At 47.6% G+C, this 72,089-nt stretch overlaps 1 long non-coding RNA gene across 1 annotated transcript; it reads left to right on the plus strand.

Moving 5' to 3' along the window:
• The first annotated feature begins 19,536 nt into the window (after positions 1 to 19,536).
• LOC141374702 (uncharacterized) lies at positions 19,537 to 20,717 on the plus strand. The gene is made up of 4 exons (XR_012381786.1): positions 19,537 to 19,817; positions 20,089 to 20,140; positions 20,474 to 20,559; positions 20,665 to 20,717. It is a non-coding gene; the product is annotated as an uncharacterized lncRNA (long non-coding RNA).
• Positions 20,718 to 72,089: the final 51,372 nt, after the last annotated feature.

Below are 72,089 nucleotides of genomic sequence, written 5' to 3' on the forward strand. Positions count from 1 at the left end.
AGGGGGCTGGGGCCTCGGCCACTGGCAGGGTGTTCTGACCTGCTTGCCTGAGTAGGGACAGAAAGTAGCTCTGTTTAAACCTAAGGAAAGAAACCCAAAGCAAGCATGTCAACCACAGCTGGTCCTCTTGGGGCTCCCTGTGGCTTGGACCGCTTTACTGCCTCAGCTCTGTTTGTGATGGGCCATGCCATGTCAGAGGCAGGGAAGGTGGCCCAAGGGTCTGCAGGCCAGGCGAAGGTGACCAGCCAGGAACAGACAGCAGTGGGCTTCTGCAAAGCGATCTTCCAAGGACCTCTATGGCTCTGGGGGTGGGGCCAGAGCCCGTGACCTAGGCAGGGGTGTAGGACCGGTGAGGAGCCCCTGCTGTTCCTCTCAGTGTGGTCAGAAGGTTAGGGGGTGGGTATTAGGAGACACCCAACACAGGTCATAGAGATGGTATGCAGGCCGGAGATTTCCATCAATATATTTTATTTGGCCTACAGAGTGTTTCTCAGAACATGTTTCATGATGTCCCAACATTATCATATAAAAATCCAGATGTGCAGTTTCTCTGGAAGATGTGGAGGATCTGGCCTCCCTGTGTAAAAGGAGAGTGGTTGTCCTGTGTAGCTGCTGAAGGGGTTACCACAGACCCCACCACTCTCTGTAGTGTTCCCTGTCACTGTTTATGTTCCCGGCCTGGATCTCTCCAGGCAACTCTGTTAACACAACCCCCACCAGTGATGGGGATGACCTCCATGGCCCCTGGGCCCCTTGCCCCTGGCTCTCAATCTGGCTATGGTCCTATGTGCCCTGGAGAGGAGCATGCGGGATATGACAGGCACCCAAGGTCATTGGTCTAGCAGACTGGAAGTGGAGCCAGGAATGAGGGTGGGCAGCAGGGAGAGAGGGTTCCCTCATCCTCAGAGCCAGCGAGTCAGAGGGTTTGGGCTGGGAAGCTGGTGGGAGTAGGCACCGTGGGACCCAGGGGGCTGCAGGCAGCTTGGAGCCTGGCTTCTGTTATGCAGACAGAGAGAAGGCCGGAGTCGATTGGCCCCCACCACATGGCAGACACAGGAAAACTCTTTCCACCTGAGGAAGCCGAATACCAAGGGCAAAATGAGGCTCCTGAACTCTCCACAAGCTTCCAGACAGACACAAACTTCCAGGACAGACTAGGGACATCTGAGCCACTGTCGGGGGAGGCAGGAGTGTGGGGAGGGGGCAGGGAGCAAGCACACACTCTGGGAGGAGCAGGGAGGGCTCTGTGGTATCAGGACGCAGCCCAGAGGTGGGGCAGGACAGGGTCAGCCGTGGGCAGGCTCAGGCGCAGCTGAGCAATGCAGCAGGCCCCACCCTGGCAGGCCCCCCACGGCCTTGGGCACAGAGCAACTGCTTGCCGGGGGAAATAAGCCTGGAGGTGGTGGGGTGGGGTGGAGAGTGGGGAGCGAGACAGACAGTTACAGACAGAAAGACACTATTAGAGACGCAGAGACTAGGATAGCAACAGAGACGAAAGAGATAGTGACAGAGATAAAGACAAACAGAGACAAACAGCTAGAGAGAGACAGAGAGAGGGGGAGAGACAGAGACAGAGATGGAGAGGCAGATTGAGAGACAGGAAGAGAAGCAAGCTGGATGGCTGTGATGGGTGCAGCTGGGCATCTTGGGCTCATGCGCTCCAGCCCGGACTTGGTGCCCCCCGGGTGCCCACCCCACTTCCCCGCAGAACCGACCGCCGCAATCCGCTCCCCTGCCTGGCCGGCCTCTGCTGGCTCCTGGCCAGGGCTGGGAGGGTCCTGTGCTGACAACATTGGCAGATACCAGGTGCTCGAGAACTTGAGTCATGGCTGCTGCCAGGGGGTCCCAGCGTGCCAGGGAAAGCCCTCTGGATGGCCTCAGGCCTCCCAGGGATGTGCTGGGAGAGGAGCAGCGAGGCTGGGTGGGCTGCTTGCTGCAGATGGCCGGTGAGGAGGGGGCGAGGCCAGAGCCTTTCTCTCGGCAGCAGGACCCTGCAGGAAGGCCCAGCTGCTTCTGTGAGCCCAGCCCACTGGGAGGGGTCTGTCCCCCAGGACCCACAGATCAGGGCTGCGAGATGTGTCGACGATAAAATCAAAACCATATTTTTCTATGTTGGAAGACGGAGCCGTGATAAATTTGGAAAGTAATACATATCAGGGCTCTGCAGACCATTTCCCGGCATCTCCCAGCAGACTGGCTTCCTGCAGCCAGAGTGGCGCACCCCCAAGGGCGTGTGGCCTGGACCGGGTTGGGGGGGGCGGCGCGGCGGTTCATGAAGGCGGGGCTGCGGTCAGGAACGGCGAGTGCATTTGATTAGAGGCTGGTGATAGGCAGCTTCCAAGGGGACGGTTTGGGAGCCCATGAACAGGCCATGTGGGGGGAAAATGCCCCCGAGGGAGTTGTGGCCAGAGCCAAACTATAGTTATTCACAGTGTGGTTTTCCAGTTGCTTCCAGATCTGCCTTCGCCAGCTGGGATTCTGAGTAAGTTATGCCTCCCCCACAGATCTCAGTTTCCCCAGCTTCTCCAAGATGGTGGTCACCCTTCTCTGACTCCGACATTCTTCTGAGATGAGCAAGCAAGGCCGCGCCCACGGTTTCCTCGAAGAGAGAACCTCTGTATCGGGTGGTTCCTTCACATCATGACCTGGCCTGAGGAACACGCGGGACCAGACTGAACAGACTCCAGATAGGCTGTGCTCTGCCTCTTTTCTGCAGGCTCTGCGGGCGGGACAGACACATAGAAACCACTTGTGAGGGAAGCCCCAGTAAGGGAGATCGGAGTATGTGGGTGCAGAGCCTCTGGGAGGGTGGGGTCTGCGCGCCACCCTGTGTTCGGGCGCTGAGCCCACCCTGTACTCCTGACCCCCTGGCCCCTTGCACAGGGTTGTGTCTCCAGTTTGACCTCCTGGTGCTCCTTTTTCTCTCCAGAACCTGCCCACCCATGGTCAGCGGAGACTCCCTTGTGGTACCCAGTCCCACGGAGGGTCCTGTTCTGCGCAGCCCCTGCACGGAAGTCACCCGTGTTTGGGACACTGGCTCTGCTGGGCTGTGGCCTGAGCACAATTCTGCACTGAGCACCACGTCTGCTCAGAGGTGCTGGCCCCGCTCAGGGCTTGACCCACACATCCAGCCCCCTGGGTAAACCAGGCTCTTCTGGGCTCCTCTCCCTTTCCTCATCTCTGTTTTAAAAAGGATGCCTGTGCAGCATGCTTACTTTATGCATTTCCATAACCCCAGCCTTATCTCAAAAGAGACTCCAGGAGACTAGAGAAGCAGTTTGATGTCAGGATGAATGACACGGACCTGTCCAACCGACAGCGCAGCCGTGCCGGCCACACTGGACGGGGCGGACTCCATGTCCTCACTGTGTGATTGTCCTGGGGCACCATCTAGGCAGACGGACGTGCTCACAGGGCAGACCGGGGCCCTCAGAGGGCCGTCTCTCAGTCCCCGCTCCTCACTTCACAAAAAGGTAAGGAGAGGGAGATTCATTTGCACAGCTCTTTGTATTTTTCTGCCCCCCTGGCTCTCTCCAAGCATCAAAGGACTCCCCGGCCAGAGGACGGGTATTTCCAGGTTATGCCTTCCTAGACATCTTGGTCCACACAGCTCCACAATTCTTATGGAACCGAGAACCATGGGGCCTGCCTGGCGATCCGAGAGGCTGCACAAGACGGCTCACCCAGACCGGGGAAGAGCTGCCCTGTTATAATGCAAGGAACCTAGCAAAGGGCTGCTCCGAGTTTACCAGCATTACCGAATCAAAAGTGTCTGCACAACAGCTCCGGGGATCCTGGAGAAAGAAGGTGGGTGGGACCCATGTCTCTATCTGCTGAAGCCAGTTATTTTATTTATTTATTTATTTATTTATTTATTTATTTATTTATTTATTTATTTATTTTTGAAGCCAGTTATTTTAAAGAAAGACTGATGAGTACTAAGATACTCCTGTGGGAGCAGGTGTGTAAGCACCTAGTGTAGGTGTCTGGTTTCCCTCCACACTGGTTCATCTAAAAATGCATTTGCCTCTGAGGATCAAAATCATTTGTGTTCATTACACACACACACACACACACACACACACACACACACACAAATACATAAAGAAACTAACAGTCAGAGATTGTACCACTCAGAAGCATTTTCACAAGAATACTGATAAATTTCTCCTAGTTATGGCTACCTAGCTGCAGACATATTACAGAGGGATTTTTTTTTTTGACCACTGTTGATGTTGTATCATCATTGCGCCATGTGAACGCTGTGGGAACTTCATTTTGCTTACATATTTGTCTGCATTTCTAATCATTTCTATTCATAGATTCCTGGAAGGGGAAATCACTGGGCCGAAGGGTGTGAACACATTGAATATTTATTGCCAACTTGTCTTCCAGAAAGTTTGAGTCACTTTGTTTGCTCTGCAGGAGCGTGACAGTGCCCACCACCAGTCTTTAAAAAAGACTCTGGGCTGGAAATGACCCAAAAGCTAATCTGGTGCTTAGATCTCCAGTGAGTACATGCCAGTCCCCACTTGAGTCAGGGGCTCCCTGGTAGGGTCCCCTCTGCTGACACGTCAGGGACAGAGAGCTCGCTCCTTTGCTGCAGGTGAGGCTCTGCTTCTGCAGGTCATCAGGTTGTTTCTGTGTGCCCTTGGCCAGGAGGCAGCCTCCCACCTACGGCCGAGTGAGGGAGAGGAGGATGTGCATCATGGGCAAGCTTGTTTCCATCCCTCTGTCATCCAAGTCAGTTCTAGCAGATCTTGATTCTAGTAGTCTTTATTTACCTCGGGGGACTTCTTTAAGAATAAGAACCCAAGGGGCACCTGGGTGGCTCAGTTGGTTAAGCATCTACCTTTGGCTCAGGTCATGATCCCAGGGTCCTGGGACGAAGCAGGGAGTCTGCTTCTCCCTCTGCCCCTCCCCCTGCTTGTGCGCTCTCTTCTTCTATCTCTCTCTCTGTCAAATAAGTAAATAAAATCTTAAAAAAAAAGAATTGAGAACACAAAAGCATGAATACAGAATTATGAAAGCACCAAAGAGATTATTTTAAATGAGACAAAAATCACAATAAATCACAAATTTTTAAAAAAGCTGATAAATAACATAAACATCACAAAACTCTTCAAAAACATAATTTTTACTAAATTCTCGACCTACTTCTATAATACTTTCCTTACATTTTCAGCTGAGTATTCTTTGTTCTCTTCATATGACAATGATTTTCTCTAGTCATAATAAAAAGATAATCCAGTCTGTCTTCAGGGCATGAGTGATCAAAACCATTAAAAAAATTTTTTTGGTAGTTTAGACAAATTGCTTTCAACTTCAAAACCCATTGATAATGGCATAATTATAGTTTTATCAAATTTGGGGAACACCTGTATTATGCTTCTGTTGTACCTGAGCTGCAAGATTTTAGGGCATTTCCAGTTTTCCATATGGTTATTAATCTTATATAGTCTCTGAATGATGATGATCACATCAATGCTTGTATTCTAATGGCATTTATGAGTTTTTTTAATGTGTTTCTTTCAGTTTTGGTCAATTCAGCAGGAAATTTCAATATCTTCTCAACCCCTTCACAGAATTCACCCTTTTAGTGAGATTACTAAACACTCCAAGAGCCTAGTCATTATTTTTATTAGCAATTTATTTCTTCCTCTTCATAGTAAAATTGGAACGTTTAAAAAACTTAATGTGATTAACAATAATTTCTATTGATTCCATAGCTCATCTTTATAACCTGTCTTCTATTCCATTCATTTTTATCTGATTTTTTCCTCAGTTTCTTAATTAAAAAGTTAAGTAGGACAAAATTGTATTTACAGATCAGAAAACTGTAACTTTTTATTTGTTTTATTGCAACATTTAAAAACGTCTCCAATAAAAAAATTAAAAAAAATATATGGTGATTAACATAACAATAAAAAAATTTAAAAAAAAAAGTCTCTCCAAGTTATATGTTAAATCATATATTCCCAAATGAACTTCCCCTTCGTTGGATCCCCAAATGCCTGATGCCCTTTCAGTGCTGCCTGACAAGGGGGAAATATACACGGCACAGGGGAAACCCCAGTGCACATAGAAGGTTATCTTACTTACTTACATTGCTGGGGCTCCTCCGGGGCCTTGGGAGGGGCCCCTGTAAATTGGGGTCTGTCTTGGAAGTGTCATTAACTTGAAGGTAAGTTTACCTCTGGCATCAGTCCCGCACATCGCCTCCCCTCCACCAATGCCCTATGGAGTCTCTATCCAAAGGACTTTTGGCCTTGGTACTCCAAAACCTTAGTCTGGACACTGGCCAGCCCAGGAGATGGGTGACTGGTTTGGCAGGTGGGACAGACTACCACATTCACAGTTCAGCTTCTCTGGAACACTTAAGAAGATAACCCTGTAACTCCCGACAAACTTGCTCTCTCAGATCAAGGAGTTCCTATGAGTCTATGACTGTGCGTGGGTTCAAGGTCCTGGATCTATCTTGCATATGTTACAAACTCTTTAAAATAGTTCCAGGTTTATTTCTGTCCTTAAGAATCAATGTAATTCAGGAGCATCTCGCTACTTGCTATATGGGATGTTGCCCAATTCATGAATTGCTTAATAAAGCCAATTCCATCTTCAAAAAAAAAATCAATATAATTCAAGAAAATGAGAAGACAAGCCACAGACTGGGGAAAAATATTGACAAAAGACAACGTGATAAAGGACTTATATAAAATATACAAAGGACTCTTAAAGCTCAACAATAAGAAAATGAACAACCTGGGCACCTGGGTGGTTCAGTCGGTTAAGCGACTGCCTTCTGCTCAGGTCATGATCCTGGAGTCCCGGGATCAAGTCCTGTATGGGGCTCCCTGCTCAGCGGGGAGTCTGCTTCTTCCTCTGACCCTCCCCCCTCTCATGCTCTCTCTCTCTCTCAAATAAATAAAATCTTAAAAAAAAAGGAAATGAATAACCTGATTAAAAATGGGTAAAAAATTGTACATACTACAGAATCTCAACTATATGACTTTCTGGAAAAGGCAAAACTATGAAGATGGTAGAAAGATCAGTGGTTGGCAGGTGTTTTCTGGGAGAGAGGAACGAATAAGAGCAGCACAGAGGCTTCTTAGGGCAGTAAAACTACTCTCTACGACGCTACAATGGGGGAGCCATGTCATTATTACAAGCGTCCAAACGCATCGAATGGACGACACCAAGAGTGAACTCTAATGTAAACTCCGGATAACAATGTGTCAGTGTAGATTCATCATGATAACAAGTGTACCTCTCTGGTGGGAGATGCTGATAAATGGGAACACTCTGCAGTCAGCTCAATTTTGCTGTGAACCAAAAACATCTCCAAATATAGTCTATTAAAAAATCAATACATTCAGTATTTTTGTAATTTATTTTAATAGCCACTTCCAAGTAATGCATTCAATGGCTATTTACTAACCCTACCAGGCACTACATCTGAGCAAGGCCCTGGACACAGCTGAGAAGCAGGCAGGAGTGGCTGGTACGTTCAAGGTGCCATCGTCCTGCTGGGAAGGTAGTGTCCCAGAAGGACAGGTAACAAAAGCATAATGGCAGTAAGTTCTCTTCCAGTTGTCCCATATGTTAGAGGAGCAGCAGGTAGGGGAACTCAAGCTAGTCTGAGGGGGTCTTCACTAGTAAGCAACATCTGAGCCTGGATGGGCTTTCAGTGAAGGAGTGAAATGAGAGGATTTGTGTCTCCAAAATATTATCCTGACCAGTGCACAGAATGGACTAGATGGAGTCACGAGTGGAAATGGGCGAGTGGTTAAGAGGCCATCACAGTCCCAGCAGGAAGGCCTGGTGGCCTGTGAGAAGGAAGGAAGCCAAGCATCTTCTCGGGCTGAGAGGCCAGGGACGGTGTCAGTGAGATGCGGTGTCAGGGAGACTGTGATAGAGGACACTGGAGGAGAAGCAGACCTGGGAAGGAGGATATGGCAGTCACTGGGGACCCGAGAGTGCTAGCCACCGCTGAGCCGCTGAGTGAGATGAGCCTGGGCGGCATGCGTCTGGAGCCACGTACACAGTCTGGGCTGGGGACATAAATCTGAGCAGATAGATGGTAATTGGAGCCATGTGGCGGATGAAATCATCTAAGGGGAACGTGTGGGCTGAGAAGAGCAGGGAACAGGGCCACGATCGCCGCCACATCTGTGGCTATGGGGAGACAGAGCCAGGAGACTTCACGGGGATTATCAGCCACATGACAGACAATGAAATCTAGAGGCCAAGATGTGCTTGATGCTCTCCAGGGGACAAGGGCCTCCCAGCTGACCATGTCCCGATGACTCCTCACACATCCTGAGAGGTGAGCATGCTTCTACCAACCGAGGCTCGCAGCACGGAGAAAGGAGAGCCCCACTGGAGTCCCAGAGACCCAGGCTCAGATTCACAGGGTCATAATTTCACCATGAGGGCTGTGAGGATCAAAGGACATGGTGCATTTACAAAGCACCAGGCACCGCGCCTGACACATGGCTGTGGGAGTTTCGAGAGACTCATAAATAACACCCCATTATTCGCCTCCCCTGCTCACATCCAACTGAGAAAAGAGACTCAGGAGACAGGTTTCAGTAGGACGAGCAAGAGAGGTGTTGGCGGCCCCAGTGATGGACGGTAGGCCATAGATGTGAGGTCCCCTGGGGCTTTGGCCTTCCCACACCCTGCTGCCATCTTCCCAGCCCCACTGTGGGGCAGCCCTCCGGAGAGAACAGGCTGACCAGCAGAGCAGTCAGATTTACCCAGAGCACAGAGAACAGACCAGGAGGGAATGAATGAGTCTTGAGGGGGCCGCCTTTTGATGGCTCCCCCTGATCCAAACTACAGCTGGGGACGGTGCTGTCACCCACCACCACCAGAGGCAGGGGGTGTCACTCAGGTGGGCTGTGTCCACATGGCATCATAGGGCCTGGGGGAAGGGGCTCATCCTCGGAATCATTGTAATAAGCAATTACAATAAGCAACTGTGAAAACCGATTGCCTCTCCCTCATTTAACAAGTCAAGTCATGGAGGTCTTTACTCACTGGCGAGATGTGGATTAAAAAGTCTGAAATGTGCTGACTTGGCCCACTTACTCTTTCCTTGTTGTTTCTTTGATAGCTTTTTTTTTAAAAAAAAAATTATGTTTATCAAAGTCATACATGTACATAGTTTTAAAAGTCAAATGGTTCTGCAAGACTCATAATGAAAACCAGCATCTCTCTTCCCTGCTCCTGATTCTCACTCCCTAGAGGCCATCATTTCGAATTCTTCTCACTGATTGTTCTGGTGCTTTCCTCCTTACTTTAAAATAACATGCTTGGACTGCCATTTCTTGATTTTCCAGTTTAAATGTGATTCAGTGAATTCCTACTACAGCAGAGGAGGACGTAACTCTTGTAAACTGCCCTCCCTCTCCCCCTGCGTATGTGTGCTCCTTTCTCCTCAAGCCCAACATGGTAGTTAAGAGTGTCATTTTGGGCCAAATCAATATTCAGTATTTACATAGTTGTGACGATGTTCCTATTATTCACAGCCTAACCATGTGGTGCACATTTCCCATTTTGTACAACCTTTTGTTCTGCTTGGAATGTGGGGCTGCCAAGCTTTTCCTTTGTTTAGTGCTCAATGACCATCCATTCCTAGACTTCAGGCTGGAGGGGGCTCTTTTTCAAGCAGATACGTGTGCTGAGGCCCAGCCTCCTTCCTCAGGAGACACCCCCCCTCGTACCCCCACCCCTGCAGCCTGTGTGGCTGCCCCCGCTGTGGTCTTGGGGGCCTGGGGACCCTCTGACTTCCCTGTGCTGTGTCCCTGTGTGCTGAATCCAATGTCCTGCCTTGGTTTTCTCCCTTGTTGGGGTGAAGCACCTTCTCCAGTAGCTTTCTGAGAAACGTTCAGTGTTAGGAAAGTGTTTTGAGAGCTTGTCCATGCAAAAATTTACTCTCCCACCCTCACATTTGATTGGCAGCTTCTTTGGAAATTTTTGCCCCTGGGACTGGGAGGTCGTCACCCACTGCCTCGGGCTCACAGAGCGGCTGTGAGAAGTCAGATGTGGTCTCACCTCTTTCCTTCACAAGAGGCCATTTTTTGTCTCTGAAATTATTCAAAATTTTCTCTTCATGCTTGGGGTGCACTGGTGCGGGTCTCTCTTCACACGGGGGTACTCAGCGAGTCCTCTCAAACTGGAGGCTCACGATTGATACTCATAATCTAGTACATTTTCTTGTATTATTTTCTATCCTCCTTCCCCTCCCCCAAGTATATTTTCTGTTCTCCTTTTAGACCTTCCTGTTTTTCAATTATGGACTTCCTGAGCCAATTCTCTAATTTTTCTAGTGTTTCTCTCTTATTTTCCATCTTCTTCTTTGTGTTAGTCTTTTGGAAGGTGCCTCTTAAACTTTCTATTGAAACTTCTTTTTTTTTTAATTTTTAAAATTTTATTATGTTATGTTAGTCACCATGCAATACATCATTAGTTTTTGATGTGGTTTCACTTATTTGTGGAACATAAGGAATAACACGGAGGACATTAGGAGAAGGAAGGGAAAAATGAAGGGGGGGAAATCGGAGGGAGAGACGAACCATGAGAGACTATGGATTCTGAGAAACTTCTTATATGCAGTTGTTTTGGGTATCTGCCAATTTAATTTCCCAGAATACTTTTAAAATTCCGAATGGTCCTTTTAAAACTTACTTTGTAGTTATTTTTTAAGCAACAAGTTTTCATTTCATGGATGCATGTTAATATCTTATTACCTGGAGATGGCACTTTCAACTTAATATATTATATTATGTTATATTATATTATAACTTTTTTCCCTGTTCCATGACTTGTCTGTTTCCTTTAATTTTCCTTTTATTTTTTTTTTTTTTTAGTCTTTGATAGTTTTCATTTCTGACTTTATGTGAAGAGTAAGACTCTAACACATACACTGTAAGCTCTATGTGTCTGGGTGGGGCTTTGTTGGAGGAGGACTGACCTTGACCACTTTACTGGGGGCTCCAAACAACCAGTATCTGCATAAATTCATTTGGGCTGGCCAGTATCCCCTGAGAAGAATCATGCAAAGTTTTGCACAAGGATTATAAGGTTGGCTCCTAGTTCTCAGGGCGAGAGAAGGGTAGCGTGCGGATTTCAGCATTCGGTGTGTCAACTTTCACTTCATTCTTGTTGTCAGCCAGGTGCCCTCACCTGCATCTGTGCCCATGGTTCCTGAGTCCAGAGCCCTCTGGCTCCCTCTCACTGGAGAATAGAGCCCTGTCTTCTGCCAGGATGCTGGGGAGGTAGTGTTTTACCTGCACAGATTGGGGCAAGGGACCATGGGTCAAAATAGTCTCATACTCATGTTTTTAAGTTTTGTTTTTTGGTTTTAGAGAGAGACAGTGTGTGTGCGCACGCATGAGCAGGGGGGAGGGGCAGAGGGAGAGGGAGAGAGAGAATCTTAAGCAGGCTCCACACCCAGTGCCAAGCCCCACACGGGGCTCAATGTCATGACCTTGAGATCATGACCTGGGCCGAAATCAAGAGTCGGATGCTTAATTGACAAAACCAGCCAGGCGCCCCTCTCACACTAATTTTTAGTCAATCCTCCGTGTTCAGTTGCACTCACACTGCCGCTTCCAGAAATCCCTGTCCCCTTTCAGTGGCTCTGGCATACTTTGCTTTGCTTCTTGACTTCCTTGCTCCTGGTCAGACCTCAGACTGCTCCGAGCCACTACATGGTGACCATGCATGCAGCCGCCTGCCCAGTTCCAAGAGTTTGTCACTTGCTTCCTCTATACTTTCTTTGTCCATTGAAGTGTTTGCCTTATTTTCCCTCCTTTACTGTCATTCTAGCAGACTTTCAGGAGGCGCTAGAGATAAACATACCAAGACAGCACAAGGTGCTGGGGGCCCACAGTCTTCCTTTGCTTGGTCCCCATCTGGAGACTTCTCCCATCCCGTCCTGCTCTGTTCCTGCCCAGCCCAGGACCAGCTGTTATGTCCCTGCCTCTCCCATGTGTGGGAGGTACATGATTAGATAATCCTTTCAGTGGGTCTTGAATTAGGGATCCAGCATTTAGACCCTGGGGGCTTGTTGGCACCTACTGTGTGGTCCTTGACCTTTGGAGTCTGCCCAAACCGAGACTGAGGGAGCCCTGCTTGAACATCTGACACACATTGCCACATTGCCCTCATCTTTTTTTTTTTTTAAGATTTTATTTATTTTTTTGTCAGAGAGAGTATACAAGCAGGTGGAATGGCAGGCAGAGGGAGAAGCAGGCGCCCCATGGAGCAGGGAGCCCGATGCGGGGCTCCATCCCAGGACCCTGGGATCATGACCTTAGCTGAAGGCAGACACTTAACGACTGAGCCACCCAGGTGCCCTGCATTGCCCTCATCTTAATGGGCCTTCAGATTTCTTACCCATTCTTCTATTGGATTGTTGTGTGTGTGTGTTTGTGTGTGTGATATTTGTGAGAGCTACTTTTGTCTACTAATTCTTTGCTTGTTAGAAAATGCCTCATGCTGTTTGTTGTTTTTGTTTTTTTAAACTTTTCTTATTGTGTGTTTTGATCTATGGAAGTTTTTAATTTTTATGAGATTAATCTCTCAGTTGTTTCCTTTATGGCTTCTGGGTATGGAATCTTCCTTCCTGTGGAAGGGAACCCCCACCCTCAAGTTATAAAAATAATCTCTTTTTTCCCTCTAAAATTTTTATGGGTTTGTTTTTTTTCATGTAGCCGTTCTGCTTCTGTCCAAAGCCTGGAAATGGTTTCCGCAGAATGGCCCTTTCTCCAGAGGCTCGCCCGCTTCCCACGAGCCAGCAACACTCTCCAGCGAGGCTAATCCCAGTTCCTGGGACAATGCTCAGGTACCTGCTGATTTGTGGTTACTCGTTCGGTGTGTCTTCCTCGCAGAGCTGTGGACATCAGAACAGCCCCGTGCCACTTGAAAAATAAGACTGATGCACGGGTTTCTTGCAACTGCTGTAACAAACCAGCACAAACTGGGTGGTTCAAAACAACAGAACCTTATGCTCTCTCTGTGCGGGAGGCCAGAAGACTGAAATCAAGGTATCGGCAGGGCTGTGCTCCCTCTGAAGGGAGGATCCTTCCTCGCCTGTCTCCTAGCTTCCGATGCTGCTGGCAATCCTTGGTTTCCTTGGCTTGCAGCGGCATCATCCTCATCTGACTCTGCTGTCACCTGACATTCTTCCCGTGTGTCTGTGTCTCTTCTTTTTCTTCGAAGGGCGCCAGTTCCATCAGATTAAGGACACCCTCTGCATCAGTATGAGCTCATCTGAACTGATTATACCTCTGACGGCCATATTTCTGAATAAGACCATGTTCTAAAACTCCAGGAAGGACACGAATTTGGGGGGCACACTCTCCAGCCCAGCAAAACTGATGGGTCTTCCCTTTTGCCTTCAGCTGTTGCTGGGATGAGGCCCTTGCCTGGCCTCTGTTGTTGCTGCACTGGTAGATCTCTTTAGACTCTCGCTGGCTCCCTTAGAACTGCCAGTGCTCCCTAATTAGTGCATTTTGATCTATCACAGAAAGTTGTGGGTGAGCAAGAAAAGGCTGAGAACTCTGGAGAGAGGAGATCCAGTCTTGCACTGGCAATCCAGAGGGGATGGTTCGGATCTAGTGTCCCTAGAAGTCAGCAAACACTTGTTTTTTGCACACACTGCAGGATGGGAGGGTGTGACTCCTGAGTGTTGGGATTAATCCCGAGGTATCCCCTGGGAATGAGGGAAAGGTCGTTTTCATGGGACCTTCGCTCTGTTCCTCTGGGCCCTTCCCGAATAGTGAAGTTTGAATTGCAGCTTGTCTGCAGAGGAGGATGTACATCCATCCCTGCTTTGCCAGCAGAAAGGGCCTGGGTATGTGACATTGGGCATGGACATTTCTGAAGTTCAGAGCGCATGGGCTGGAGCAGTGAGAAGTGGGTCTCGGACAGGCTCCTCTCACATCTTGGGGTCAGTCGTTTCCTACAGTAATGGACAAGGCCCAGCTTCTAAATAGACCCCATCACACTCTGTCATTGCCAATGGGGGTGGGCTTGGCTTGGTTTCCAGGAAACAGAATAAATACAAAAGCAATTGTACTGCAGGGGTGGGGTGGTGAGGCGTGGGGGAGGTCAGAGTGCTTTGTCCAGTTGGTTCTCAAGCATGTGAAATCTGTAGTAGGGCTTCTGGAGGGACAAAAATACTAACCTTGTTAAGTAAAACCTAGGTATCTTTAAAAAAAAATCAATTTTATTGAGGTATAAGTCACATACCATAGGCAAAAGGTACAAAGTATACAGTCTGATGATTTCGACACAGTCACAGAGTTGTGCAACCTCAAGTCAATTTTAGAACGTTTTCATCACCCCAAAAGGAAACCTGCACCCCTTAGCTTAATGCCCTGCTCCCCCAGCAGTAGGAAACTAAGCTACTTTCAATCACTATAGGTTTGCTTATTCTGCTCATTTCATGTAAATTAAACCATACAATATGTGGTCTTTTGTGACTCGTTTCTGGCACTTAGCATCATGTTTTTAAGGTTCATCCACGTTGGAGCATTTGCCACTACTTTGTTCCTTTTGATGGCCAAGTAATAAATATTCCATTATATGGATATATCAAATTTTATTTATCCATTTATGTTTTGGTGGACATTGGGTTGTTTACACCTTTTGGCTATGGTGGATAATGCTGTTATTGATCCATACCAGTTTTTGTGTGGACATATATTTTCATTTCTCTTGAGTACACACCCAGGAATGGAATTGCTGGGCCTTAATGGTAATCACGTTTCACCTTTTGAGGAACCGCCAGACTGTTTTCCACAGCAGCTGCACCGTTTTGCATTCTTACCAGCAGTGTATGAAGGTTCTAATTTGGCCAACACTTGTTATTATCTGACTTTTATATGATAGCCATGCCAGTGGGCATGAAGTGTAGTCTCATTACAGTTTTGATTTGCATTTCCCTGATGGCTCATGATGTTGAGCATCTCTTCATGGGCTTATTGAACTTCATGTGCTTATTGACTTTCATGTGCTTATTGTGTATATCTTCTTTGGAGAAATGTCAGTTCAGATCCTTTGCCCATTTTTTCAAATGGATTGTCTCTTTACCATTCAGTTGCAACTGTTCTTTATATATTCTAGATATAAATCCCTTATAAAATATATGATTTTCAAAAATTTTCTCCCACTCCGTGTGTTGACTTTTTTTACTTTGAAAAGCAAAAGTTTATTGGTGAATTCCACTTTATCTATTTTTTCTTTTGTTGCCCGCGCTTTTGGTATCCTAGCTGAGACTCCTCTGCCAAATCTAAGGTCATGAAGATCTACCCCTGTGTTTTCTTCTAAAAGTTTTATATTTTAGCTCCTACACTGTGGTCTTTGATGCATTTTTTTTTTTGAAGATCTAATTGGCTTTATTCAACAATTCATGTACTGGGCAGCATCCCATCTAGTAGGTAGAAAGGAACTCCCTGAAGCATTTTGGTTTAAAAACCACAGATATGCTTTACAACAGTGAGATATTTGGCAGGAGTGTGTAGGACAACTTACCCAATGACACATTTTTGATTTTTTAACAGATTTATTGACTTCAAAATTTCATTTCCTGTGTGCTCATTTATTTATACGCACACATAAATATGCACAGCAGTACAATAATAGTAGTTCTTGCGACCACATGGGAAGTGGTGTACTAATGTGGGCAGACAATAACTGGAAACATCAAGGACACTTAACAATGGATTCTGCACTTTTTGAGTCCAACCCCTTCTTACAGATCAAAGAGTGCGGCCAGATTTTTGATTGACAGCACAAAAAATAGGACAGAGACTACATGAATCAAGAGATACATTTTCTGGGGCGCCTGGTTGGCTCAGTTGTTAGGCGTCTGCCTTTGGCTCAGATCATGATCCCGGGGTCCTGGGATCGAGCCCCGCATCAGGCTTCCTGCTCAGCGGGGAGCCTGCTTCTCCCTTTCCCACTCCCCCTGCTTGTGTTCCGTCTCTTGCTGTGTCTCTGTCAAATAAATGAATAAAATCATAAAAAAAAAAGAGAGAGAGAGATACATTTTCTCTCTAACTTAGGGAAACCCGGGACAGAGAAGGCCTGGACCAGCTTCCATGGGCAGAGTTTTGAAAGCGACCCACTTGCAGAAGCATGGGACACTTCCAAACCATGGAGGGCTGCTAGAGATGTCCATGCCTGGCACCTGCGTCACCCCCATCTCCTCCCTCCCAAATTTTTCATGGCCCCCGAGAGAAGTGGAAGGGATCAAAGTAGAAGGGATTCAAGCTCCATTATTTGGGGACTCAGGGCCAAATAAAAATTCATAAAAAACCCTCTTGTTCAAAAAGCAGAAGGGCCGTTAAAGATACCAAAAAATAAAAGAAAGATTTTTTTTTCCCATTTATTTCTGCGGTTTCACTCTCTTGACCTGTTTTCAATATTTACTGTCCTGCTCCTTCAGGTGCAAAGATATCAAGGCCTGTGTAGACCCCACAAGTCAGGCTCCCTTTCCTGTCAGCCATCAGCTGGACTGATGCACTGTGTCCCATCCAGGGACAGGGGCACAGAGCCAGGCATTTTCCTTCCCCATGGGCATGCTGCTTCAGCCCCCAATTTAGGGGAGATCCTGGGGTGTCAGGATGCAGCTAGCACCTGGATCAGAGTAAGAAAGCCTTGCCCGCCCCAATCACCCATGGAGCATGCCATGGTGTGGCCCACCTGGAGCGTGGACAGCCGTCACCGCGCCCTATCTCAAAATGTGCGGGGCACACATACCTGACCTTGACCCTCCCCATGCCCATGCTCAGGCCTGCACCAGAGGCAGAGGGTGGCAGCTGTCACTGGGTTGAAATGTGGAGGCTGGGTGGCTTCAAGATGCTTGGGACCCTGGAAGTGGGAAAGCAATGGGAGGTAGGACCCTTGTGAGTTGAGCTGCCAAGTCCCAGGACATGCTCCATTGCACCATGGGACTTTGTGTATAAAATACAGATTCAAAGATAAGATTATGAAGAATTTCCAGAAGGTGATCAGCAGGGGCAGAGCACTAAATCCCCAGTATGGGGCCCTTCTGAGTCCGGGATCCTGTGGGATTGTGTTGGTTGCCAACTCATAAAACCACTTCTGGCGTTCCTGAGAGTAGATGAGAGACAGGGCTGAGGGACTAGCCCAGAGGTTTCCAGAGAAGGTGTGGGGAGACCCTGCACCCCTGACAGTGGGGAGGAAGGTCACTCCTGGATGCTCCTGGCGTCGCTCATGTCAGGGACAATGGCCAACCCCACAGACCATTGTGTCCAGGAAACATCCCAGGACCCAGCAGGAGATAGGATCAAGAGTGACTTACCCCACTAGAGCAGGGCAGGGGGACAGGAAAGCTCCCCTCAATGCCCCTGCCCTCCACTGGGAGTCAAGAGAAGGAAAGAGAAGGAAATCTCAAGTTCTCACCAAAGAAGAGCAGAATTTCACAGTGGAGGTGACTTGGTACTATTACCTTTATTGATCTCAGGTGCAGTTGAAGAGCTTCGAGCTAAAACAAGTTCACCGTAGAGACTAAAATGACCCCATTTGTTTTTATAACCGAGCTCTGTGCCCTGTTGCCACTACGATGGGGTGCTCCCAACACTGGCATTTACCAGGGCTTGCTCCAGGCCAGGCAAGGTACTGAGCTCCATACAGTCACCTTTAATTGTCACAACAACCTACGGTGGTACCACTTTTTGGAAAAGGAAACTCAGACTCAGCGAGGTAGACTCCCTTGGCTTAGGTCCTGAGGTCTACAGTTAAAATGTGGCAAAGCTAGAATCAAACCTTGGTCCCTGTGACCCCGCTGCCACCCCCCTCCCCCACCCCCAACCTGGATCCTAATCGTCTTTTCTGTCCTAACACTGTTCTGTGTGTGGCACCTACTTCCTTAGGCAAACATTTTGAGGAGGCCCTAAGAGCAGAGGAGGTCATCAGGTGAAAATTCAGAGATGTGTGGTGAGGGGGAAATGGGAGGGTTAGGGACCCCGATGAATGTGGCCCAGGGCTCTGGCCAGCCCACATGAAGGACAGAGACAAGGAAGGCTACGACGTCCAAGACAGAATTTATGCGCCTCTTGCATAAGAAGTGAATCGTGAAGAACCTCATGACCTGTATCCCAGGATTTTTGTCAGGAGCTGGAGGATGAACTTTCCGTCAGCATCTGGCACAGTTCTTTTCTCTAGGCTGCTATGGGTCTTCATCCTGTCTGGGTCATAGGCCTTTGGAAATCTGAAAAAACAACTAACACTCTCTGTGTCTAAAAAAAGAGTATTATAATAATTTTGCACATAATTTCAAGGATACACCGTATCCTAAATCGATCTCAGGTTTTCCTGCACATCTAGAGGAAGTGGGGAGCACAGGTGCATCTGTACCCACTTAACATGGGAGCAGGGGGATCCCCCGACAGGAGGTCTCCGTCTGGGACAGCCCCCTTTGGGGAAATATCTTTCTTGCTGCGATGACAGAAGGGTGGAGGAGGAATATTGTGGGCGGCCTTGCAGGGCCAAGAGTCTCTTCAAGGGGCCCAGGGCTTAGGAAGTCCCCACAGGATTGGGCAGCACCTGCAGGGGAAGAATCATAAGTAGTGGCCAAGGGAACACTAAGGATTTTTCTCTTCTCTTCTAAATATGTTTGCTTTCAGGTGATAAGAGACCTGACCCCCTTCCTGTGGGACAAAGCATTGCACGTGACTTTGATCTAGGTCCTTCCTGCTTGTCCCCACCACAGATAGAGTTCCCTGGGAAGAGGCTCGGAGTCTGATCTTCACACAGGAAGTTTGTGAGGGGTGTTATCCAGAACAACACATGGGAAAGTTTAGGGAAGCAGGCTTAGAGGGAGAAGTTGAGACATGAGACAGTTCCAGCAGGTGCCTCAGCCACTCGCAGAGGGAGGGCAGGTGCCAGCATGGCCCCAGGGAGCGGTCCTGAGATGAGTGAGGGGGCTGGGCCTTCATATCTCTGCACTGACCAGTCTCAGAGGATGGGCTGGCCCTAGGAGCTGACGTAGCCATCACCTCAGCTTCGAGCTGCCGGTGGCCAACACCGCTGATGGCTGGGGGAATAGGGACTTGGTCCGAAAGGGGTGGGGGGCCCTGGGTGCACCACAGCCTCTACTACAAAACCTCCAAAAGGGGCATTCTGACTTGGAAAAATAACCATTTAATTCAACCTGGGAGGACCAATATGCAAACGCCGTGCTCATGTTTCCCTCCTTTTTTTTTTTTTTAAAGATTTTATTTATTTATTCATGAGAGACAGAGAGAGAGAGAGGCAGAGGGAGAAGCAGGCTCCCAAGGAGCAGGGAGCCCGATGCGGGACTCGATCCCAGGACCCTGGGATCATGACCTGAGCCGAAGGCAGACGCTTAAACATCTGAGCCACCCAGGCACCCCCCCCTCCTCTTTATGACCAAGGAGTTGCCACGACTGAGAGATGTTGTTCTAGAACTTACTAGAAACCTCTGTTGTGATTCCAGCTACCTCCCAGACAGGGGCAATCCAGGATAAAGGGAAGACAGTGCCAGAGTCATGCCAGCCAGAATTGTTCTCTCGCCCCAGCTTCACTACAGAAATAAGAGTCCCCCATGCTGGTCCTCTCAGGCCATCTGGAGTTGGGAAAAGCAGACGGAAGCAAGGCCAGGCCCCCTGTTGTCGGTCTGTAAGCAACGGCCATTTGAAGTTGAGCCAGGGAGTAGGAGCCAGACAGCGGGCTGGCTAGTGTCTGGGCTTGGTCTGTCTGGAGGAGGGGCTAAGGGAAGGCCAGGCCGGGCTCGACTCTTTTTGGCAGCAACACAGGTACAGAAATTTGACTTCTCAGGGTACCTGGAACAGACCCAGCACAAGGCACTGACTCAAAACAAACAAGGCTCTTAAGATACTGATAATAATAATAATAATAATAATAATAATAATAATGGTGATGACAAAGATGACAATGACAATAGCTAACATTTACTTTGGAGTTCCTCGGTGCCAGGGGCTGGGCTCCGTAGTTTGCTTAAATTAGCTCCATGAATCCTCCTGACAGACCTATCAAGTAGATACTATTTTTATCCCTGCTGTACAGCCGAGGGAACTTAGCATGAGAAGGCAGTCAAGGTGCTCAAGTTACATAGCTGGTAAGTGGTGAACTGTTATTTTAAACGTAGATAGTCTTACAGGAGACCCGGGGCTCCTCCCCAGCCTCTGCTTCTCATTAAATGGGGCCGTCCTTCTCCCGGCTGCTCGGGCCTCGTTCCCTAGGATTCATCCTCTAGCTCTCATTCTCAAACTAACTATAACTAATTTATCAGCAAGCCCCACAAGCTTTACTTACCGTGGGCTCTTAGCTTTACCTCCCAAGCCCACGTGTATCAGTCAGAGGAGCTAGGTGATGCCTCCTGACAAAAAGTGCCCAACTCTCGGCAGTTTAATTTAACGAAGGTTTCTTTCTTGTTACACATGAATTGCAGCTGCTTGAGGGGTTCTGCTGCAGGTCATCCTCACTTAAGGACCCAGGCAGACGGGCAGAGTTTCTAGAATTGGTAACATCATCATGGTACGGCAAAGAAAGAATTATGCACTAGCTCCTTGAGGTTTTTACTTCTCACTTTTTATTGGTTGAAACTGATAAAAAACTGCATGTCCACACCATATTTTACAGGAGTGGGAAGTGCAATCCTATCATGGAGCCAGGAGGAGACCTAGAGACGCAGGTGAGCGGCATGCGTACCGGCCTGGTCACTGCAGGGCCACTCTTCTTTCTCTCCTGCCCAAGGAACGTTAACAGCTTCAAACCCGTCTCCCCGCTTCCACTCACGCTTTGCCCTGTAATCCCTTCTCCATGCAGCAGCCAGAATGATCTAGAACATAAGTCAGATTACTTTATTCTTAGGCTCAAAGTCCTCAAATGGCTTCTATCACATTAACAAGAAACGTAAAAGTTCTCATCCTGGCCTACGGGGCTCCAGAACAAGGGTCAGCAAGCTGTGGCCCTCTGGCCAAATCTGGCCCACTGCCTATCTTTATCAATAAAGTTTTATTCTGCCCTTTTTGAGTCCAACCCCTTCTTACGGATCAAAGAGTTTTTGATTGACAGCAGCAAAAAATAGGACAGAGACTACATGAATCAAGAGATAAATTTTCTTGGGCGCCTGGGTGGCTCAGTTGGTTGGGCGTCTGCCTTCGGCTCGGGTCGTGATCTCAGGGTCCTGGGATCGAGCCCCGCATCGGGCTCCCTGCTCCGCGGGAAGCCTGCTTCTCCCTCCCCCACTCCCCCTGCTTGTGTTCCCTCTCTCACTGTGTTTCTCTCTGTCAAAAAATAAATCAAATCTTTAAAAAAAAATAAAGTTTTATTGGAACACAGCCACACTCATTCGTTTACCCACTGTCTATGACTACTTTCATAGATGGTGTGGCCACAAAGTGTAAATATCTACTAAGTGACCCTTTACTGAGCCAGTTTGCTGACTCCTGTCTTAAAGGATGTGGACTCTGCCTTCCCTGCAGACCTCACCTCCTCTCGCTCCCGCTTGCACACTCCCTCCAGCCACACCACACAGCCTGTGGCTCCTGAACGCGCCCAGCTCACTCCCACCCCAGGACCATTGCACAGCCCGTCCTCCTGCCAGCCTTCTCACTCACTTTTTAACACAGCCCATTCCTTCCTGTCCCTCTGGTTTCTTCTCTGATAACATCCCCTCAGGGGGTCCTGCCTGACCCCCTACGATAGCAACCCTGCAGCCTTGTCACTCCTTAACCCATTGTCCCCTGCACTCCTCTCCACCTGGAATTATAGCACAGATTGTATCCATTTTCGCATTTCCAGTCTTGTCCCATATTAAGGGCTGTGAGGTCTTAAAGTTTTGTGTTTAGAGACCTGGAGTGGTCTCAGTACCTTGATAATTTTCTCTTAATCTGTGCCTTCTGTGTCTTCCTGGGGAGGAAATTTTGAATTTTTGGCCTCAGCTCTAAAGAGAATATACTTCCATGAGATTTTCAAGATCGCTTTATGTCTGCAGATTTTTAATTTTTGCATTTGAGGGTGAAGGACAATGGTGGTGTTATTATGCCTTTTTAAAAAACACTTCAGGCAAATTCCGGTCATCTCTGGGAGGCAAACTTTGAACATCTCGGCAGTCCCCAAGGAGAACAATCTTCTGTAACTTTGAAGCCAAATAGGATTTCTGAAAAGGAAGCTACAGTCAATTGAAAACTCAGTGGAGCATGAAGAGCAGAGGGGTCCCCGTGGCGGGGCTGCAGCTGGGCCTGCCCAGGCTGGACGTGCCCTTCTCGGCTGGAGAGGGACCGCACAGACGGCACAGTCGGTGGCTGGAGGCTGCCTGGGCCTTGGACCCGACCTGATGCTCGGACACCAGCTCAAAAGATGCAAGTATTTCTCTCTTGTCTTTGCTATAGGCTTGGCCATTTTCACATGAGTTTAGGTGATTAAAACAGAGAAGGCAGGCAAAATGAGAACCCAGTGACACTCAGCTCACCTTCTCCCTAGCAGAGATGCTCTGGGATGTAGCAGAAGCAAAGAGGCGAGGCTGCAGATGGTTGGGGTGGCTGTCTGGGGGAGGGTGGCCTGCAGTACCCCTGGCCCAGTCTTCCTGGAAGGAGCTCCCTGACTCTACCCTTCCCTGCTTGGCTGTGTTGCAGGAGAGGTAGGGGTGCCGAGAAGTCCTGCCCTGCTGCCTCTCGGCGGGCCTGTCTCCCCGGCCTCCCTGCCACGCTCACGTGACCTTGGCTGCCTGCTCAGGGGCTGGGGCTCTAGGCCCCTCCCTGCAGTCCCCTCTGCTCTGCCCTGCCTCACCCCAAATGATCCCATTTGCTCCCTGTCGATTAATCAAGTCCAAGCTTAGCTTAGCATTCTGGGCCATTTGCAGTCTGTATCCAAGGTCATCTGCTCTTTCTCTCCTACACAGACCTACCCTGTGTTCTACCAATCGCCCACGCAGTTATTTCTCAAAGGGTCTGGCACTGTCCCACTCCTTGCTTTGCTTTATGTCTTTCCCAATTCCGGGGTGTCTCTTGCTTCTGCCGACAGGAGCATATCCACCGTCCCAGGCCTGACTCCACGTCACCTCCCCCATGACAGTCAGTCTGGTCCCTTGGAGCCCTGCCGTGGGGATCTGCCCAGCGGCAGCCTGCACCTGTACGCACCTTCTCTCTCCCCAGAGGCTCCGTGGGAACAGGCTGCGTCTTGTTCATCTTGATTCCCCTCCCTCTGCTGGCCCTGTACTGTGTCTGGGGCGGACGTTGGGTCAGAGGGTGTTTATCAAATACAGGGACTAGTGAGTTAATGTACCCCAAGATATAAATGACTGAGAAGGCGTTAGGTGTGGGCTTTGCAGAAAGCTTGGCCTCTCCAAGGTAGGGAGTGAAGGTGGCAAACAAGGTGGGTCGGAGGCACACTGGCCCTGGGTTCCTGGGCAGGCCTGGCTGACTGACTGGGGTGAGTGATTAGGGGAAGTGGTTGGGGTAACTGATTGGAATTATCCCCTGAGCACCGCGCCAAGGGACCGGGGGGCTTTGGCAGCTCTGTTCCAGGGCTGATGAAGATTCACGTTTCTGGCAAAGGTCTCAGAGAGAAGGGAGGAAGAAAGGTCCTGGCTTCAGGGATCAGATGAGCAAGGCCTTTGGAGGGGCAGAAGCACCTGCCCAGGCCCTTGGAAGTTCTCCTTCAGTGGTCCTCTGATGCCCTTAGTGTCCCTCCCCCTGGGCTGAGTGACTCAGGACTCACCTTGGCCACCTGTGCCACACATGGGGCCCATCCTGTGCCCTTGTACCGTGACCCTCTGCCCTTGTGGGATTGTGAAAGCACAGCCCACCGCCCCCTCCCATCCAGATCCTTTCTGTGACCTATGGACTCGACCTTAAGCCATGCCCACTATGGTCCCAACCACACAACATACTCAGACCCAGACATGCTCAGGGTCCTCCCCTCACTGCAGCCCCTTCGGCAGGCTCCATGCTAGAGTCTTGTCTCCGGGAAAGCTCACTGGGACATGGTTCCGGCAAGGGCCGGGCTGATGGCAGACTGCCTGGTTCCTGTTCCTGGCACAGACTATGGCTCTGTGAAGCACCTCGTCCATCTGTGTTTGTGGAGAAAGGCCTAGCAGGTTCCTGGACATGCTTGAGGCAGGACAGTTCCATCCCTCAAGTCTTACTGAATCCAGGGGCTGCTGTGCAGAGGGAAGAAAAGAAGTGTCATTAAATCGTGGAGGGGGGACGGGCAGACAGCAGGGAGGGACCGGGACCGGTGGGGGAGGGCCGTGCAAGCGTGTGGAGTGGGCGCCCTGCAGGCAGGCTGGGCCCACAGCCCCCGCCGGGGTTGGGGTCGGGAGGAAAGCTGAAAATCACTGACTTCCCAGCAGAGGAAGGCACAGGGGCTGGAGCCCCTGCCTCCATTGTGAGGGAAGAAGACAAGAAGAAAGAACCCCGAAAGAGCCAGGTGTGAGTGAGAGGGGGTGGGTAAGCTTTGGATGACACAGGACAACATTAAAGGTCAGCCATCCCCCTTTCTCTTAGCAACGTCACATGTGTTCCTGTGCATATGGGGCAGGGGCGGGATGGGGGGGGGGGCTGCTACAACTCATGGCTCCCATAGAAACAGCGAGGAACCCAGCCCTTGGTCTCCAAGGCCACCTCACAGCCACATCCCTGAGCAACAGCTTGAGGTCCTCCTAGGTCCACGCCGACCCACATGGATGCTGACCTCATGTTGTGGTGAGAGCTTCCCGAATACCTGGGGCCGCCTCTCTCCCCCAGCTTCTGCCCCTCTGCCTGCACTGCCCACCACAGGTCCTGCTCTCGGCTCTGGTCATCTCTGAGAACAGCTTCCTCTGTTGCCTTCTCCACCAATGTGCCCTTCACCTGGCTGCCAAAAAAAATCTCTCGAGGTGGAAATCTGCTCACACATCTCCTCGCCCACCATCCACTGGGGGCTCCTGCCTGCCTGGGGGGGAAGACCCCTGTCCTTGTCTGGCTGAACCAGGCCCTTCACACACTGTCCTGGCCAGGACACAGCCTGGCACATCTCTCTCCCTCCCTCCAGTCCTACAGCCCAAGTCTCCTCACGTCAACCTTCTCTCCATTCAGGGAGCACAGTGTATCCTTCCCCATCTTCTCCCTTTGCACATGCAGTGCCCTTTCTGGAATACCCTTCCCTTCTGCCTCAGGGAGGAGGGTTGGATATTCCACGGAGTTTGGGCTGGATCCTTTTGGCTGGTGATTCTCAAACCTGCTCACATGACAAAGCTCTGTAAGACCTGAGTCCTCTGTGGAACACCCCAGACGCTTGACAGTTTCAATTTCACTCTGACAACAGGAACACATTTATTAGGTTTAAGGACAGTCCTCTTTGATACAGGACTGTCATGTCCATACGGGCACACAGCTCTTGATGCATATGTGATGTTTTTAATAAGACACATTTCTGAGTTTTTCACATAATGTGCACTTTTCATTCGCTCAGTAACTCTGACCTGCTTGGGTTCACAAAGTGCCGCACGTAGCTGTGGAAATCTGTTCATCTGGGTGAGCCCTGACTTCCTTTTCCTATAAGAGCATGAGAACAATTTCCCACGGATTGAGTGGACGAAAGCCACTAGTGCACACAGGAGGTGCCCAGGACCTGCCAGCACCTTTGTCCTCTTCCCCATCCACACCCCACGGGCCCCTGACTCCACGTGCACGGCGCCCTGCGGCTCCCGGCTGGTCCGAGGGCATATTTACTGTTTCTCCCCGCCCAGCGTCCACTTCCTTTCCTGATGACACCAGTATCTCCATGAGGAATCCTCTGCCGGGTGGAGGGTCGAGAGTGGCCAATGCAAGCTGCCTGCCTCCCGCGGGGGTGACGACAGCTTCAGATGATGCTCTCAGTGCTGCCAGGGGCATCTGTGGAGGGAGCCCAGTGTATTCTCTACTCTGTCACCGTTCTAAGATTCTCAGATAGACTTTTTTTTTTTTTCTGTATGAGGGAAAGTTCAAAGAATGGCTGAGACCCAGGACCTCCCATGGGGGAGGGTCATATATGTCACCTTGACCCATCAGGGAGGTCCTAGAGGTAGGTGGTCAAGAAGCCCTGGGTTTTCACAAGTTGCGGGGAGGCAGGTTAAAGGTCTAGAAAGTTTTACAGAGAAGGGCTTGTTTTGGTTCCTTAGGGGCTGTGCTCTTTGGTGTCTCAGGGAGGAAGTCAACTTTTGCAACTTAGGCATGGTGCTTTCCTAAGGGGCATAAATACCAGCACCTACGAGCCAGCCAGAAGCCACGTGCAGAAATGCTCAGGCAGCAGGCCAGTGCGAGTGGGGGCCCCGGGGAGGAAGCAGCTGCAGCCCCGAGTCAGGGACAGAGGCCCCGGGGGTGGTGTGGGAGCGTCCGTGTCCACCGGCCACTGACCCGCGGGCCGGGCACATCTGTCTCGTTCTAGCACTACAAGGGTGTCCCTAAGCCTTTATTTCTTCATCTAGAAAGTGGGCATAGTATTTGCGTCTTTGGAGGACACTTGATGAATGTGACCTCCTTCCCCTCTGGGCAGGTACCAGCAGAGGAAGAGAGAGGAAGTTTCCAGCATGGAGATAGTTCGCGGTGTCTGCTGTGACCAGGAGAGAGAAATTAGGTCAAGGAGGAAGGACATTGGTGAAAAGGTTTGCAGAGAGGGCAGGGAAGCCCAGCAGTGGGATAACAGATTTGAACCACAGTGTGAAGACTGCTGGCCCAGGGCCCAAGACCAGGCCCGAGCACCTGCCATACCCCGCCCCGGCCCCATGTTCCTGTTCCCCAAAGCTGATGCCTGTGTGTGCAGGCAGGTACCTGGGGGGGGGGTGCGTTGTGAGTGTACATGGGGTGGGCATGTGGAGGTCGGTGGTCAGAACAAACTCATGTTGGAAAATTCTTCCCCTAAATAGCTGTTTCTGTTGGAATTAACTGCTCGGTAAAATTTAATTTCAAAGTTTATCCAAAATGTGATTATGTTATTTTCATATAATCTCTTTCTCAGAGAGTCCCCAGGAAAGAAGGCTAACTGGAGGCTGTTTGTAGCAAGAATAGTCAGAAGCAGGTGGAACCACCCGGCACGGGGCCAAGGCAAGGACCGCATCCCTGATCTGATCGGGCCTGCCTTGCCACACCTGCCCAGGCACAGGACAGGCCCTGGTGGCCACCTGCCCATGCTGGGACCCAAGAAGTGTGCGAGGGAAGAGGCAGGCTTGTCTCCTCCCCTCCGTGTACTCCACCCCGCTCTCGGGAGGCAGCAACCTGCCCTCAATCAGCCTCTGGCCTCATTCTCAATTTCTATCTCCCTTTCTGACAATAACAGCCAATCTCCTAGAAGAACAGAGGTGAGCTTCTAATGCAAAACAGAATCTGCTTGAACCAACCCAAACCCGTCTTTCATCAGGCAGGGAAGGGCTTCCATATCAGGCGACCAGAGATGGTGCCAGGTGCGTGGGTGTGGAAGGGGTCTCCCCAGGCCAGAGGGAAGTCTTGGCAAGGAACGTGGGCATCGGGGCAGGCCTGTCCAGAGGAGGGTGGGGAGAAGGGAGGACGGCTGCCTTGTGCCCCTGTCCTGACCCCCATCATCCACCCTCCATTTATTCCATCAGGGCCCCTCTGACCTGCCAAACTGAAGGCCTCCAACGCGCCATCCCAAAAGCGTGCTGCCATTCAGCCCCTGGAGCAGGTTGTGGGGGCCTGAGGCTGGTCCTTACCTTTCTGAGGGCCAGTCCTGACCCAGGGAGGCAGGGGGGGAAGGATCCTGTTGGAAATGTGCAACGGGTAACCCAGGTCCATGCACGAAAACCCAGAGTCCTCCCTGGCATCTCGCAGCCTCACCTCAGAGAGGGAAAAGAGCCACTTCCACCAATAGGTGACCTCTTGCTGGGAGGAAGGTAGGGAAGAAGACCCAGAGGTGCATGGACACCAGGGCTCAATTTCTCCAGCAAGAAGGACAGACATGGCCAAAATGACGAGGGAAAATGCTTCCCTAAGAGAGCAGAGAGAAGACACTGGGAACTTTCCCAAATGTGTTTCCCCTCCTCCTGTGCACCCTTAACACCGGTCCCAACAAGTTTGCTCATTTTCCCATCTTCTCTCTGGGAGATGGGAGAGACTGGGGAAGCACCCCAGGTGGCTCTCTAGGACGACAGCAAAGCCCAAGTTGAATTGGGCGGACATCTGAAGCTCAAAGGGTTTCCCCAGACTGCAAGAATTGCCGTGAACCCAGGCTCGGAACCCACGGGAAAACTACAAAAGAGAGCGACAAGCCCAGCTTCCCCTGTGAAAGGCTGCATGCTGGCCCAGCCACGCCTCTCCGCTGCTAAGCCTGCAGAAAAGCCAGCCCCCGGATTGTGGCTCGGATTGTGGCTCGCAGGGGAAGAAAAGAGGCCTCAAATTATGTGGGATAAATGTTAGGGAAATTTATCTGGACTGTATTAGGACAGACAATTCCAGAAATAGAAGAGCTAGACAAAGACAGGTGTCACCTTAAGACACTGATAGTCTGACCTCTCCCAGATCTTGATTCTCTGGGATTCTGCTTTTCCCTCTCCCGGGGCAGTTGGCGGAAAAAGTACACCATGCTGCACCTTCCCCCTCGTCTTCATGTGGAGGGAGCTGAAGTGTCACGGATGAAAGATGGTGGGTTTTGGAGCCAGGCAAACTGACCTTGATCCATTTGCCATCTCAGAAAGTTCTAGTGTCCTAGAACTTTCTGAGACTCAGCTGCTTTATCTGTAAAATCAGAATAACAAAAACATGCACTTGTTATGATGGTCTGGATGATGGAATGGGATGACATTTTCCATTCTTTTTAGAACAAAACCATCACAACACACTCCTTTCTTTGGTTAAGAGATAACCAAGCTCCTGCATGTTTTCACTCTCCAGCAAAAAGGATTTATTTCCATTTGCAACATATGTTGGTGCATTTGCTGCCCTAAGCAATTGTTGCAGATCTTTTGCCAATTAAAATTGCTCAAAAAGATTCGTACAACTGAATCCTGATTCTTTTTCCTGGCTGCAAAATAATTTTAGCACTCTCTCACATAATAATTTTTATTCATGTTTAACAGCTTTATTGAGGTATAGTAGACATGCAGGAAATGACATGTGTTTAAAGTGTGCAGCCTTATAAACTCTGACACATGCAGATGGCTGTGACGTCATCACCACGTCAGAACAATGAGCTCATCCAAAGCTTCCTCATGGCCCTTTGTCACTCCTCCCTCCCACCTCTCCACCCGACCATTAGGCACCACTGATCTGCTTTCTGTCACTATACATTAGTTTGCATTTTCTAGAGTTTTCTATAAATGAAAGAACGTATATTTCTTTTTATGTAACTTCTTTCACTCAGTGTTATTTTAAGATTCATTCACGTTGTTGCCTGTATCAATAGCTCACTTCCTTTTTGTTGCTCTTATTTCTTACTTTGATGCATGAGATGAATGCTATAGAAACATATCTATTACATTTTTCTGGAAAGCCAAAGGTGTAAAATTACAGGAAATGTTCTGGCCTCGATTTAAAAAATGCTTGGTTGGGGTATACCGGCTGTGTAACCACGGACATGTCACTAAACCTCTGTGCCTCAGTTTCCTCTCCTGCAAGAGGGGACTAATAATAGCACCTCGTTGGTCATGTTCACCAGGCCTTTGTCATGGACTTGAGAAGCCCAGCCCACTGGACCTGTGTCTATCTGCATGACTGGATAGCTTGGTGGAATGGCACCCTCTGTTGGCGCTAGCCACATGGGGAGATGACAGGTTTGCCAAAGGTCAGGCAGTGATAGGCCAAGGGAGCAGGGGTTGTGGCCCTGTGCCTGTGAGAACTGCATCTGCCTCGGCCTTGGTGGAGTGTCTGGGAAGCAGGTGTATGAGGTGCTGCCATGGGACCAGACTCAGGTCAGCATTGGGTGCCCTCACTGGGAGGAGAGGTTCTGGAGCTATTTCAGTGGTGCTCCAGCTGGGAACTGAGCCCCAAGTGAGAAGCAAGCTTAGAAACGTTGAGGTGGTGGAGGAGTGATACACCCAGGAGGTGGCCCTCCTACTTCTCAGCAGGACTTAGATCGGGAGAAAACCAGGGAGCCGTTCAGATCCCTCTGGGAGAGTAAGAAAGGCATGAGGGAGTCTACTGGACAGGCCCGTCCTTCTAGCAAAGTGAAGTTAGAGAGGTTTAAAGAGGAAAAGTGACTTGAAAAGAGAAGAGTCACTCCTCTGAGCTGAGAACAAAACTTGTGGCAACTGGTGTTTTGCAAAGATGGCCATAGCAATATCTTCTGTCCTGCGTGCTCTTCAGGCTGGCCACTGCCTCCTCAAGAAGTGGCATCTATGACCCGTCCCTTGAACTGGGCCTACGTAACCGCCTCAACCAATAGAACATGGAGGAAGTGGCATTATATGACAAAGCATGCACTTCCTCCAGTGGGGGGACATTCACTCTTGGAACCCAGCCACTGTGCTGTGAGGTAGCCTAAGCAGCCTGTGGACAGTCTTACCTGAGGAGAAACAGAGACCCCTGGCCTATAGCCCCAGCCCCGCTCCCAGCCAACTTGCCAGCCATGTGGGGAAGCCATCTTGGAAGGTGGCCCTCCAACCCTCAGTCTTAAGCTACAAAGAGCAGAGAGAAGGCACAATGTCCAACTTAACAGATTCATGACAAAATAAAGGGCAGTTGTTGTTCTAAGCCACGACAGTTTGGGGACCATTTGTTGTGCAGCAGTAGATAACTCATACGGAGCTCACCTGGGAGATAGAGATAAACTGATGTCAGCACTTGATAGCTGAGTGCGGTCAGTATGAGGAGATGCCGACCCCAGGCCTTCTGCCACCTGGCAGCCTTCCCCACTAGGCAAGGTTCTCCCCACAGTCTGGCAAGTCTTAAGCATTAAAGGACAAGACTAAGAACGGCCTGTCCTCTGTTGGACATCCAACTTAAAATATACGTAGTAACACCTCTGGTTGCAGCATAAACATTTTTTGGAATGGCTTAAAAAGTGCTCTTGTTATAATACTATTTTTGAATTGTGGGATTCACTGAGCACTTCAGATAACTCCTATGCAAATGTCAAGGGTCTGTTCTAGCATCCAGGTTTATAAATGTCTTTCTAAGTATCTTCAGGACATCAAGAGCATTTAATAAGGACTTACTGAGGGTTTATGATAAACTGAATATTATTATTTTGCTGCATTTTGTAGATGAAGAGACTGAGGGTCCCAGAGGCAAAGTTCCCTGAGCCAGCAACTGGAAGAGCAGGAACAGGAAGCTAGGTCTGTCCACCTTGGAGTCTGATACTCTTTATGAGGCCAACATGTAGCTTTGACTTTAAATTGGAGATTTATTTCTTTTCAGTTAACTGAGTGATAAGAATACGGATATCTGTCTTCAACTCTCTTTCTTTCTTTCTTTCTTTTTTTTTTTTTTTTGGATTCATTTATTTATTTATTTGAGAGATGGGGGAAGGGCAGAGGCAGAGGGAGAGAAAGAGAGAATCCCAAGAAGACTCCCCGCTGAGTGTGGAGCCCAAGGCAGGGCTCAATCCTACGACCCTAAGATCGGGACCTGAGCCAAAATCAAGATTTGGACGCTTAACTGACTGAGACATCCAAGCGCCCCTGTTTCTCTGTCTTTCTTTGTCTTTTCCCTCAAGCCATTTCTTTTTTTTAAAAAAAATTCTTTTATTGTAAAATACACACAGCATAAACTGTACCTTCTGCACTATTTCTCAGTGTGCAGTTTGGTGGCGGTAAACACATTCACACCGTTGTGTAACCATCACCACCATCCAGCTCCAGAGCCCCTTTCATCTTGCAAAACCAAAACTTTGCACACATGAAACCACTCTTCATTCGGCCCTCCCCGGCCCTGGCAAGCACCATTCTACTCTCTGTGTATGCATTTGACTGTTCTAGGAGCCTCATACAAGCGGGATTGGACGTATTTGTCCTTTTGCACCTGGCTTATCTCACTTAATGTAATGTCCTTAAGGGCCATCCGTGTCGTAGCATGGGTCAGAATCGCCTTCCTTCTTAACACAGCCACTTTTTTGGGTCCAAATATGATGTCTTGCTATCTTCTGTGTTTAAAGGCTCCGACAAGCCAGAGTCTCTTCCCATTCTCTGCCAACAAGCCTCAGGCATGCCCCTCAGAAGAGAAGGCTGGGGAAGGCAGTTCACAGCCTGTTAGGTTCCTGGGTCAGGTATACATTTGGACAGAGGATAAGACAACCTCAGGCTATCTTGGTAACCTTGTGATTTTACTTTCTGGATCTATGTATTTTCTATAGGCTGAGCGGCAGTTTGCCAGAGAAAGGGTGGGTCCTAGCCCCATGAGCACCCTGAAGTCCTTTCTGCCTACACCTCACCAGATGGAGGTTTGCTCCAGTTATCTACTGGAGCTGGGGCAGCCTAATGCCACCCCTGAGCTCAGACCCACTCGGCATGTCTGGCCCTGCAGCCCAGACTCACCCAGGAGGCCTCTCGGGAGACAGACGTGGCCTCCTGTTGTCCTCACAACAGGACATTATATTTGGAACACTGGTCTGTGGAGCTCGGTGCATCGGAGGCGACAGCCAGCTCTGAACTCCTTATTAGCCACGTGGCTACAGGAAGGGCCCTCCCCCTTGTGCACTGGATTTCTAGTCTGATTTCTTCAACAATGAAGCGGTGATACCCCCTCCAAGGTCCTTGAGGTGATGGAAATGCAGCAGTGTTGTTCACAGACTGATTGTAAGCAGGGCCGTGTGCCTAAGGAGGGAATCCGAAGACACAACTTGGGAATCTGGGAGACAGATCTCATTTAAACAAGCTTTCAAAATGAGAACACCTGGTCTCCACTGATCCAAAATCCAGCTCGCCGTGCGATCCTACAGAGGTGACGTGTGAGCCAAGAGGTACGTCCTGAACAGTTTGCTCTGCTTTGCACAAAACGCCGCTCTATTTCACACTGGAACACACAGCAGAGTCAGAAACCAGAGGCCCTCACAGGTTTTATGGACTCCCTGTGCTCTTGAAATTGGCATTATAAAGAGAATTTTCTGGGCCCCAAATGTCTCCTTCCCCTGCAGCCACATTCCCCCAGCACCTCAGCAGGACATCTGCAAAGCCTGGTATCATATGTCATGTTCCCTGATGCTTCCTGTGACCCGCTTGGCAGGATCTTTGGGCTCCTCTGGGACTGTCCCAGTCCAAGCCTGTCAGCTCCCACCCCAGTGGCGACCCCTCCCCACCGCCACTACCCTCTAATGGGCTCTTTGTCCTGACCTGGGTCCCTTCAAAGGAGGGGTTTGATCATTCCATGGCCTCTGATTTCCAACCTTTCCCCATTCCCACCTTGGAGCCAGATTTTGTTTTTTATGAAGTGTGGTTATTCTCAGTAAGCTTTTCAATCATGCCTCTGTCATTTGAAAGCACTTTTGTTCAGGATATGTAGACTGGTTTATGTAGGCTTGTTTGTGGTCAAAACTGTGTGTTTTTCTATATATACTTAATTATAGGACTAATGCCACAAGGATGCTAAAAGCTAGGCAAAGATTTTGTTTTTTTCCTGCTGCAGTGAAATTTAAGCATATGAGCTTGTCGTTTGGACCAGTTGGGAAAGCCCAAGAACAGAGGTCGCCTGGCAGAATGGAGACCACAGACAACCTGCTGCACGTGAGCCAAGCAGGTGCCCATGGTGGGGGTGGGGGGGTGATGGCCTCGTGGGGCTGATCGGTCACTCTGTACTGGACACTGCCTGGGGGCACACCGCTTTTACCCTCCATACAAACTCTTCATGTTTTGTCTTCTTTAATCTACTGAAGAGGAAAAATGGTCAGAGACGCCCATCAAGTGTCCAAGGTCATGTGTTAGAAGCGGGTTGGGTATGGGCATCAGACCTTCCCTCATGATTCTCTTCCCTGCATTCCAAGGAACAGCAGCAGCTCTGGCTCAGTGGATGCTTCCTGCCAGGGCTCTGAGGTCAGGTGCTTCCCAAGCACCTGTCTGGAAATTGGCATTATAAAGAGACTTTTCTTGGACATGAGCAAATGTAAACTCTGCTCCAGGACTAACTGACTTCTGGCACCGGAGACTCACCAGCCTCCCGGGGCCTTGGCTTCCTCATCATGTAATGGGATAGTACTATGTGCTGCAGAGACGTTCCCCTCACGGAGGAGCTGGGGTCCTGCCAGGAATGGGCAATTAGGACCAAGGCAGATATCCAGTTACTAGAAGGGGAACGCAAGGCCCGGAGTTGGCCCCGCAGCCGGCAGGACCCTAAACTCAGCCCTGAGTGAAGCGCTGGGGCTAGGTGGCCCTGTTTGAAGTCAGGCCTGCACTGGGAAGAGCAAAGAGGATGATGCAGGCCAGACCCCCCTTTCCTGCACCCAGCTTCTCTACTCACCTTGCTGTGGCTATCATTCACCCTGCTGGACTCTCTGGAAATAAAATCAGAGCACAGCAGGGCAAGGACCACCACCTCCTCCCGAGAGAGAGTACCTTCATGTGGTGGCACGGATTGACTGTTGCTATTTCTGCAGACTCTGCATCATGGCATGGGGAGGTCCAATCATGGGCTTCTACTGCTATGACAATAACCACCCAGCCCGTGCTGTGGACACCCCACTCTGTGCTCTCTTTGGCCTTCTTCAGTTACATGCTCGTGAGAGCCCTGAGAGGGGGAGCCCCACGCGCTGTTTGTGGATGGCAATGCACACATCCATAAATGCGTCAGTGAGGGAATGAGTGATTGATCTGTCGAGGCTAAATGCTCTGTGTCTTTGTTCACCGCCATGACTCAAGGCACATCCACCTGCTCCGGGTGACACCTATGTAGTCTAGGCTCCCACCAGTCTTTCCCATTTGAGCTTCCCCAAGCTCAAATGTCCCCATGTCACCCTTGTCCCAGGTGCTCCTGCTTACAGTCTGTGGAAAGATCCAGGCTGCTGTGGCCACGGCCACTAAAGGTTGGCTTCCTCATTCCCAGGGGTGTGTGCCCTGGCTGCCTTTACTGGTGGCCCTTCCATGTCTGGCCCTGGCTTTCATTCCTGCACTCCCTGGGCAGCCCTACCCTTTTCCTCGGGGGGCTCCGCATAACTGGGGCAACCCCGCAGGGAAACGACCCCTTGCATCCTACATGCTGAAGGCCAGAGGAGGCCTTGCAGGGGATTAAGTATTCTTGGGGAAACTTTGCAGGCAACCAAGAGGTTCTCAGGGCAAGCGAAAATCTAGGTATATGTACCACCTTCTGAGCTTCAAACAATAAAACTGGAAATAAATAGAAAAGTCAGGACCTAAAAGTACCCAACCACATGGAATCCAAAAATAGTTTCTTAAATATCAACGAGGCAGGGAGGAGATTCAAAGAAAGTAAGAGCATTTATGAAAATAATTTAAAATGTAGATACCCTAACAAAGTGTGTGGACTCAGGCCAAACCATTCTCAGAGGGAAAGCAATTTCTTTAAATGGCAATTTTAATGAAAATGCTAAGGGAACTCTAATGACCTAAAAAATGAACAAAGAAACAAAGACGTCTGTTCACAGAACAAGAGAGGAAGAAAGAAATACAAACCGCACAGAGGAATGAATTAGGAGAGATAACAAGTTAACTGATTTGGGTTAATACTGTGAAAAAAAAAATAAGCTTACCAAATTGGCAAAATATAGGAAATATTTTTAATAGAAAAAATTAGAGAGAGAGAGAGGGAAGAGAAGGTGACAAAGCTAGAAAGGAAGAAGGACTGACAGAACACAGAACTATTTAGGGGTTTAAGGCCATGGCCGGTGCTGTGGGAAAGTTAACGGGTGGCGGGGGAGTGGGCGATTCCGAGCCAGACTGCAGGACCCCACACTCACTGCTCCGCTGGCCTTCAGCCAAGTTGCCCAAACCATCTTGTTGTGCCTATTTCCTTCTGCAAAATGGGGAGGATAACAAAAACCTGCCTCCTGGGTTTTTGCAGTTTGAGTGAGTTAATCTGTGTCACTTATGGCCCACGTGGCCTGAACTATTCTTATCCCCATCTTATGGAGAAAGAAAACAAGGCAAACAAAGGTGGAGAAAATTGTCCAAGGTCATTCAACTTTCTTAGGAAGACTTTCCAAAGTGTTGGAGGAACACAGAGCTGTCACGTAGTTGAAGGATTTGGGGATGCGTTCCCCGAAGAAGAGAAGACTCAGGAGGACATGTCCCACAGTCCCTGGGGAATAATGGCCGGTACGCATGGATGGAAGCCAAGAGAGGCACATTGTGATGGTTAGTTTTATGTGTCAACTTGAATGGACAGAGGGATGCCCTGATAGCTGGTAGAACATTATTTCTGCTGTTTCTGGAAGAGATCAGTAGACCTAAATCAGTAGACTGAGTAAAGAAGGTCCCTCACCATTGTGAGTGGCATCATTCAATCCACTGAGGGCCCAACTAGAATAACAAGGTGGAGAAAGGGTGAATTTGCTCCCTCTGCTGTGCTGAGACATCCATCTTCTCCGGAGCTTGGACATTGGTTGGTGCTCCTGGTTCTCGGGCCTTTGGGGTTAGACAGTTTGGATACCCTGGGCTTTCCTGGGCCTCCAGCTTGCACATGACAGATGGCAGAACTTCTCAGCCTCCATAAGCACATGGGCCAATCCCCCATAATCAAGCTCCTTCCATGGATCTATATATTTCCTATTAGTCCTGTTTCTCAGGAGAACGCTGACAAAAACACACATTCAATTCAATATGAGTGTGGTGGATTAAATGTTTGTGCATTTTACCACCATTGTCTGTTTTCTTGAGTATTTTCCCCTTTCCCTCTTGGTATCCAAGTTTGGCAATGATAATGAGGTAATGGTCTTTTCTAGACTTTTGTATTTCTAAGTATCTTTGCCTGTTATGGAGACAATATTTTGTGCCTCTGAGTAAAAATTGGCACCACTAAGGAAAAGAAGGGCTTCTTTTAGAGGCTAGAAAAAATCTTGGGCGGTGAGGTGGGTGTGGAGGGGGGTGGGCACATGGAAAGACCAGGGTATATGGTAAGAAGGAAGATGCCCACTCTTTGGGCTCTAATGGAGCCTCAAGGAGGCAGTGAGGCCCCAGGGAGTAACTGAGCACTAGGTGGCACCACTGAGAGCTTCATAAGCTTCTTGTGCCCAGTCCATCCCTCAAGAGATAACAGGCAGATTCCTGGGACACCCAGCGATGGCACAAGCGGGCTGGAGCCAGCTCACCATCTGTAGGAGCCACAGCAACAGGGATGAGGGGCCTCAGTGGAGACCTCTGTGGACCCAAGATCAGGAACAGATGAGACTATGCCCAGCTTGGCAGACACCAAGTAAACAAAGGACTCGAGAGTGAGGTGCTGCCTCAACCTAAGCTCTCCAGAACATGATCACAACCTTAGGGGAAAAGAGAGGATCCCAACTGACCAAATTTAACTTTTCCATAACCTTAACACTATGAAGATCTCGAATAAAAATTAAATAAAATTGGGTTTGTAGACTGAGAGTCTGCCTTCTTTGTTAGGAAAAATGTCCACCTACTAGTTATAGGTACTAAATGTAGTTGGCTCACTGTCTCCAGAATGTTCCAGCGAGACTGGATAAGCCTTTGCTGAGGATGCCTAGAAGAAATGCATGTGCTGGCTAGAGACTGGCCTACCTAGAGACTCTGATTGCATGAACTCAAATAGGTGGAAAGGTGACAGCTGGCAAGAGGGGCTCAGAGGGAAGCCTGCAATTTTCTGACTCTAGAATGTCCCCTCCTATTACCTAAAATTCATGGCCATTGATTCATTTCTGAGGGGAAAGGCCATGGGAGATACAGGTTTGGTGAAGGAGGATAGAGGATTTTGGAATTGGAGAGAAGGTGGTAATGTCAAAGACAGGGTCTGTGTGGTTCAATGAGGTGGGGTGGCCAGCATGCAGACAATCCTATGGCCTGTGTGACTGAATGGTGTATGCACAGTTGAGAGGGCTGCCTGATGTGAGAGCAGGCATGCTGCAGGGGAATGATGGCACATGGTGTAAACTACACGGATAATGGATGGCAGACGTGAGGGTGTACATGATGCAGGTGCCAGGAGAGAGGGTGAGTGGGATGTGCAGTTTTGGAGTGATGGTGTACATAGAACAAAGCACCCTGTGCAACAGTGTGTTGATAGGTTTGGTGGTTTTTCCTCCATGAAAGAATAGCCCCTTTAGCTAGTATTTGGAAATGTATCAGATTAATTTTTAAAATTATCTAATTTGGAATTCTGGGAGCTTTTTCAGTCTGAGTACATTTGCCTTTCTTCAGTTCCGGAATATTATCAGCCACTTTTCTTCAGGTATTATCTCTTTTTTTCTCTCATGATGGAACTCCTGTTAATTGTATGTTGGAGATTCTTAAATCTATTCTCCATCTGTTAACTTCTTTGTCATGTTTTTCATCTCTCTCTCTCGCGCGCGCGCTCTCTTTTCTTTCTGTACTAAGTAGGTTATAAGAGATTTCTCAGTTTGGTTTTCTCAACCATCAATCCTCCTTGATTCTGTTCAGCCCTGTTTAGCACTTCTATCATCATTTGTCTTTATTCAATGATTATACTTTCCAGATTTCTAATTTTTTGTATGTTCCTATTCTAGTTCATAATCCTTGATAGTTGATCCACAACCTCCTATTCTTATTTTATGGATGTATTCCTTCCTTTGTCTCTTTAGGGATTTTAAACTTCCCAATTTCATAGTCCTTTTAAATAACTTTTTAATTTTCTCAAGAGGTTAGTTCTCCCATTTATTGGATGTGTCAACTGTCATTCCAAGTGTTATACTTCCTTATTTCATTCTTTTAGCTTTTGGACTCATCTTACTGTTTTAGTTTTGGGGTTGCTATTTTAAATGTTTTCTTTCCAAATTTTCTTCTTACTTCCTGGTGGTTTTCCAGATTCTGCCAGGCTTCCTGTGGTCTGCATCTCAGATCAAAGTCTCACAGAAGGGCTCAGAGATCTTGCCCTTTGAGAAACTGCAGTCCCAGTCCCCGGACCTATGAATAGCAACGAGAAGCACCAAGTTGCACATTGCCAGAGGCACCATTTACAGGGAATAAAATGTCAACAGTGCCCTCTATAATTGTGCAATAAGATGGCCCTCATTGCAGCCCATTTCCAATCATGAGAAATCTCTTCTATTGTCTTCTACCCATTTTTGAGGCTCAGAGAGGATAAATCACTCAGATAAGGAAATGCACTGGAGAATTGAAGTCCATGCCTTTTTCTGCTATACCATGCTACAACCCAGAACTATTAAAGAATGTTCTAGAAAACAACTAGGTCCTTGAAATTTGGCACTGAAGGTATTTCTAGGATGAACTGAAAATAGATTCCTAACATTTTTCCATGTGTGGAGAGAGGGGATGATGAACACCCACTCACTGGGGCTTTATTGCCTCCAAATTGCCCCATGTCTGCTACAATTGCTGGAGTGGCTGAGCCCTGACAGGACACCAAAGACTGGACTATATGTGTACAGGGAGACTCATCTATGATTCTGCAGTTCCTTCCACCACTACTGAGATTAAGTATGGCCACTCTCCTTCAGGCAGCATTTTCTCTGGACTTCAAACAACCCCAGGGTTGTGTTACACTGTTATTGGATGTGATTTTCCAAAACCATGCTACTTTGAGTTTGCATCACTGTCAGACAGCCCTCCCCAAGGCTTCACAGGGAGAGGATGGAGCCCAGCTAAAGACTTTGCAAACACACACATAAACCCTTGCCCATTTCCTCTCTGATATATGACCTAATGGGTTCAGTAACCCTGGAAATATTTTATATTGGCGCCACAAGTCCGCAGGGTCATTGGTTTACTGGAGGCCAGTGCTTTAAGTCACTCCCGCTAAAATCCCACCACCAAACAAAAGATCTCAAGGCTACTGTGGGGACCGACTGCATGTTCAGCCAATTAGATCTTTTGGAGGAGGGTTCAAATCTCTGGGTAAGTCTAAGCATGGTTTTTCCCATGCTTAGTGTGGTGCCTGGCACACAGGTGGCTTTCAGTGTCTGAAGAGGAACACTTTAACCCATGATAATAGAACTACCCAATGTCACCATCCAAGAATGACAAAGGAATAAGGAGCAAAACGGTTGATTTTCAGTGGCTCCACTTCCAAAAGATGACAATCTGCATGCACTCTGGGTTTTCAAAGTAGGTGGAACTGCTTTTCTAAATGTTTTAGTTCTGGAAAACTTCAGAGGTACTTGGCCAAGCAAGCCCTCTCTTAATTTTTAAATCCTGGTCTATTTTAAGAGAAAAGCAAGCTGCCTGGTTCTGATTCACTTTTACTTGATTTGTCAAAACACTCTTTTGTAAGAGGTGTTTGTTGTCCAAAAATCCTTGTGACCCCTGTTAGAAACATTGCATCCTCAGGCAGGGAATTAGTTATGGCCAAAAGCCCTCATTCCAAATCCTGATTTCAGCTCCATGTCTCATCTCCCTGGAGAGCTTCCAGGTTCCTAAACAGGGCTGCCTGTCTTTCCCCATCTTTGAAAAGTAGACATGGACTTTAAAAGAAGAGGCTGTGGCTGGTTGTCCTCAGATCCCCAACCAAGTCTTAGAGGTTTGGCTAAAAACCTTGAACACTCTTCCTAGAGGAGAGTAAATACAGCCTTGTGAAAATACAGCATTTGTGTTCCTTTGACTTTATGAAGTTTATATACTTGAAGCGTAGAATAAAAAATGAATGTTTTTCTGTGGTTACTTTTATTTAGTTAGCTGTATCAGGGTCTGTATTCATTCGAGTGATACTAACATGACAAATTATTATTTAAAAAACACCTTAAAATTGCGTCCTTTCAAAAATATTTTAAGATTGAGGAAGAATTTACCTGTCATGAAATATCCAGGTCTTAAGTGCACAAATTAAGGAGTCTCAACAAATACATATACTCTTCTAACCAACAATGCAATCAACTTAAAGAAGATTTCCATCACCCCAGAAAATTTACTTGTGTCCTTTTCCAGTCAATTCCTATTACTTATAAGCAACTGCTGTTCTGATTTCTGTCACTGTGGTGGGCAGCTTCTCGAATGGGTCGTAAGGATCCCCACCTTGGTCTTCATGCCCTTGTGTGATCCTTTCCACTGGTGTATGGGCTGTGCCAGGTAACTTGCAATCCTTCTGAAGTTAGGTTACAAAGAGGCTATGACTTCTGTTTTGCTCATCATCTCCTATGCTCTCTCCTGGAGCCCCAACTCTGAGAGATGCCACTGCCAGAGGAGAGGCCCGTAAGGAGAGGCCCAAATGGCAGGGAACTAATGTCTCCTGCCCAACTGCCACCAAGCACCTGAGACCTGCCAACAGCCACAACCAGTGACCTTGGGAACAGATAGCCTCCCAGTCAAGCCTTGAGATGACTGTAGCCCTAGCCAACACCTTGAAGCGGCCTTGCAAAAGAGTCTGAATCTGAGGCGCCAGCTAAGCTATGCCTGGACTCCTGACCCACAGAAACTGAGATAATCCACTGCTTGTTATTTTAAGCCAATACATTTTGGAATAATTTATTATGCAATAATACATGATTAATACAATCACCATGGATTTGTTTAGCCCTTGAACTTCAGAAAAATGAAATCATACCGTATATATTCTTTTGTGTCTGGCTTCATTTGTTTAACAGTATGTCTGCAAGATTCATTCTTGTTGTGTGGATCAATAATTCATTCTTTTTCATTGATGAGTAAGTTGCGTTGCATGAAATGCGACCATTTATTTCTATCCATTGGCTTGTTGATACACATTTAGGTTGTTTTTAGTTTTACACTTTTTAAAAAATATTTTCTTTGTTTTTGAGAGAGAGAGAGCATGAGAGAGAGAGAAAACACAAGCAGGGGGGAGGGGCAGAGGGAGAGGGAGAAGCAGACTCCCAGCCGAGCAGGGAGCCCGATGCGGGACTCAGTCCCAGGACCCTGAGATCATGACCTGAGCTGAAGGCAGACACTTAACTGACTGAGCCACCCAAGCAAACAGTTTTATGCTTTTTTTGAATAAAGTTGAATAAAGGTGCTATGAACATTCTTATACATACATTTCTATGAACATATGTTTTAATTTTTCTTGGGTAAATATCTAGGAGTCCAACTGCTGGGTCATTGTTTGTTAACCTTAGAAGAAATTTCAAAATGGTTTCCAAAGTGGCTATACCATTTTGAACTTCTTTTTGCAAAGCATCTATTCAAAGTCTTCCTCTACTTGTTTTATTCTTCTTTTTCAAGCTCCTTACATGGAAACTTAGACCACTGATTTTAAATCTTCCTTCTTTCTAATATAAATATTTAAAAGTATTAATTTCTCCCTAAGTGCCTTGATTATATCCCACAAATGTTTATATGTTGTATTTTAAGTATCATTCCATTTTAAATATTTTCTATATTCTAAATTTTCTTTCCTCCCTGGTGGTAGATTATTTTTAACTATACTACCTAATTTTCGAATATTTGGGATTTTTCTATTTATTGTTATGGATTTCTAATTTCACTATAGTAAGAGAATATATTTTGTTATATTTTAATATTTTTGAATTTATTGGGGCATTTTATGGCCTGGCATATGATCTGTCTTGTGAATATTCCAAGCCCACTCAAAGAAAATTTATGTTCTGCAGTTGTTTGGTATAGTGTTCCAACAATATTGGTTGAGTCAAGTTGGTTGTTAATTTTGCCCAACCTTCTCTATTTTGCTGTTTTTTTTGGGGGGGGGTCTGGCTTTCTTAATTACTGAGAAAGGTGTATTAAGATCTCCAACTATAATTGTACACTTTTCTACTTCTCCATTTCTTTTTTGCTTTATGTATTGTGAACTTTATTATATGATGCATGTAATTTGGGGATTGTTATGTCTTCTGGATGAGTTTACCATTTTATTATTATAAAATTGTGCCTCTGTATCTCTGTAAATACTTTCTGTCTTGAAGTCTATTTTTTCTGATTTTAATATGGACATACCTGCTGTCCTATTTTTCTGTTTGCTTAATGCATATATTTTCCCTCTCTTTACTTTCAATCTCTTCTGTATTCATGTTTCTAGTCCATCTCTTGTAGTCAGCATGTGATTAGATCTGTTTTACTTTCCATTCTGATAAAGTCTGTGGTTTGACTGGAATATTTAGTCCAATTATATTTAATACAATTATTGATAGATTGCATTTAAATCTATCATTTTGTTTTCTAGGTGTCCCACCTAATTGTATTACTTCTATGTTCCTGATTCTGGTCTTTTTTTGAGTTAATTGAGTTTTCTTGGGTATTCCATCTTAATTTCTTCTGTTCTTTAGTTATAAATGTTTGTATTCATTCAAATGGTTTCTCTAAGGATAATAGTTTAGTAACTTCATATAAAGTATGAGAACCTTAAGCCCTGAAATTCCATTCTTTGTAATATTATCACCATAAATGTTACATCCTTATATGTAATAAATATAATGTGATGTAATATAATGTAATAGAATAGAACATAGAGAAATAGATAAAGAGACTAAAGAGTTGTCATTTTGTTTTAACTAGTCATATATGTTTAATTGAATAAAATATATGGTCTTTTATTAAGGCTATCCAATTTCAAAAATTTTATACATACTTTTATTGATATTACATTATATATTTATATATTTTGTATCATTTAATAAAAAACTAAAATATATGGTTTTTTATGAAGACTATATATTTTATGTTTAATAAACAATATATGATTAGTTAAAGTTAACATGATAACATTGTAATTTCTTTATCTATATTATATTTAGTATGTATAAGGATATAAAATATGTGATGATAATAAAGAATGGAATTGTATATATACTTTAAATGTAGTTGGAATTTTATACATATGTACAACAAAGAGTGAAATTATACACATTATATATAATTATGTTGCTAGTTTTATAATTATGCTTTCCAGTTTTCTACATAAATATATTATATAATCATAAATATATCTATAATCTATCGATCTATCATCTATCTATCTATCATTTGTCTATCTATCATCTATACCATTTCTATTACTCTTCCTTTCCAGATACAAAAATCTGTCTGTTCTCACTTCCCTTCAGCCTGAAGGACTTCCTTTAGCATTTCTACTGGTTACAGATTCTCTCAGCTTTCCTTTATGGGAGAATGTTCTTTATTCATCCATGTACCTAAAAGATAGTTTTGCTGGATATAGAATTGTGGATTGACACTTTTTTCCCCACCCAGCATTTACAAGATGTTCCATCATCCTCTGGCTTCCACAGTTTATAATAAAAAATTAACCATCATTTTAATCATTGTTCTGTGTCTGTAATGTGTTCTTTTTCTTCAGCTGGTTTAAAGATTTTCCCACTATCTTTACTTTTTAGCACATTGACTATGATCTGACCACATGTGATTTTCTTTGAATTTATCTTGCTTGTGGTTTGCTGAACTTCTTGAAACTATGTTTGTGTTCCACCAAATTTGGGAAAATTAGGAGTTTTATTTTTTAAATTTTTTCCTGCCCCATTCCCTCTTCTGATTTCCTGGGATTCAAACTATACATACGCTAGACTGCTTGATATTATCCCATAGGTAACTGAGGATCTGTTCTCTTTTTCATTTTTTTCCATTGCTCTTCAGATTTGAAAATACCAATTGGTCTGCATGCACATTTAATATCATTCTTCCACAGCCTTTTATCTTCTCTTATTCCTGTCAAATGAATTTCTCTTTTTAGATAGACTTTACTTTTCATTTCTAAAATTTTCATTTACTTCAATATGACTATATTTTTCTTTCAGTCCTTAAACGTATTTATACCAGCTACTTTAATAACCTTGCCTATTGTTCCACATCTGGACCACCTTGGATTCTCTTCCTATTGGCTCTTTGTTGTCTCTATTATGAGAAGCATTTTCCTGTTTCTTTGATAATGGGTTCTATTTTCCCGTTTTTTCACATGTAAGATTTTTTTATTGCATGCAGACACTTTAGGTGATGCAGGGTGTCTGAGTTGAGTCATTTTCTTTCATAGGATGTTGAATTTGGTGGGCAATCGAATCACCAGTGGAGTCTTTCTGTTCTGTCAGCTTTGGTTTTGGTCTCTGTTGGGGCAAGCGTGTAAATGTTGTTTGTTGGTTTGTCGATTGTTTTGATTTTGAACCTAATTTCTTATCTTAGTCCTAGGCAAGGACCTTACTCAAGGCTGTGGTCCTTACTCTTAGATCCGCCCTTTCTAGGTCTCAGGTGAATGTCTGAGGCAATCAGACTTATCTGAACTCTGACTGGTTGGAATTGTGGAGGCTCCTAGCTCTGCACAGCCTTGTGGCATTACTCAGCTCTCAGTCCCATAGCATGTGATCACTTCCAGGCCATCTGGAATCTCATCCTGCATATTCACAGCCTGGACCTCACAAGAGACCTGTGGGAGATCCTCATGCAGACTTTTTTTTTTTTTTTAACATTGTATTTATTTATTTGACAGAGAGATAGAGAGAGGGCACAAGTAGGTGGAGCAGCAGGCAGAGGGAGAGGGAGAAGCAGGCTCTCCACTGAGCAGGGAGTCTGATGTGGGACTCAATCCCAGGACCCTGGGATCCTGACCTGAGCCGAAGGCGGACGCTTAACTGACTGAGCCACCTAGGCGCCCCCCATGCAGACTTCTGGGGCTCACTGGGAAACTCCTTTTTGTCCAATGCTCTGCCCCACAAATTCTAGCCACTTTAGCAACTTGAATGCCCTCTCTCATTTATGCCTCCTCAGGTTAGTGAAATATTTTCTGCTTGCACCCCACTTGTGCCTTTCTGTCTGATGTTTGAAAGCTGTGTTCAGACAGAAAACAGGGTGAATGTGGAGCTCACTTCATGTGTTCCCTTCTCTTGCACATCACAGGCCTGCACTTTCTTTGATTTAACACTTGAAAATTGTTTCATCATATATTTTGTCCAGTTATAATTATTTTTTGCAGGAGGACGAATTTGGAACCAGTTACTCTGTGATGATCAGAAGCAGAAATCCTGCCTGATTATTTTTACATTTTGGTTCAAGAACTCAATGATTTCTTTTTCTGACCATTTCTACTTGCCTTTCCTTTGGGCTCCTTGACATTTGTTTTTGGAGAGAGGTCACTCTGTAGCTCAGATGTGAGCTACTAGAAAGGTAGCTGGTGTTGTGGAAAGAACATGGGCTTTGAGAAAACCTGATTTAAAGTCCGAGTTTAGTCACTTACAAGCTTATGACTTTAGACCAGTTAACTAATCCCTTCGCGATCCAGTTTTCTCATCTAAAAATGGGGCAGTAATAATAATATGAATAGTGATGCTCATGACTTATATATATAGGCGGCTAACTCTGTGCCAGGAATTCGTCTAAGTGTTTTAAACTTGAAGGTTCCTTGTTAGGATAGGCATAATGATATGTGTAATGGTCAAGTAGCCCTGGGGATTGGGAAGAGCAAAATGAAAGACTCTGGGACTCAGGTGGTGGGGTTTGACAACCCCAATGACCTATCTTTGCCTGAGTGTTATCAATTGATGCTCAGTCCTCATTGTGGTGGTCCCATTTTGTTCCTACCATCAATCAGGGGAATCATATGCCTTCTCCAAGTATGAATGAGTGAATGACTCCTAGATGTGGGCAAACGATGGGCTATGGACCCATGCTAGTTTTCTACATGAATATATTGGTCATGGTATTAGACCCATTACAAGTTCTCACTAATATTTGTACAGTGATTAAATATTTGAATGACTAAAAATTTGAAGCAATAAAGAAATTATGGAAGATGGGACTTAATTAATTAGCAGTTCTTGGGTTAATGAATTTTGTTTTCTTGTTACTTACCAAAGTAGAGAGTAACAGCTTTCTTGACCAACACTGGAATAAACCTTAAACCTTGTATCAGTCATAGTCCAGGTTACATTTCAGTAACAAACAATGCCTATATCACAGGGATTCAACACAACCAACTTTGTTTCTCACTCATATAACATGTCAAATTCAGGGCAGGGAATTATGCTCATTGTAGTTTTTCAAGGATGTGAGGTTATCAAGACTACTTTTCTATATGGGCTTTCATAAGCATTGAGACAGAGGAAAAAGAACAGGGCATTTTTTGTAGTTTTTTAAGGGCTCTGCACATTTCATTGTCCAAGCAAGTCATTTAGCCATATGTTACTTTACATGGGGGCAGGGAAACAAATTTTAGCACATATTTGTGGTGGAAAGCTGCAGTATTTGTGAATGGTCCTATTGACTATCCTGTCTCTTTATGAGTTTCATCGAACCAGCTTGAGCGATATCAGCCACACCTGCATTTGGCAACACCTAATATTCACAGGTGCTTTTGCTAAGGAATTATAATGCCTTTAAAATGGTTATTTGCCTCTTGGACATACAGTCTAGGTGTCCTCCTTATAACTCTCATAACTGGGGTGCCTGGGTGCCTCAGTCTTTAAGCGTCTGCCTTCGGCTCAGGTCATGATCCCAGGGTCCTGGGATTGAGCCCTGAATGGGGCTCCCTGCTCAGCGGGAAGTCTGCTTCTCCCTCTCCCACTCCCCCTGCTTGTGTTCCTTCTCTCGTTTTGTCTCTCTCTGTCAAATAAATAAATAAAATCTTTAAAAAAAACCTCTCATAACTCATAAGAATGTCATTTCAGCCAGAGCCTATGTCCAACTCCATTTTTCTGACAAAGACTTTTAAAACTCTAAAGTTACATTTTAGCTAATGGAAAAAGATTCAGCAAACAAAAAAGTTAAAACTTTTGTCACAAGATTTAGATTATGTGCTTTCTTTGGTTTCTAATTTCTTCAAAACTTTCATAAGTAAACTAATGATTATAATTTCATACAAACCTTAATTCATTTATATATTAGTTCAACAATATTTTTTCTGTCATCAATAATTGTTACCAAATTTTCTTACATTGTGTATGTGATAGAAGTATCACAGAAAGGTCAAACCTACTGATATGTGAGATGTATGGTTCACAACTTAGTGAGCAAGTTTTTCCATCAGAAAGAGCCAGAGTAAACTGCAAACCACACAGTGAAAAATGAATTGATTTGAAGGTGTCTGGAATATCAATCTTGAATGTTTGCTTCAGTTTAAATATTTTAGTAGTACCTATCCACAGAGACTCCAGGTCCTGGTTTTAAGGACATGAGTTTCATGGACATTTTCCCACCTAGCACTTCTGAGAATACTTGTTATTTGGGATAAACTTTGCTTTGCCAGTCTCACTACATCTGGTTGTCAACACTACTAATACAAGACTACAGAAAGAGATTCATTTATAGAGGAGCATGCACCAGCCATGAAATCTGTGGATTATATGTAAAGGCCAAAAGTCTACTCAAATTCCCACTCTCAATAGATTTATGCATATTTTCATAAGCTCCCAGGTAGGAAAATTTGTGGGTCATTTTAGGATCCAAAGCCCCTGGGATATTCACACCTGTTAGGTAGCATCATTTCAAACACCATAAAAACCATCTCTATCCTTCTTTCTCCTCATAGTGATTTCATTGGTAAAAATGCTATCCCATTCCTCTAAATGTTCCCATCCTCATATCACCATGACAACCCACTCCGCTTTTCTTCTGCCACTCTACTATAACCAGCAGGGTGTCAGAAACCTCTATGTTGTGGCTGACTTTTCCTTTGTTTCCATTGGTAAGGGAGGCTACTTTGGGACATGATACCATGTTACTGACTCCCCAAAATCTTCACTTTGTGCACGTTCTTTTAGAAGAAAGTTCAGCTACAAATCATAACAAAAAGAACATTAGATGTTCTCTCCTGGACAAGATGGCATAGACCTGTTTCTCCTTGCTCCTTTCCACTAAGGACAACAATAAACCCTGAAAACAACGAAGAGACAACCAAAGGAGAATTTGGAAAGGTGGAAAGGGGAAGGCAACCTGTTTAGGAGCCTCAGCGTGGGAGGAACAACATGACATGGGTCTGGCAACCCCCTCATACGAAAGAAGGGGATCCAGGCCTAGTGTTTCTCAGCAGCCGGCCTAGTAGCAGAAGGCCACCCAATAGACCTGTCCCCAAATGGGGGTCCCTCCAGGCACTACACCAGGCAAACCCTGCTGACAAGTGTTCTTTTTGCCTACTGGGTCCAAGATTCTCCTCCCCCAAGAGATTCCAGAAAGCCCAGTGGCACTGGCGCAGAGATACCGCAATGACACGCTCCCAACTCTGGAAGCCTCTTTGTCCCCTCAGGCTCAAGATTCCTCTCCCCGAATGAGAGACACTGAGGTACAGGGTAGCACCAGCAAGAGGATCCTGTCACAATAAGCACCCGACCGGGAAGTGCTCTCCATCCACCATAGGCAAGAGAGATCTCCCCAAAATGCAGTCCAGAGACTTCCTGGACTTCTGTGGTACCATGTAGTGGTACCAGGTCATTCAGTCTGGGTAAATTGCTTCTTCCCTCCCTTCAGGTAGCACCAGCAGAAAACAGTGGAAGCCTCAGAAAAAATGAGATAAATTAAGTAAATAAAAATAATACCACAGATGACAAAGTAGGCCAGGCCTTTAGGCTAAACATAAACAGGGACACTGCCTGCTCAAACAAAATGTTTAAGTAGAATTTAAGAGTATTAGAGTCGCCAAAGTGTTCAGGGTACACTTTAAATCATCCATTACAGTGAGAACCTGGAAATCACAACCTGAATGAGAAAGATAATCAAATGACCTTAACATTGAGAAGAATCAACTGTTGGAATCATCTGACAAGTATTTCAAAGCAACCATCATAAAAATGCTTCCATAATCAATTATGAAATTTCTTGAAACAAATGGAATAATAGAACATCTCAGCAAACCAATAGGACTTATTTAAAAGGACCAAATAAAAATTATGGAATTGAAAAATACAGTAACAGAAATCTTAAAAAAATTGCTGGATGAACTCAGTAGTAGAGTGGAAATGATAGAAGGTAGAATCAATGAACTTGAAGACAGCTCTATAGAATTTACTCAATCTGACAACAGAGATAAAATAGACCAAAAAAAAAAAAATGAACAGAGTTTCAGAGACCTGTTGGACAATAATAAAGATCCAATGTTCTTATTACTGAAATTTCAGAAGAAAAGAAGAAAGAAATGGGCCAAAAGTCTTTGAAGAAATACTGGCTTGAAAGCTTTTCAAAGTTGGCACAGCTTTATAAAGCTGAGCAAACTCAAAACAAGATAAACTCCAAGAAATCCAGGCTGAGACACAATATAACTCAGCTTTTGAAAATTAAAGCCTGGGTGGCTCAGTCAGTTGGTTAAGCGTCTGCCTTTGGCTCAGGTCATGATCTCAGGGTCCTAGGATTGAGCCCCACATCGGGCTCCGTGCTCAATGGGGAGTCTGCTTCTCCCTCTGCCTCTCCTGCTTCTGCTCTCTCTCTCTCTCAAACAAATAACATCTTTAAAAAAAAAAATAAGGGCCCTGGGTGGCTCAGTCAGTTAAGTGTCTGCCTTAGGCTCAGATCATGATCCCAGGGTCCTGGGATTAAGCCCCATGTCAGCTTATATGAGATAAAATAATATGATATAACAATATAATATAATATAATAAATAATAGAATAGAATACATTTGGCTCCAGGGTTCCAGGAAATATAAATAGTTAATACCTGTTAAAAACTTATGCTAGGGACTACCCCATGGTTAGTACTCAATGCAAGTTATTTATTATTATTATTCATTATTATTATTAACAATAACCACTGGGAATCTAAGAAGTCTTCTCAAAAGAGGTGGTGCAGGAGTTGGATTGCAGAGGGGAATAGCAATGTTTTCAGTGCTATTTAAGATTGGGGGGGGGCATTCCGGGCAGAAGGAACAGCAGGTCCAGAGACAGGAGACACATGAGGCCTTCACAGAAATGTAAAGGGGTTGGTACTAATGGAGCAGGCATGGAGACAGAAGAGGCCAAGGGCCCTGTGGAGGGCAGCGAATGGAGGGCTGGGGGCCGTAGACTTGGCCCTGCAGGTCAGAGCCTGCAGACCCCTATTAGGTTCACAGATAGCTTCTTAGGGGGAGCACAGTCTGTGAATATTTGGTAACTTTGTGGCTTTGTGGCCTAATTTTTAAAAGGTTATTTTATAGTGGTAGTTGGCATTTGGAAGACATTTTGACTGATTCAGATTTTAGTTTCCTAGTTGGGGTCCTGTAGGATGACTTCAACTAAGATTCTTGGTCACCAGAAATTCTGAATCAAAAGTCTTATGGAAACTTGTTCCCCTGCTCCTCTCCCTCTCTCGCCCTTTCCCTCTCTCTGTACATAGATTCACCTACACCCATATGTCTAGGCAAAGACGTGGTGCTATAGTATCCAGATCACCAGGCTCATGAGATCATATATATATATGTGTGTGTGTGTGTATATATATATATATATATATATATATATATATGCTTCTTTTTCTCTTTTTTTCAAGTGGACAGCACATTTTACAAGCTTCAGAAATACCGCCATGGGCAATGAATATGCGTGGGCAGGGCCAGCTCCATGGGCATGGAAGGGTTGGGCCCACTGGGCTCTGAGTTGAGGGGGCTCTGTGCACACTTTAATGCTCTGCTGTTACCGTCTGGAGATTCTTAGTGACTTTTGTACAAGGGGCCCTGTATTTTCATTTTCCGTTGGGTCTTGGAGCTCATGCAGCCGGTCCTATGCATGGGCACTGATTACTCCCTTATTCTCCTCATTGGCAGGTATGAAAACTGAGGTTGGGAGGTGCCCATCATCTCCAATTGGGAAGCAGAAGATGGATGGGGCCAGCCTGGCTGACGCTTTTTTATTGTGTGTGGAGGTAGCCAAGTGCTGTATTTGAGTTTGGGGGAGAGATGTAATTAGTTCCAACAGTTTTCCTTAAATCAATAAACAAATGTTCCCCTCACCAAGAGAGTTCCTTCCAAGGGGTTCCTGCTGTGGGATTTTTGAGGCCTTTTCCCAGGAGCAGCTAATGTCTGCGTACCTCCCACCCAGGATTGTGGCTCTCGGACTGGCCAGGGTTTGGCCTACTGAGCTCAGAGTCAGGTGGTACTGAGGGGGGTTGGGGCAGAGCCAGCTTAGGTACTACCTGAGATTTCAAGGTGGGAAAGCCTGGATTCCAGTGGTGTCCATCCAGGCTGCGGTCCTGGGAGCCCAGAGTGGCTGCCACACCCACACGTGGAGGCTCAGACATGGCTGCATCCTTGGTACCACCAGGCTGGTGGGGGCTGGCGGGGACTCCTGCTCTCTACCTGACTCTCACTCCAGGAAACCCCCACTCCCTCCCTCCATCAGAGGCCCCTTAGGGGATTGCTTAGAAGAGCAGGTTCATGTCCCTGTGGGCCAATCCTAAGCCATGAGTTCCAAGCAGGTGCTCCAGAGGCCGCCCACTCCACCTCAGGGCGGCTCCGACAGCATGAAGGGTCTTCCTTACTGCGACGGCTCTGGAACGTGTCAGCTTGGCTGCATTTCCCAGAACTTATTTTCAGCTATGTTTCTGGATAGGGTGGCTTCCAGGAAGATTCTTGGGAGGCTGAGAAGGTCTGCTGGGAAGTGGCAGACATCCGTGAAGCCACAGCCCAGTCTGCTATGGGCCAGGTGTGTGTGCCCAACCCCACGATGGAGGACCCAGGACACCCTTGTCACCAGGTCTGGGGCCACATGATGGACACGGTTTCAGCCCAAGCTCCCGCTAGTAGGCTCTGGCCTGCTTGTTGCACCCTCCCCCCTCCTGACAGCCTGCCACAGGGACTGCAATTTCTAGCAGCAGCTGTGGGGACGGCAGCCTAGCAGAGACCGTGTAGCAGAGACCGGTCTAGCAGACACCTTCCATGACAGGGCTGTCAGTCCCCTCCACCAAACAAAACATGTATCTCTCACTGGTTCTGCTTCTCTGGGTGAGCCTCAGTGACACACTTCAATCCCACGGGAACCAGGCTCCCTGTAACTTGCACTTGTGGGCCCTAACTTGACCTCTGGGTGTCCTCTGGGTGTCCTAAGAAACAGGTCTGTTCTCTCCTCTGCCTCAGACTTCCCACTGCATTTGCTCTTCTCCAGGCTAGAGCCCCACAGGACCTTCCGACGAGCTGCTGAGGAATGTCTGAGCCCTCTTAGAGCTGGCGCTCTTGTGCCCCGTCCCGCTGTCCTTGCAGGAAGACCCAGAACTGGGCCTGGTTGTCCAGGTGACGCCTTTGCTTTCTTAAGTCCTTATTGTAGCCCCTTCACACAAAGCTCAGATAAAACAAGTATCAGTGACTCCCGGTTCCTGCCTGAATTCACAAGAACCCATTCTTTCTCCCGACCACAGGAGAGAGTGGCCCTGGGAGAAACCCAACCCACTCTGGCTTTGTTTGGTTTTCTGCCTGGAGCCTGAATGCCAGGCCGGGCTGGGCTGCCTCTGGTTATCGCTCATCAGGCCTCTTGGGCTTGGCAGGCCATCTGCTGGGCTTGACACTGCGCCTTCTGTGGGTTTTGGCTGCAAGCGGGTTGTGAGGGTCTGGCAGCGACACCCCTTCACCTAGCAGTGCCTTCTCACCCTGCCCCTGGCTCCCTGGGTAGACATGAGTGGAGCCACCTAGCTGGCTGAGTCTGCACCTGGTCCTCTGTCGTTAACCGGCTTCTGAAGTCACTGAACATTCCAGACCTGAGTCTCACCTTGCCCTATGGCTCAGGGCTCTGACAGATGTAAAGAAAGGAGTAGAAATGGACCCATCTGTTTGATAACGTTTCCTCACTACGCTCATCCAGGGTCTGGGCTTCTGTCCTGTGGCCTCACTTATCTGCCCAGAGGAATTGTTCAGCCCTCAGTTCAGGCTTTTTCATTAAAACGGTGAGGCCGTGAGATGGATGGCCTGATAACTGTACCTCTGCATTCCCAAAAAGAACCGGCCGACCCCCCTAATCTAGGCAGAGGCCAGACCCTACCTCACCCTCAGTCCGCCCAGACTCCTTAATTTCTGGCCATAAATGTACAGTGTCTGCACCTGTGAAGCTTTCTGCCCCTTCCTCCTATGATTTTCATGACTCTCGTAGTTTCGGAACAAAGATCTCTTCCTAGACAACCAATCCCAAGGAAACTCAAAAGATATTTTGGGGACCCCAGACGAGAAAGGTTTAGGACACAGTTGAGACCATAGAAAGGCTGACTCCTGCATGTTTAGCATTGCTCTGGGCAACAGCTCTGGCTCTGTGACTGCTGGGAGCATCATCTGCACTGACAGTGGCATCTGAGACTGTGTGGGTCTGTCCCCAGATGGTCTCCATGGGGATAGATACAGGCAGGTAGAGAGGATTTGCTGATAAACTTCTGTGAGCTTCTAGGATCTGAATGCGCCTGAGAGACCGGACCTCAAAAGGGAACGAGCGCTTCTCTGACGTCCCTGGGACAGCCCGGGAGCAAGCACAGAAGTCCACCATGTCACGGGAAGCACCTTCTGGGAGTTCTTGCAGACACTGTGGGAACTGCCCTTCCCCCTATCTGTGCTTCCACATTGGCTTAGAGATTCTTCAAGAGGTGAGGTGAAAGGCCAAGAAATCAGCTGGGGTGGCCATTCTTCCTAAGGGCTGGGGACCTCAGGTCTGGGAAGCTGCCAAGTCATCACGCCCCACATTCATCCCAGCTCCTCCTAGAATCTGACGCCATGTCTCAGCTGGGCCCTGCAGAACAGTTTCTCTCCCATGCCTGGGCCCTTCTGCAAGGGTGAGAGAGGCTGGGCCTAAGCTTGGAGTGCTCCTAACCCCCTTGCCATCCTAGGTTTGCCCCCCTCATTTGTCCTGAAAACAAACAAACAAACAAACAAACAAACAAACAAACAGATTTTGTCAACTTGCTTTTCTCTCCCACACCAACCAGTGGACCTTGCTTCATGAAGTCACAGCTTTGGGGGCTCGCCCATCTCTTAACCGAGTGTCTGTGGCCAGCAAATGACACCTTCCTTCTTCCACTGAACGGAGATCACTGGGGCTGATTTGAGGATGATGGACGCCATGAGGGGGACTCAGGAAGGTACCCGGTGGAGGCCAGCACGTTGTGGGCGTCTTGCCCTTCTCCTGTTCTTGCCTTGCTAGTCCAACCACAATCTCTCAGGAATTGTCCCCTGATGCCCCTGACCAAGGACATTGCTCTCCTCCAGGCAGGGAAGCCTGACGCCCAGTGGCCTCAGGCTGCAGGCTTATGGACCCCTGGGTGTGTCCAGGACTCTTGGCCCCACCAAAGTTCCCTCCTCAGGAGGCCCTCCACACGGAGAACATGATTCCTAAAACAATTCTCCCATGAGGTGCTATAGTTCCAGAAACAACTTACCACATTGCAGAGCAAAGTTTACTCTGTAATCAAAGTTTTAGTAACACAACAGCCTATCCTACCCCACACTGCTGAAGCTTAGGATAATAACTCAGTGATTTATTAAAAAAAAAAAAATGTGTTGACACATTTCTATGCCTGGCCAAAAAAAGAAAGGAGAGAAAGAGAAAATACAAATGCAATTTTTACCCAAGCTCAGGAGAAAGCCCAAGACCGTGTTTCTCTTCTGGTCACTAGGATTTCTGGGCTGTGATTTGTGGTCTGAGGACAGGGCCCCAGCAGGGCTGGCTGAGCTCCTTCCAGTACCCCTGACTTCAACGAGGAAAGTACATTGAGGACCAAGAAAAGGCACTGATGAATGCAGACACAGGATTCTGGAATAGCGTCTCCAGCTGAAAGGGCCAAGCACTAGGAAATGAGGCCTGGGACCTGCTGAGCCCAGCAACTGGCACAGTTGTGGCCTGGGACAAGTGACAGGCCCTCTCCCACCCTCTGTCTTCCCCTCTGAGGAAGGGGTCTCTACAGTCCTTACCAAATCTGAGAGCAGATGTCTGGTCTCTCTCTCTCTTGTCCCACTGGGGCGGATGGGGGCCATGATGTCTCTTTCTTGCTCCCCCCACTCTCGTGAGACCTGGGTAGCCAGCCCTCCCCCGGCAACAAAACCAACAGGGGTCAGCCCAGAAAGCTGGCAGGATCTGCAGGGGGCAGTGAGCTGGTAGGGAGAGGCTCCCTCAGAAAAGAATAGCACAAAGGGCCACTGTTTACCAAGCTCGTGCCAAGTGCCAGGCACACACTTCATCCTCACGGCAGCCCTGCGAGGCCAGCGTGGAAAATCAGGTCCAGAGAAGCTTGGTCACATGCCCAAGGATTCCAGCCAGTGGACCCAGAGGGCCCTCCCCACGTCCCGAGCAGCCTACCCGGGAGGCGGCAGAAAGCCCACCCCACAGGGGTCCCAGGGACAGTGCATGTGTGTGATCCTGGCTGCAGACAGCCTGGGCACTCTGCCTCCCTGAAGCCGGAGGCTTGTGGATGAGAATTGCCTGAGTCCGAGGGCCCCGTCGTTCAGGACTCTGCAGTCACCGGGACCCTGTTTTCTCCAAATCTTGAGCAGGAATCCGCACAGTGATCTCCAAAGTCGGTAGCACCGTCTCCTTATTCGATGATCTACCCATTATGCAGATGGAGAATGGAGCCCCTGAGAAGTTCAGCGACAGTCCAAGGTCGCCTGGCATGTGAGCCAACCCAGCTGTGCCTCACCAAAAAGCTGAAGGACGGGCCATCCCAGCCACTGTGCAACTGAGAGAAGCTAACCAGCGAGTCACAGCAGCAATGGTCACCACCCCCCTGCCTGTGGAGAGGACTCGCCAGGACAAGTACGGAGCATAAATTACACTGTGCCCGACACCTAGAATGTGTTTGAGAAATTAGCAACTAACGCGTGCATTCCTCTTACCCTGCGCAGGCCCCGTCCCGCAGGTATGAGCTCATTTACGGTCACCACGTCTCTGTGAGGCAGGCACGGAGGTCACCTCAGTTTACAGATGACACACAGGAGACGCAGAGCAGCGGGCTCGTCCAAGGATCTGGGGGACCGGGACTTGAACTCAGGGTTTGCCCTCCGACAGGCCGGTTCCACGGCTCTTTCTCTCCCTCTTTTGGAGCCTGGAGACAGAGCGGAGGAGGCCCAGCCCGGCAGAGCGGAGGAGAGACCTCTCAGGGCAGAATGCCACCAACGGTGGGAGGGCCTGGGGGTGAGAGGATGTGGTGCATTTTAAGTCTGACATATTTCATTTTTGAAATCCCCCCCTTACGCTCTCCAGATGCAGGAAGTGGCTGAAGTGCACATTACTCACAAGCCATCCCAGGTGAATAATCTGACAGGGAAACCGAAGGAAAAGCAGGTTAAGTATGGGGGACGTTTACCTGCTGTGCAAGGGCCATGAGACGTCCTTCACCAGCAATTTAGGGAGGTCCTTCTGAGGGTTGCTGCCGTCCCTACGCACTTGTCAGATGATCTTATCCTCATGGTTCCGAGACACAAAAGACAGGGCAGGCCAAGGAGGCAGAGCTCACCGCAGGACGAGACAGCCATATACCATAGACCTCTACGCCTTGTCAGAGGGTGGGTTTTTAAAACAATATCCAACAAACAATATTCCATTTTTACTTCTCAACCAACAAATATGCCCAGCAGGCCTGGTCCTTTGTGCCCAGGACCCCAGCCAGGCAGCCCTCCTCCCCGAGCCTAGAGCATGTCGGGGACCAACACACCACCCCCAGCTGCCCAAGTCAGGTGGGTAAGTGCCCAGACCACTGCTTAGCAGTCTTGGGGGTCTGCACTCGGTCTTCAGTGTCCAGAGCAAGAAAACCCTGTGCTCACTGGGGTCTGGCCCACCTCCTCAGGGAGGCACGCTGTGGGGGCAGAAGTTCCAGAGCTGCTGTTGCCTGCCTGGGTGGCCCAGCTGAGGTCAGGCCACAATCTCTCTGGGCCTCTGTTTCTTTATTTGCCAAGTGAGGATAGCTGCCTCTCTGGGGGCAGAAGAGGACGTGGGGACCCAGGTGGTCGGCGTCCTATGGGGAAAGGAGGCCGAGAACAGGAGGGAAGCTGAGAGATGGGAGCAAGAGCAGTGGCAGAGGGAAGGAGTCCTCACTGCCCGGGGGTGCGGGGTGGGGGTGGTGGGGAGGATGGCCCCTGCTGGAGCACTGGCTTCTCCAAGGTCAGCAGAGGGCACCACCATCCTTGAACAAGTGTGTCAGAGACCCCGTGACCCTTGGCACCTTGCTCTCCCAAGTCCCATGCCCAACCCTTCCCAGGGCTAATGTGTCACCCCCTTCCTCCATGCCCACACCCTCCATCCTAGCCTAAATCCACACTCCTGTGTTAGGCCCACACCCACTTCCCATGCGGCAGCGACACCTCACTCTAAGTGGGCTGCTCCTTTCTCAACCCCTTCTGGGTTTCTTATTGCTTGTGGGATGGAAATAAATCCCTGCCCCTGGCCAGAGTCCATTTGTGGACTGCCCTGCCCTCCTCTCTAGCCTCCCAAGGCTTTTCTCTCCTGAATCATCACCACACTCCCACCTGCCCCAGGGCCTTTACATATGCTGTTGTCATCACTCAGTTCTCCTTCCTTCTCTTCACATGGTTTTCTATCTCATTCTTCAGATACTTGGTCTCCCTGATGAGGAAACAGTCCTCAAATGTGTGTTCGTGTACACGCACACAACAGATATGCTCTGTTATGGCATTTTCCACAGCTGTATTATTTCATTGGGGGGGTCATTTTGATTTAATATCTGCTTCCTTTTCTCACTAGAAGGTGATCTTCATGAGGGCAGGAGCCCCTGTTCCCCAAGGCCCCATGCCGAACACAGGAGGAGGAGCTGAAACTAGAACATTAGGCCCAGGGGTCTTACTGGGATTCTATGGCTTTTGACCATCTTAGAGGAGTGGCTTTCATGTACTCTATTACATTTCCGTGAAATGGCCTGTGCAGAAAGTCCCCTCTTCACTCTGGATACACCTCTGGGAGTCCAGAGAAGATGTGAGTATTCCTGGTTTGTGTCAGGAATGGAAACAGGAGCAGAAAGCTGCCAAAGGAGGCCTTCCCTGTCAGGGTTCACGAGAGCACACACTCGGGCGGTGGCTGGGGTCACACCTTTGTGACAGTGTGAAACACAAACACTGAGTTATGCCTGGTCTCCTTCTGAAGTAGGGTCTGAACTGTAACCTAGACCTCAGATTTCAAAACCACACTGTGATGGGCCAAACCTGCCTTCAGGGCCTCATCCGCTTTCAGCCCAGCGAGTAGGGCAAATGCACTAATAATTATCACCACTAGCTAGTTTGGAGAGCAGGGGACACTCAGACATGTCCCAGATGATGTTGGAGCTTTGTCTTCAGGCAGGCAAGACAGCCTCTGGTGAGACCCAGGGGACCACTGGGGAGGGGGTTCAGGTAAAGGTGGGGAAGTGTAGTGGACACATACGGAATATTCAGGACACCTTGTTGGTGGCCTTCGAGGGAAGTGCTGGGAGAAGGGGCTTAGCTGTATGGTAGAAGCACAGAATGAGCCACCAAAGGATTTAAAACAGACTCTGCTGTAGGAACTGTGACTTGGCAGCCATGGGGAACTCTCCCAGAGGGTGTAGGGGAGGCTTGGGGTGGGGAGAGGGGATGAGGCTGTGGCCACACTCCAGCAGGAACAAGGGAGGCCTGGCTGAAGGAAGGCAGCAGGGACAGAAGGGCAAGACAGAACAGAGCACCCCACTGCCATTGGCTACAGGGGCGACAGAGCCCATTGCCTGCTCAGGACTGACCTAACCTCCTAGCAGAGCCTACAGCTGTCACGAATGGCCGTGGATCCCCATGCCCTGGTTTCATCCACTGCCCCCCCCCAATGAGTAGCTGTAGGCAGGGAGGGGATGTTGAAGAATAAACACAATAGATTTAAAAGCTGTGGTAAGTGTCGGGAAGGAACGGAGTATATGGTGCCTTGAGAGAAAAAGATGGGGTAGCGGGAGTGTTTAATAGGATTATGAGTCAGAAAAGAGCTCTCTAGGGAGGTGGCTTTTAAGTCAAATCCTGAGAGACTCGTAGGAGCTGGTAGGTAGTGTGAGGGAAAGCCTTCTAGCAGAGGGAACAGGATAGACTGAGCCCCCGTGGAGGTGAACCACACACGCTTGGAGGAGTGGAGAGTGAACAGTGGTGAGGGGCAGGAGGAGTGAAAGCTGAAGAGGCAGCAAGGTCCTGATGGCTCTGGGGAGGCCCGGGGAGGCTTGGGGAGGCTTGGGGAGGTCCCGTTGAAGCCTGATGAGGTTCTCATGAGGCCTGGTAAGGTGCTGCTGAGGACTGAGGAGGTCCTGGGGAGGCCTGGTAAGGTGCTGCTGAGGACTGAGGAGGTCCTGGGGAGGCATGGTAAGGCACTGGTGAGGCCTCATGAGGTCCCGGTGAGGTCCTTTTGAGTCCTGGTGAAGCCTGGTGAGGTTTTGTTGAAGACTGGTGAAGCCTGCTGAGATCTGTTGAGGCCTCGTAAGGCCTGGTAAGGCCTCATGAGGTTCTGGTGAGGTTCTGTTGAGGCCTGGTAAGGCTTGGGAAGGCATGGTGAGGTCCTGGTGAGGTAGATCCTGGTGAGATCCTGGCAAGTCCTGGTGAAGCCTCATTGAGTTGGAGCTAGGTCTGTGGCCTCTGTTGTCCCCAAGTCCAGCCCAGGTCCTGACACAGAGCAGGTACCTAGTAATAATCATCAATGCACAGGAATAGATGATCTTTTGGCCCCAGCATGGTAGGCCCTGACGACCCCCACTGTGGGTGGGTGTGGTGGACTTTGGGAGGTCTGGGCTCAGTCTAAACTCCTGGGGGCCATGCCCTGCTCAGTCTAACCCGCCTGAAGGAGGAGGACCCCTGGTAGGCAGCACAGGCCCTTTTTCTTTGCTAATTACTACCTGACATGTTAATGTTCATGTTTAATTACATTCTCCACCACTTGGTGCAAAAAAATAAAAACACATGAAGCCTTAGAGACCTATAAACCAAATAAGAGAACTTTTGTAAAGCCCTTTGAAGTCCCTACTGGAGCCCGAGACTCTTTGAATGTGCCAATTGTGTGATGGGGTTTTTGAAATGTGGACATGTTCTGGGATCTGGGGGCATGGTGACACTAAAGCACACACACACATACACAAATGGAGTGGAGCCCATAAACCCGCCGCCACCCCCGCCCCCAGGCCCCTGAGCCCATGCAGCCCTGCTCCTTTCCTGGGAAACAGCACAAGTTACCCAGAACAGTATCCTTTAGGAGTTGAGGGGCCCAAGTTCACAGTCCAGCTCTGCCACCCCTCACATGTGACCTGAGCAAGTGACAAGGTCTCCATTTCCTCATCGAATGGGCGGGGGTGAGGTCCGTGGAGAAGGGCCTTCCAGCCAGGTGTATGACACCTTCTCACCCACACTGGGTTGAGTAAGGTGACTTGTCAGTGTACATCAAATTGCAAGTTCAATTTATAACCACCTAATCTTTGAAAAGATTTGCCATGGGAATGAATTCACCTCCCATAGCAGGGTCCTCCCTCGGACAAGCTTGTGCCTTGAGCTCCCAGAATATAACCTGCTCAACCACGAGGTTGCTCCCCCACATTCAAGGGCGGCTTTGGGGCTGTCAGGTGGGGTGGCCGCTCTGGGCTGCCCTCACCTAATTGCTTTTCTGAGCTGCCCAGTGACAGTTTTGCCATCAGGATGCTCTTAAACTAACAGCAAGATCCTTTTGAGGTCGGCCTGCAGCTCAGATGAGCCAGGCTCACTGATGACCACTTCCCATTCTCCTCTGGTCCCTCCGGAAGCAGTACAGAGTGGGCCATTGTGGCAGAGTGCAATTTCCAAGGATCGAATCGGCAGCATTGTTTGGATCTAGTGAAGGCTCAGACTGACCTCCTAAGAGCAGCCCAAGGAGCCCAGGAAAGCCAGCCGAGCATCTGGAAATGACTTTTCTTTCTGACTGTCCAAACTAGAGGAGAGCTGAAAACATGCTCAGCCAAACACTTGCTTTGTCCTTCTACGGTATGTTGTCTCAGCCACAACAGGGAGTGCACAGAATGATGCTCATGAACGGTGTGGCCACCCACTATCAAAGCAGTGACTCTAGACTGGGAGCACAGAGGGTCCCTTCTACTCCCGGACGGCAGAGAGACCCCCAGGAGGGAGCATTAGCTATAGCATCTCAGCCTATTACTTAGAGTGGTATAGTTGAGGCAGGCAGATGGACCTAGGATCAACTCTGCCTCACCATTTTTTGTTGCGTAATCCTGGTCAAGCGAACTTCCTCAAGTTTCCTCTATCATGGGGGAGGGGGACAAACCAACCATTCCACACAGTTGTTAGGACGGTTAAATGAGAGAATGTGGACGAAGGGCTTGACATACTGTAGGTGAGAAAGGCATGCGACTACCCTCTTCTTATGCACTTCCTTGGTTATAAACATACAGACTCTGAGTCTAAAATCTTTATGGGGGATATTTACTCCTTGGATGTCATCACGGCCCTAGAGCTCTCAGAATATAAAATATGAACAATTCATATTAAGTACTGGGAAAGCAAAGGTGGATTACCCAGGCAAAGTTCACATTGTTGTGTTGTCTCGAAGGATGCCTCATCTAAGAAGACAAATGCATCTAGCAAGGGGGAATGGCATGAACAGACACCGTATGTAATTGCAGGTTGGAAGAATGTAGAGGTGACAGTGGAGATGAAGTAGGAAAAGGAGCCAGAGGTGGACCACGGAGAGTGTTGAATGCCACCCTAAAGATATCAGCACGTGTCTGTAGCTGCCAGAGAGCGTGGAGGACCATAAGCTGGACAGAGACAATGGTCCCATTTCCTCCCCTCTCAACTTTTTCAATCTGCTCTTAATTCTTAAAATGTCGGTTGATGAACTAATCAAGACGGGCAGTAAAAGATTTTGCACTAGACTTTTCTGTTCCGTTCCCTACAGTTCTCTCTGATGACGAACACTGGGCAACTCAGAGTGTCTGGCACATATTTGGTGTCGATGAATATCTGTTAAAATGAACAAAATGTACTTTAATAAGGGCTGAACTCAAGCCAAGCCCTTTGGGACAACTTTGGAACATGAATGAAAATCTCATGCTAGATGTTTAATGAAAAATATTTATTCTCAACAAACCTAGGTGAGCTGCAAATTAGTCACATTTTGTTCAGTAATGGGTGGCTATTTGGCTGAGTCTCGATCCCAGGCAAGACCGTGGAGCTAGTCCACAGATGACCCTGCAGGGCTCTGCTACTTTTCCCCTCCTCCCCCAGCCTGGACACCCTCTCCACGAGAGGACATTTTCCTGTTTGTACAGCAGCTGGAGGCTCACATGCGAAATCTTTATATGCACTGTGAGCAACCCAAGCATCTGACTGCCATTCTCCACTCACAGCTGGGAGCAAGTGTGAGCAATCAGCAGAAAGCTGGAGGTTTGTTAACAGGGGGTTTATCTTGGCACTCAGTTGCAATTAAATCCAGTGGGTTAAAAGCTTCTGAATGCATTACCCTCTTTTAAACAGGGCACTTTTAAAGAGTGTTTCCACAATGAACAATATTCATCACCAGTGTTATATATGGCCGCCTTTCACCCTCAAATAATGCTTTCTTTGCTTGGAAGGAAAAGCAACTTTCCCATCATCATAATTGAATCCAAACATCTGTCACCCACAAAGGCATGGTTTCAGAGGTCGGCTAATGGATATCTGGCTTACACAGCACCCAGAACCACACTCATTTGCAGCAAATTTACTCCCACACCCACACCCACATGCACACACCCCAAATGTGTCGCTCCGGAAAAATACATTTTCATTGTCATTTCTTTGAATAAAATTAAGGCAGCAGTGAAGAACGGGATATAGCTGGAGTAGTGTAAGGAGCAAAGGCTTGGGTCTGGAGACCTCGGTTCTGATTGTGGCAGCCTTCACAAGCTGCAAAGCCCTTGACAAGCAGCCTAACCTGTCTGGCTCTCTGTTTCCATACTGGTGAAAAATGTAGATGATGGAGCCACCTCCACTACTGAACTCTCATAACCCCACCCACCACCGTCTGTGCCCACGCCTTTGTGCCTTTGTGTGAAGGTCCCTCTGCCAGAGCCTGGCCATCCTTCCAGACTCAGCGCATATGATGCTGCTTCCCCAAGGAAGCCCTCCCTCCTTCTCCCAGGGAGAGTTATCAGCTCATTTTCAATCTTCCCAAACACCCCGCCACTAGTGCATGATACCTTTTATTGCATTATATAGCAACCACTTAACTTACGTGCCAAGCTCCCCACCTAAACTATTAACCCTCGGAGAACAGGCCAGCTCTTATTTTTCTCCATTCCCCTAGTGGCAAGCATGGATTAGCACAATGTATGTGCTAGGAAAAGGTTGAGGGGAAGGAAAAACAAGGGAACATGGAATTGCTTGATTGACGGGATCCCCTAGTGGCAGCAGGCCCATACGGAGTCTGTCTGCTGGCCCCAATCCCTCTCCCCCCATGACACTGCCAGAGGCATGGGGAAACCCAGGGCTTGTCACATCTCATGCTCTTGGCCTATCACCTTCAGGGGACAGTCCAGATAGCTCATCAAGGCAACCCATCTCTTTATGACCGAGTTGCTCCCTCTGTTCACTTCTCCGCTCCCCTCCCCTCCACCTGCTATGTTCCAGGAAACACAGCCCAGTTGCCTGGCATACCATACTCTTTCATACCTCTGAGTCTGTCCACCTGGCCTATGGCCCCACCTGCCTTCCTCCCCTGGCTGATCCTTACCTGTCTCCACGGCTTAGCTAAGGCAACTCTTCCTCCGGGAATCTTTCCTGGATCACCCAAGCCTCCTATTCTCTGCCAGCCAGAGTACCATCCTTGACTCTAATAAGTTTGTCTGTTTGAGGGTTTGTGAGCTCTTGGAAGGCAGATGATAGGCCCTGACCACCCCTGGGCCTCCAGTACCTGCCATAGCACCTGCCCCATATGGCTGGACAGATGAGTGGTGTTAGCCTGATCAGTAAGGCATCACATTTGGAGGCCAACCACAAAGCTTTTGAAGTATTACAATCACACCATACCATCAGGTTGAGGATTTGTCTTCTTGACCTTGGAAGAAGGTCTTCGTTTGACCTTGACCAGTTTCTGAGAAAAGTTTCTTAAAATCCCCCACTGTAGCAGTTAATTTTTCAGTTACTCATTATAATTCATTTTGTGTGTATATATATATATATTTATCATGTATTTCTGTATTTATAAATACATATATCCAACTGATATATATCAAAACTATATTTTAGGTATCTATAAGTTCGTGGTGACCTTAATTCCCTGATGGAGTAAGCATTAGCCTAGATTCTCTCGTTTTACCCTCACTCCCATTCCTGCCCCACTCACACTTTTATCTGCACCCTTTCTGGGTTGTTTAGTTTAAGGTAAATCTTTTGTAAGCAGCTTATGTTATAATTCAAAAAATCCAGTTTCATTATCTGTATTTTCTAGTGAGAGAGTTTAATTCATTCATATGCATTATTATTCCTATTTTTTTTTGCTTATTTCTGTCGTTTAATGTTGTGTTCCACTTACGCCTTTTTTTGCTACAATTTTTTTCTCTTTTCCTGTTGTCTGTTGGATTAATAATGCTTTCTTTCTTCCTTTTTCTCACTTGGTTGCTTTGGAACTTGTAAGTTCTATTACTATTGAGGGAGTATCCTCTAGAATTTTCACCTTACAAAATCACATTTATATTTTTCTAGCAATGTCTAAAATTATTCAGTATCTCTATCTGCATCCCAGGCACATGGCTTCAGTGTGTTTCCAGTACCCACAAACACCCTGGCCCCCTCACCTTCCATAAGTTTAGATCTATGTTTTAGATCAATGGATCTTTGTATCAAGAGTTAATTATATCTACCAACATAGTTTATCAGCTATCTTGATCACCATTTCTTCTTGTAGCCCACTCTTCTTGGGATTTGTTTTCCTTTCTGTTGAAACTCATCATTTAGTAGTTTTTCAGTGAAGGTAAGTAAGTGGTAAACCACCCCTTAGTCTTATATGTCAGAAAATGCCTTTATTTTGTGTACTCTGGAATAAGAGTTAACGGGGTAACAGAACTCTAGGCTGACAGTTCCTTTAAAGATAATCCTCAATGTCTTCTTGCCCCTGTTGTGGCTGGTTGGAAGGTGCTGCGTGTGATTCCTTCGTGGGCGCTCTCTTAGTGAACTTTGAGATTTCAGCTTTACTTCTGACATTTCATGTATTGGTTACCGTGTGTATTCAGATATAGGTTTATTTTGATCTTAGTGTGTGCTTTCAATCTGAAGGTCCCGTCCTTTGTTAACTCTTGAAAATTCTCACCTGTTACCACTTCAAACATTGCCACTCCTCTTTCCCCTCGACTTCTGGAAACTGCATTAGATGAATGTTGAGATTCTCAAGGCCTCTCCCTGTATCTTGGCTTCCCTTCCAAACGTCCATGCTTCCTTTCTCCTTTTTTACTTTTCCGCTTTTTCTGGCGCTCAGACACAGAGGCTCAAGGTAATCGCACACCTGCTTCATGCTGCCTGGCCCACGCAAGTGCCTCTCTGGTTTCTTTCGTGCAGTTACTCTGTTTCACCTGATTCCCCCTGCTTTCCTTACTCCCACGAGAGGGACCACTCCAGTCTATTTCATGTGCAGCGTTTTGTTCACATGTGATCTTAAAAACACATATTGTTTCCTGAACATGAATTTTTAATGCTTGGAAAAATATTGCGTTATTTAGATAATTTTATTTCTTAGTTTTTCACCGAGCACTGTATTTTGTAAGAGCCATCCATACCGTGTGTTCGTCAAGTTCTTTACTTCTAACTGCTGCAGAATAGTGCTATTTGTGCCTAGAGCATGTGTTACCAATTTACTTTATCTATCCATCTATATCCTCTACCTATCTTCAGGAACATGTCTAATTTAATTAGTGCAAGACTGCCTTTCCTAAGAGTTGCAATACAGCATATGCTCCCATTAGCTGCGTATGAAGTACCTGTATCCCTTATTCCTACCGACGTTTGGCTTTACTTAACTGTTCAGTTTTTACTAGCCTTTATGATTGCTGTGTATTTCTGTATGACATTCTGCATACGTTTTACGATACTATCTTCCATTTTTTTTAATTTTGTCTTTTACTGTGCCCTGTTTTTATCCCATCTATTGAGATTTAAGGTTTTTTTTATTATTATGTTATGTTAATCATCATACATTACATCATTAGTTTTTGATATAGTGTTCCATGATTCATTGTTTGCGTATAACACCCAGTGCTCCATGCAGTACGTGCCCTCCTTAATACCCGTCACCAGGCTAACCCATCCCCCCACACCCCTCCCCTCTAGAACCCTCAGTTTGTTTCTCAGAGTCCATCGTCTCTCAGAGTCCATCGTCTCTCAGAGTCCATCGTCTCTCATGGTTCGTCTCCCCCTTCGATTCCCCCCCACCTTCATTTTTCCCTTCCTACTATCTTTTTTTTTTTTTAACATATAATGTATTATTTGTTTCAGAGGTACAGGTCTGGAGATTTAAGGTTTGTTTTATTTTAAGGATTACGTTTTTCATTTCATGGACATCTAATTATTTTTCTTTTATACGTTCATTTGTTTTTGATTCATAGTCACCTGTTTTTATTTTGTAAACCTGTTGTTTTGATTGATAGTATTTCTTTCATTATCTCTTAGAAAATATTAAATATCTTTATTTTTAAGTCAAATTTAAGTTGTAACCTACTCTCCCTCAGCCCCACATTCCTGATCTACCATACTTTTTTCCATTTTTTGTTTGTGTGTTTGTTTGTTTTCTGTAACACTCATCGACTAACATACTACATAAATTGCTTTGTCTGTCTCCCTACAGACAAGGTTTTTGTTTCTGGTCTGATACTTACTTGTTTGTGAGTGTGGCTCTATCTTCTCAATATTTTTAAAATATTTCTAAAAATACTTTTTTATTCCCCTATTGTCACTCCCATGAGTTTCATGAATCTAGTTTGTAATTCAAAAGCCAAGGACCGACTCTTCCTTTTCTTCCTGCATTTTAGTTTCGTGGCCATTGTATGAGCCCATAAAGACTGAAGCGAAAGGTGAAAACATCTCTAAACAGCTGAGAATATTATCCCCTACAAATACCCTTGTGGGTATTTGGTCTGTGGTATTTGGCACGTGGTCTCTTTCTCTCCTGGTTTTTCACTGGGTATCTTGGGTATCATTTCCTTCAGACAAGCAGGTCAGATTTTTACCGTAGCCTGCTGGGTACAAGATCCCACAGACTGGGTGCCTTGAACAAGAGAAACTATTCTCTCACAGTTCTGGGGGCTGAAGATCCAAGATCAAGGTACTGGCCTGGTTGGTTCTCCTGAGGCCTCTCTCCTTGGCTTGCGGAAGGCTGCCTTCTGGCGGGGTCCTCACGCAGCCTCCCCTCAGTGAAAGCACTGGGAGAGAGTGTGCTCCCTGACGTCTCTTCTTGTAAGGACACCAGTCATATTGGATTAGGTCCCCACCCTTTTGACCCTATTTAACCTTATTACCTTCTTAAAGGCCCTGTGTCCCGGTGCAGTCACCTTGGGGATTAGGGCTTCAACATATGGAACTGGGCAGGGGAGGGGGACACAGTTCAGTCCCTAGCATTCCTACTAGAACCTGTATGAGAAACAAACAGAAACAGTGTAGGAATTAGGGACTCCCGTGCATTTGGTGCTTCTCATCTTTGAGTCAGTGGTCATCAACAAGAATAAAGTGACACCCGTCGTGATTCGAAGGTCACACATAATGTCGCTTGTGTGCCTGTCCTGTCACCCTCACACATCTCTATCACATGTGAGAGTAAATGCAGGGAACAGACTGTTTTTGTTCTTCTTGGGTTTAATGACCTCCGAGGGCCCCTTTGGTAATGATGTTAGCAGGCAAGTGCCTACTATACATATCCACCATGTTGTATGGGGAAGGTTATTCTTCCCAATATTATTCATGGGAAGGAGTCAAAATGCCCAGCCCTCTTGTTTTGAACCTTGATGTTAGGGAGTGGATTACAGGGACCCTACTGAAGGGCTGACAGGAGGGGTTCACCAGGGTCCCCGATGGGAAATTCACCGTGAGGCAGAGAAGGAGGGATTGGTTATCATGGTCCCACACAGGCCCCAGGTGGCATGAAAAGTCGTGGCAGAGCCTGGACATACCTCCTGTCTGAGCTTCTTAGGCAGGTCTTGGGAACATGTGTGGGTGTGGGTGTGAGTGTGTCTGTGTGCCCGTGTATGTGGGTAATAGAAGCAGCCATCTGCCTGTGTCATTGAACATGGAGTCAGGCCCACCGAACACGGGTCCAGCACTGCCGAGCTTGTAGGAAGGCCAGGGAAGTCGTCCCCTGCCCCCTGTCCTGCCCTAGCGCCCTAAGCACCTGTGTCCCCAGCCCCAGCACTCTCTACTCAAGGATTGCAGGAGTGGGGTGAAACAGCAAGAATGACGCTCAGGAGAAAGCAGCCCCCGGGGCAGATGGGGGCAGGCAATCAGGCTGACCTGAGGCTAGGCCAGCCTCCCTGGGTCTTTAAAGGCTGATGATCTGGTCTCGGGACAGGATGCTCCTTGGGGAGGGTGAGAGGTGGGTACACACATGCTATTTTAAAATATTTTAAATATCAGAAGCAACAAGACTTCACTTTGTAGACCACACTCATGAATTGCTCTCTACAATTTTGAAGTTAGGGAAACCAGGGCAAAAATGCATATTTGTGGACTGAACCCATGCTTATGTAGCACCAATTTATCAGAGCATCAGCACTGCCTATAAGGAGTGCCCAGTCTGGCAGGGAAGCACCTCTACTGCCTGTGCCAATGCCATGTGATGTGTGCAGTGCCATAAAGCCTGGACAGTCAGGAAGGGGGGCTTCCCGGAGGAGGTGCTCCCTGGGCAGGGCTTTGAGGAGTGAATAAGAGCTTGCTGGAAAAAGGTGATGAGAGCAGCAGAAAGGGCTCCCTTTGGAAAGGCAGGAACCAGGTGTCTTTATTTCACTTCTTTGAAAGTAAGAGCGCCCCCTCCAGTGGGTGGGGCTGAGCCTGTCCATGACCACAGATGCTTCTGGGGAGGAGCGGGCCGTCACCCACCCCAACTGATGGGTGTTGCGTGTTTGTGCAGCGAGCTCCAGCATCAGAACTCTCCGTCCTGCACTCAAAATGTTCCCCCCACGTGGGAATATTTCCCACAAATCGGGCCAAACTAGAGTTGGTGCTGGAGACACAGAGACCTCCCCAGCCTGGCAGGCCCCTCTGCCCAGAGTGGAATGCTCTCCAGAAGGAGCCCCATCACCGACTCCTGCCTTCATCTGCTTTTCATCGCCCTCCCTCCCAGGCACATCCCCGCTTGCTAACAAAGCAATGCCGGCTGCTTGCTGCGGAGTCAGGAGGCTCACCTTTGTGAAGGAGGCTTGAAGGGCAAAGCCCCTTGAATGGGCACGCCAGTAGATCGATATCTGTCTGGGTCTGGGGATGCCGTCCCGGTGCTGGCAAGCCCCACACCGAGTTTCAAATTCCCAGAGCAATCTGGTCCGTATCAGCAGAGCACTCCCTGGGCCCCAGCTGGCTGCAGGATGCTCTCTGGCAGAAGTCTGGGTTATAACGAGGCTCTGTTTGTCTACAGATCACATTTTGGTACCCACAAGGGATACTGCTAACAGCATCAGGGAGCATCCGGGATCCCTCATCCCAGAGTTTCTTAAGTTGCTGTCAGAGGACTTTGGCTAAACCTGTTCCTCATCTCTCCAAATGAGTTACAGAAAAAGCAGCTTTCTGTGCCATCACATACGTCAGCAATCAAGTGACAGACCCCAGGAGACTTCACACCCCTGGCTGAGGGTGTTGCTGGTGAGTTGGTGTTGTTTGAAGCCAGAATCTCAAAAGCATTAGGATGTGTTGGAAAGGGAAACGTTCTGACACCATCTTTCTGTTGTGGGGTTCGTACGCCCTAAGGGGCTTTCCAAGAAGCAGAGGCATCGGTACAGAAATGTATAGGACGGCTGGTGACCGTCCTTGCTCTGATGGAGGCAGTGGAGGGGCGCTCAGGCACCTGGGAGGACGTGTGAAAATACAGCCAGCCGTGTCATTTGTGTGTTGTGGAAATGTCTTATGCTGAATCCCAGCATCCAGAACTTCACTGCAGAAAGGAGTGAGTTTTCAATGATTAAATATGTTCCCCCGGCAGAGGGACAAGGCAGAAAATGGGCCCAGCCAGAATGGGGTGTGGGGTGTGCTCTTTAACATGGATTGTGGCCACCTGGAACCCTGAAGGTGTGTACCACAGGTCTAGGTTTTATAGGGACATCACCAAGTTGGGGCACCTGAAAGAAAGCTGCAGATCCATCTAGCAGAGGCCTCATAGACCGTGGGGCCACCAGGCTCGGGGTCCAGTGTGTGCCCTGTGGGGCCAAGAGCATGGAGGATGGGCTAGACAAGGGGAATGGTGGAATGGTGAGCCTGTATTGAGGACCAGGGACACTCTTCCTCCATGACTGGATGGGTAGGAAGGCATGAATAGAGTTTTTTCAATGGTGTACAATCCTTATAAAAATGATATCAATATGTGTGCCTTTTCATATCGGGATCCCTGGCTGTGGACTTTCTTGGAGCCCTGACATCCAGGGAGGACAGCGGGAGAAGCAGCCTGGAGAGAGTCCTCCTGCGCAGGTGAGGGTCTGCAGCCTCGGGGAGATGAGGACCTTGCCAAAGGAGAAGCCCTCCAATCCATAAAGGAGCATGAAAAGCTGAGAGGAGCACGAGGCTGTGCATCAAGTTAAAAATAATAAATCCTGAGGGGCACGAAGAGGTACCAAGGGCAGGTAAGGGGCAGAGGAGTCCGGAGCCCCAGAGAGATGCAGTCCAGTGACCGGTGGGGTTGCAGCTGTTTTTATTACGCTCACTTCCTGTGGTAGACTACAACACGAGCACAGAACTTACCGCACCTCCCGTGGAGTGTTGGAGTCTTTCCCCAGCCTTGGAATCCCTGCATGGCCTTGGGACTTGCTTGGGCCAATGGGAGAGAAACAGGTATGACCTGAGCAGAGATTTGCTTGCCCATTAGGGCTTTCCCTCTTGCTGCTCTTGGACCTCTCCTGCCATGTGATGAAGCATGAGAACCTTCTGGATAATGAAAGACACAGAGCTCACTCCTCTTCCCCTGCCCCATCCCTCCTCCTCTTCCTCCTCCTTCTTCCTCACCTTTAAAATACACTTTAAATATCCCTTTCTCCAAAGAACCTTTTCTAACCCACCAGGATGAATTAGGAACCCTCCTTTGTACTTTGGTAGAATAGAAATGACC

The sequence above is a fragment of the Callorhinus ursinus genome, unplaced genomic scaffold, assembly GCF_003265705.2.
Source record: "Callorhinus ursinus isolate GAN/ISIS: 27379988/994484 unplaced genomic scaffold, GSC_fseal_2.0 scaffold20, whole genome shotgun sequence".
NCBI classification, from domain to species: domain Eukaryota; kingdom Metazoa; phylum Chordata; class Mammalia; order Carnivora; family Otariidae; genus Callorhinus; species Callorhinus ursinus.